The sequence below is a fragment of the Schistocerca cancellata genome, chromosome 10 (assembly GCF_023864275.1).
Source record: "Schistocerca cancellata isolate TAMUIC-IGC-003103 chromosome 10, iqSchCanc2.1, whole genome shotgun sequence".
NCBI lineage: Eukaryota > Metazoa > Arthropoda > Insecta > Orthoptera > Acrididae > Schistocerca > Schistocerca cancellata.
Genome location: NC_064635.1, coordinates 16,723,896 through 16,795,984, shown reverse-complemented (window position 1 = coordinate 16,795,984; position 72,089 = coordinate 16,723,896).

Here is a 72,089-nt window from a genome sequence, read left to right as displayed (position 1 = left end):
TTTTGCTATTTGGGGAGCAAAATAACTAATGATGGTCGAAGTACAGAGGATATAAATTGTAGACTGGCAATGGCAAGGAAAGCGATTCTGAAGAAGAGAAATTTGTTAACATCGAGTATAGATTTAAGTGTCAGGAAGTCATTTCTGAAAGTATTTATGTGGAGTGTAGCCATGTATGGAAGTGAAACATGGACGATAAATAGTTTGGACAAGAAGAGAATAGAAGCTTTTGAAATCTGGTGCTACAGAAAAATGCTGAAGATTAGATGGGTAGATCACATAACTAATGAGGAAGGATTGAATAGGATTGGGGAGAAGTTTGTGGCACATCTTCATTAGAAGAAGGGATCGGTTGGTAGGACATGTTCTGAGGCATCAAGGGATCACCAGTTTAGTATTGGAGGGAAGCGTGGAGGGTAAAAATCGTAGAGAGAGACCAAGAGATGAATACACTAAACAGATTCAGAAGGATATAGTTTGCTGTAAGTACTGGGAGATGAAGAAGCTTGCACAGGATAGAGTAGCATGGAGAGCTGCATCAAACCAGTCTCAGGACTGAAGACCACAACAACAACAACAACATGCATAAATATTAAAAGGAAAATGTAACATTAGGAACGGAAGTAGATACTGGTTACAGGTACTTACAATAGGCTTAGGAAAGCTCATACAAGTGAGAAATAGAATACTTCTAAGAGGCTTCCCAAGCACATTGTGTGTCCTTGTAATTGGTATGTACTTTCGTTCCTGATGTTACACTGGCCTTGTAATATTTATGTATAAACTTTTCTAATTTCCTTTTGTGTAAATTTTGCCACAGTAATAAGGATGATGATTACTCGAAACGCGTCATAAATAAAGTTTATAGCGATCAAGACGTTTCCATGGAATTACTACTGGTCCGTGTCAAGTCTGTATGGCCGGATGCCTTTCAAATGGATGACGTCGTCAGTCAAATGGAGAACATTGTTACAAAGCTGTACAGGAACTATTCCTTATGCTCGCCCTTCAAGTTTACTAGTCAGTAACTACTCCGAATTATCACAGTTTTGTGAACGTAACTTTAATACTGTTCTGAAATTTCAATAAGATTAACACTTAAGCAAAGCACCTTAGATCTTTTCTTCGTAATTGTTCTTTGGTGAAACACTGAGTAACCTCATATAAAGAAACGCGTGGAGTACTTCAGAAAAAAAGCTCACTAATAGTAAAGGAATCTATTACTCTACGTGAACTATTTCTCATTATGAAGGAAAGCAATTACTTTTCAGTTCAGTAAAACAGGCTACTCAGAAACACTGCAGCCCTGTCTAGGTAAATGACTAAGGATATAGGTGTTCAACACAGAGTTAAAATAACACAAACTTGTAATGGAAAAAGAAACCGCGTAACTCGTACATGCAATTATACAATTCTGACTTGATTAGTTAAGACCCAGGCGGTGGTTGTGGATATCTTCTGTGGCTACTAAAAAAGGCGGCGAAATCGTTATGGCTATGGTGTAAAACAAGCTTTGAAATTTTCTTCTTACCGTCTGATTTTCGTACTTCGGAGCTAACCTATTTACCCCATGAATGTTAAGTCAAAATTCTCTCACATCGGAGGCCATATCAAATAACCTTTCTGCTCTTCTTGTATATTTCAGCGCACAAGATGTGAACACTTTGCCCTGTCGATGAACCAGTTCTACAAGAACAGTTTGAACATTCCAAGACTTTAACGGAACATAACTTTTGGAATTATATACGTGCATTGATTACGGTGATATAAATTATTAACAAAACGTTTACATAGATGTTGTATCAAAGAATAATTGTAATACAGAGGTCACACTAACATTAGCACACAAAGTTACTAACATTAGCACAGGGTGTCCCACTCAAACCTCCCTGATTTCAAAGACCCAGGAACGAACTAAAAACACAGTAGATACGACAATGAAGACAATGAAAAATGCACCACATTGTAGAGCATCTCAAACAATTTATTTATTTATCATCAACACACCTCTACATGTGAACCATTTGTAGCACGAAGAATATCGAGTCTATATTCAATTTCTTGCCAAGTTCTTTGTAACATTTCCTCTGTTATTGTTGCAATCGCATTAGTGATACGATGTCGCAACATAGGAATATCGTCTACTTTGGTCGCATACACGCGTCCTTCACGAATCCCCACATGAAGAAATCAAGCGGCGTAATGTCGGGTGAACGTGGTGGTCAGGTAATGGGTCCTCCGCGTCCGTTCCAACGACTGAGGAATTTCCTACCCAGGAACTTGCGAACAGCCGTTGGCCAATGCGGCGGAGCTCCAGCTTGTTGAAAAGTGATGTTGGGTTGCAAGTCTTGTATCTGAGGGTATACAAACTGTTCCAACATGTCCAGATACACTGACCAATTCACTGTTTGTTCCGCAAAGAAGAAAGGTCCAACAATCGTGTCGTGTCGTGTTTAGTTTAGGGCTATCTCGAACATGTTCAATGACAACGTGCGGATTTTGCGAACCCCAAACCCGAACATTATGCCTATTAACCCTCCCTCTTAACTGAAAGGTTGTCCCATCTGAGTAGAAACATCTTTTCAGGAAGCTGGCAACAATATCGATACGCTGCAGCATATCCGCAGCAAATTGTTGTCGGCGTGGTTTGTCGTTCGGTGTCAGATGTTGCAGAATTTGAACTTTGTGAGCACGCATACGAAGACGCTGGTGAGGTACACGATGCAATGTTGATCGAGGTGCATCAAGTTGCCTAGATGCTTGACGAATTGACTTACATGTGCTTATGAGAAACGTTTGTCTGATGTCCTCCATTGTCTCTTGTGAAACTACGTAGCGTGCACAGCCAGAATGAGATGCACGAACCAGTTGCGTAACGAGTCTACCTGCCAACGCTCCACTTGGCTCAAAGTAATAGCGAATATCATCACAAGCGCTCTGGAAACTGGCTGCTTATTATCTTTTTATCGTAGTGGCTCATGGAAAGGTATCAGTTGTTTCCTAATATATTTTGCTAATGGAAACAGAAATAAATTTAGCTGTCGCCTAAAACATAACATTTTTTCAATGCCCGTGGTTGTAATATACTTTAGTTATATTTCTGTAACTCGTTCACCTAAACCTAACTGCAGGTGCTGCAGTGAAACACAATGGCGTTTATCATTAGTAAAAGTACAGGGTGGGGCAAATAAAAATAGCCCAGAGAACAGAGTTCCACAGTATAAAGAAACAGAGAGGAGGAAAGGAAATGCAGGGCTGACTACAGCAGCTGTTGAAAGTAACCATCATTCATGTATTGGCACTTTTGAGCCCCTTCAGCAAGTTGCTGAAGGCAGATCGAAGCTGGACTGCTGGAATTGCTGCGGTCTCACCCGAAACGTTCTGCTGCAGTTCTGGAAGACAGTCAGGCTTGTTTCGATATGCCTTACACTTGAGGTCTCGCGACACAAAATAATCGGCACATTGACAGATCATGTGACCTGGGTGCCCAGCTAGAGCCGCGACTAGACTAACCCCTGCTAACAACTCTGTCAGGCGTGAAGCCTGTGTAAATGCGCTTCAAGGTGCGGGCGGCTGTGTGGGCAGTTGCTCCGTCATGTTGGAAGTAACTGCAGCTCTTTCGCTCCTCCATTAGTGCCGCCGCAAATGGTTTCAAAATGTTGGCGATGTAAGTGTGCGTCTGATGAAAGAAGATGGGACCAACAATGCGGCGTGCAGAAACTGCACACCAAACCCCAGCCTTCCGATGATGCAATGGTGCCTCGTGGAAGTCAATCGGATTCCCGCTGCCAACAACCTGTGATTCTGTGAGTTGACATAACCACCCAGGTGAAACCGGGCTTCATCAGACATAAAGAACAGATCCACGTCCAAATCATTCATTATCATCTCACTGAACAGCCACTCACAAAACCGGCGCTCCTGAGGGACACCTGCTGCTTTTGGTACTTGGACAACAGACACTGGGTAGGAATGCGTGTGCTGGTCCAGGTGGAGTATTCGTCCGCATGATCGAAGTGATATGCCGGTCTCTTGCGGAAGGCGTCGGGTTGATTAGGTAGGACTCTGAAGCATTTTCAGCTGAACTGCAGCCACATTTACTGGTGTGTGGGCACGTTTCGGAATTCTTTTGACTTGTTCAAAACAGATCCAGTCTGACTCCATTTTCGGACTTAGCGTTGCATGGCAACTCTTTACTAGCACTTTGACACCGTCAAACTTCTCAGCACACAACTGACCCCACCGTTTCCACGACGCGGCCCGCAATACGCTATGAATCGGTGTGAATCACGTGGCCGGTGCACACGTGGTGTGCGCGCCACAGGGTGTGGTTATATGCATACACTCACGTCCAGTCGCAAGGGGCCTCTTTCATTTGCCCCATCCTGTATATAACAAAGTCTTCACCACTTAACTAAGATTGAAAGCGGGGCTATCTAGTTGCTCGCGACAAATATCAGGCGTATTCACCAGTCAATACTCACATCATGATGAAATTTTTTTTTTGGCAAAGTGAATTTTTCGTTTAAAAGCCAGCATAAAGAATATCATTTAGTCTGGAACGAGAACATTGCTGTTAGTTTGGACTTACCTCAGCATCACGATTTCTTTCAGCTTCAAGCCCGATTACTATGTACTGCATTAGAGACATGTCCACACACACGATAGATACTCCAACCTGCGTAGCAAAGATAACAACATAGTGAGGTTCTTTGGACACTGAACTCGGTTCAGTGAAATTTTAAAAAAAAGGATTAGCTATTGAATTCGCACTGCCTCAGCAGCAGATTTCAACCACCACTTTGATGAAGAATTTTAAGAGAAGCAGGCGTCAAAGAGAAATTAAGTGAAGACATCTACGACCAACCAATATTGTCTGGGAATTATTTTTGTACGTGTGAAACTCAAATATAACAGCCTTGCAAATGGTACTATACCAAATGTTCCCACTTACTTTTCATCTGGCGAAAGAAATGTGACCGCATATACGTATATAACGAGAAATATTGTAAAATATGCTAGCATGGTATTCGTCTCTGCTTTAAAGGTCATTATGTTTTTGAGGAATTCTACACGCGCAGTCCGTCACTCCTGGACATCTGCCGAGAACTTTGAACAAGATGAAATGCCCTGATAGTAATGGAGCAAAAAGACAAGTGGGCCCTTGCTAAGCGATATTTCCACAGGCAACGGCATCTCGCACGTGCATACACCCACACCTCCCACGGAGCCCAGCAAGCGATTCCACAAAAGGGATTCAATTTTCTGCTGGCACTGGACTCAACACAGTGCCGAAGAAAAGACCGCTTTAGCTCCAATTCCCTTTTTTATAGGCCTGTGGATGAAGGACTTACAGCAGACGAGGTCTCATCTTTTCAAAAAGTTAATAAAAGTCCTGTCGACAGAAGACGAAGAGTTCAAAAGATAAATAAATAAGTAAAGCTGCTTTAGAATTCCTTTTGAGCTATATTTAATACTCTTCGGAGAAGCCAGGTAAACACGTGCAAGATGAGATGTCAGCTTGTCTCAAGTTACAGAGTACAATGTGATGCCAGGCAGCCAGAAACCTCTGTGCTATCAGTTTAGTATGCTTATTGCATTCCCGAGACTATAATTCATAAGTTTTCCGTGACATTTTCACTCCAATTTTCAATATACTAAAGATACATCAAACGCTAGGGCCTGTATTTCTTGTTGTTGTTGTGGTCTTCAGTCCTGAGACTGGTTTGATGCAGCTCTCCATGCTACTCTATCCTGTGCAAGCTTCTTCATCTCCCAGTACTTACAGCAAACTACATCCTTCTGAATGTGTTTAGTGTATTCATCTCTTGGTCTCCCTCTACGATTTTTACCCTCCACGCTGCCCTCCAGTACTAAATTGGTGATCCCTTGATGGCTCAGAACATGTCCTACCAACCGATCCCTTCTTCTAGTCAAGTTGTGCCACACACTTCTCTTCTCCACAATCCTATTCAATACCTCCTCATTAGTTACATGATCTACCCATCTAATCTTGAGCATTCTTCTGCAGCACCACATTTCGAAAGCTTCTATTCTCTTCTTGTCCAAACTAGTTATCGTCCATGTTTCACTTCCATACATGGCTACGCTCCATACAAATACTTTCAGAAACGACTTCCTGACACTTAAATAAATAGTCGATGTTAACAAATTTCGCGTCTTCAGAAACGCTTTCCTTGCCATTGCCAGTCTACATTTTATATCCTCTCTACTTCGACCATCATCAGTTATTTTGCTCCCCAAATAGCAAAACTCCTTTAATACTTTAAGTGTCTCATTTCCTAATCTAATTCCCTCAGCATCACCCGACTTAATTCGACTACATTCCATTATCCTCGTTTTGCTTTTGTTGATGTTCATCTTATACCCTCCTTTCATGACACTGTCCATTCCGTTCAACTGCTCTTGCAAGTCCTTTGGTGTCTCCGACAGAATTACAATGTCATCGGCAAACCTCAAAGTTTTTACTTCTTCTCCATGAATTTTAATACCTACTCCGAACTTTTTTTTGTTTCCTTTGCTGCTTGCTCAATATACAGATTGAATAACATCGGGGATAGGCTACAACCCTGTCTCACTCCCTTCCCAACCCCTGCTTCCCTTTCGTGCCCCTCGGCTATTATAACTGCCATCTGGTTTCTGTACAAATTGTAAATAGGCTTTCGCTCCCTGTATTTTATGCCAGACACCTTCAGAATTTGAAAGAGAGTATTCCAGTCAACATTGTCAAAAGCTTTCTCTAAGTCTACAAATGCTAGAAACGTAGGTTTGCCTTTCCTTAATCTAGCTTCTAAGATAAGTCGTAGGGTCAGTATTGCCTCACGTGTTCCAACATTTCTACGGAATCCAAACTGATCTTCCCCGAGGTCGGCTTCTGCCAGTTTTTCCATTCGTCGGTAGAGAATACGCGTTAGTATTTTGCATCCGTGACTTATTAAACAGATTGTTCGGTAATTTTCACATCTGCCAGCACCTGCTTTCTTTGGGATCGGAATTATTATATTCTTCTTGAAGTCTGAGGGTATTTCTTAAGTTCTCCATTACTTTTACTTTTAAAATTAGTCAGGGTTCTGACGGCATGGGACATTCCGTTTCGGAAATCGTCAGGAAACTCAATATTCCGAGATCCACAGCGTCAAGAGTGTGCCGAGAATACTCCATTACAGGCTTTGTCTCTCACCACGGACAATACGGTGGCTGAGGTCCTTCACTTATCGACCGAGAGCGGCGGTATTCGCGTAGAGTTGTCAGTGCTGACAGACAAGCAATACTAGGGACGTACGGAGAAAGTATCCGTTTGAACGGTGTGGAGGAATTTGGCGTTAATGGGCTACCGCTGCAAATAACCGACGCTAGTGCTTTTGTTAATAGCACGACACTCCGTGCAGCGCCTCTCTTGACTTGGTAACCATATCGGTTGGACTGCAGACGACTGGAAAACGATGGCCTAGTGAAGAGTCCGACAGAGCACTGAAAGACCTAAGTCGAAGCAAGGCCCCAGGAGTAGACAACATTCCATTAGAAGTACTGGCAGCCTTGGGAGAGCCAGCCCTGACAAAACTCTACCACCTGGTGAGCAAGATGTATGATCTCGGGGAAGATGAGTTTGGATTCCGTAGAAATATTGGAGCACGTGAGGCAATGCTGACCCTACGACTTATTTTAGAAGACAGATTAATGAAATGTAAACCTACGTTTCTAGCATTTTTAGACTTAGAGAAAGCTTTCGACAAGGTTGACTGGAACACTTTCTTTCAAATTCTAAAGATGGCAGGGGTAAAATACAGGGAGCGAAAGGCTATTTACAATTTGTACAGAAACCAGATGGCAGTTAAAAGAGTTGAGGGGCATGAAAGGGAAGCAGTGGTTGGGAAGGAAGTGAGACAGGGTTGCAGGCTATCCCCAGTGTTGTTCAATCTGTATGTTGAGCAAGCAGTAAAGGAAACAAAAGAAAAATTCGGTGTAGGTATTAAAATCCATGGAGAAGAAATAAAAACTTTGAGGTTCGCCGATGACATTGTAATTCTGTCAGAGACACCAAAGGACTTGCAAGACCAGTTGAACGGAATGGACAGTGTCTTGAAAGGAGGATATAAGATGAACATCAACAAAAGAAAAACGAAGATAATGCAATGTAGTCGAATTCAGTCGTGTGATGCTGAGGGAATTAGATTACGAAATTAGACACTTAAAGTAGTAGGTGACTTTTGCTATTTGGGGAGCAAAATAACTGATGATGGTCGAAGTAGGGAGGATATAAAATGTAGACAGGCAATGGTAAGGAAAGCGTTTCTGAAGAAGAGAAATTTGTTAACATCGAGTATAGATTTAAATGTCAGGAAGTCGTTTCTGAAAGTATTTGTATGGACAAGAAGAGAATAGAAGCTGTGCTGCAGAAGAGTGCTGAAGATTTGATGGGCAGATCATGTAACTAATGAGGAGGTACTGAATAGAATACGTGAGAAGAGGATTTGGTGGCACAACTTGACTAGAAGATGGGATCGGTTAGTAGGACATGTTCTGAGGCATCAAGGGATCACCAATTTAGTATTGGAGGCAGCAGGAGGGTAAATATCGTAGAGGGAGACCAACAGATGAATACACTAAGCAGATTCAGAAAGATGTAGGTTCCAGTAGGTACTGGGAGATGAAGAAGCTTGCACAGGATAGAGTAGCAACAACTGTCAGTTCAGTCGCGATTTCAGTTGGTAAGAGGCAATGCTAGAGTTGGAGTGTGGCGGAGACACAATGAAGCCATGGACCCAAGCTATCAACAAGGCACTGTGCAGCTGTTGTTTGCTCCGTAATGGTGTTGGCTGAGTTTGCATGGAATGGACCAGCTCCTCTGGTCCAACTGAAACTATCATTTACTGGAAATGCTTGTGTTCAGCTACCAGCAGACCACTTGTGGCCCTTTATGTACTCCGTGTTCTCAGACAACGACGTCATTTCACCAGGCCACAATTGACCACGAACGGTTAGAAGAACATTCCGAACAATTCGACTGAATGATTTGGCATCCCTCATCGCCCAACATGGAAACGCATCGATTATTTTTGGGACACAGTGGAGAGGTGAGTTCGTGCACTAAATCCTGCCACAGCAACGCTTTCGAAGTTATAGATGCCTATAGAGGCAGCGGGGCCTTAGTATTTCTGTAGGGGACTTCCAAGGACTTGTTGAGTCCATTTCACATCGAGTTGCAGCACTGTGCCAGGCAGAAGGATGTCAGAAAAGATATTAGCGGGCATCCCGTGACATTTGTCATGTCAGTGTAAATACAATACATTTCTGGACAGGTGCATTACAATCCACTAGCCACCAGCTACAAGGGAGAACCTGTGAGAGTCTATGAGTCTGTATGTCTATGTGGATCAACAAATCACCACGTCCGGGCTCTGCCAGTGCTATATGTGGCCCTGCTGTGAGAACTGAGGTGCACGCTGCCGACTTTGCTACCTCGAGCCGGCATGCCAACTGCGCGCCTGCTTCAACTGCTGCCACCCTGCCCTGGTGGTCTGCAGGTTGAGCCCGGGCTCGTGCAGCAATTCAGTCGCTATCGCCTGTACGAGCAAACTCCTCGCTGCCTACCTCTACTCGCATGCGCAGACACTTTTTCCGGAAGCCGGCTCACTCACACTGGGTCGACACCATGCATCTGCATGCCTCGACATGCCCGGTCTGAGTAGCAAGGCTCCCTCTTCTAGGGTGCCTCCAGCTGCCGGAGTCAGCGTCCTCGCCATCATTGTTTGGCTGGACATGTATTGACGATACACAGCTTAAGTTCCCAGGCATCGACCTCTATGAGCAGTCTTACGTCAGCTGTAGTTTGCTGAGCCGTCAATGAATGTTTTAGCAACCATGTGGTGGTATTCTACTGGTTGCCTGACCTCCGCCAACCCAGTTCCAACACCCACCACAGAGGCCTGTCACCCCTGGCCTCTTTAAATTGTACCACTAAAAATACTGATGTCTGCAGTTGCATTCAGGACGTCATCTCCAACTGCAATGTACATTTCAACAGTAATGTTTTGGTAAGTGGGCTTGATATTTTTGTAGCCTCTGTGTCTCTGTTCTTGTACACTACTAGAGTGGATAGAATTGACGTGTTAGGAATTTCAAAGCATATTTAGTGAAACCTGAGGGACCTGTAGATTTGTTACAGTTTATTGTACAGAGTACTATTTATCACCAGTGAAGCGTCAACATCGTAATTTGGCACACATATCGCTATGTACCAGGTGATTAAAAAGTCAGTATAAATTTGAGAACTGAATAAATCACGGAATAATGTAGCTAGAGAGGTACAAATTGACACACATGCTTGGAATAACATGGGGTTTTATTAGAACCAAAAAAATACAAAAGTTCAAAAAATGTCCGACACATGGCGCTTCATCTGATCAGAACAGCAATAACTAGCATAACAAAGTAAGACAAAGCAAAGATGATGTTCTTTACAGGAAATGCTCAATATGTACACCATCATTCGTCAACAATAGCTGTAGTCGAGGAATAATGATATGAATAGCACTGTAAAGCATGTCCGGAGTTATGGTGAGGCTGATATGAAACTTCCTGCCAGATTAAAACTGTGTGCCCGACCGAGACTCGAACTCGGGACCTTTGCCTTTCGCGGGCAAGTGCTCTACCAACTGAGCTACCGAAGCACGACTCACGCCCGGCACTCACAGCTTTACTTCTGCCAGTACCTCGTCTCCTACCTTCCAAACTTTACAGAAGCTCTCCTGCGAACAATTGGCGTCGAATGTTGTCTTTCAGCATCCCTAGAGATGTCGGTCGATCACGATACACTTGCGACTTCAGGTAACCCCAAAGCCAATACTCGCACGGACTGATGTCTGGGGACTTGGGAGGCCAAGCATGACGAAAGTGGCGGCTGAGCACACGATCATCACCAAACGACGCGTGCAAGGAATCTTTCACGTGTCTACCAATACTGTGTTTTTTTTATAATAAAATCCCATGTCATTCCAAGCACGTGTGTCAATTTTTACCTCTCTATCTACATTATTCCGTGGTTTATTAAGTTTTCAAATTTATACTGACTTTTTGATCACCCAGTATATGCAGGAAGCGTGTAGCGCAAGCCGACAGTATGGGTACAAGGCACGTTATCGGAGTCTCGATGGGCTATGACCAATCATAATACAGGGTTAACTAGCTGGGGCAGTAGAGGTAAGAACTTCATTTGTGTACCTTCTCTCGATCCTATTGCAACTAGAACAGTGGCTCTTTTTTTTGGGGGGGGGTTGAGGGGGGAGTAAACTAACTGAGGATGTGTCACTATCTGGAAGCTATTTGAAGTCTGGGTAGTTGGTCAGATGATGTACATTTGCACATCACCAAGCTATAGCTACTGAGTGAGGCAAAGGCATATATGTATCATGAAGGGCTGAATAAGGCATACACAACAACTCAGGATTGGACTCCAATTGCGATTCTGCATGCAGCATAACACTAGATTATTTGGGGAATAATTTAACGAGACGCCCCAAAAGCGAAACGAGTCAGTGGAAATATTCTTGGACACAAGTAGGCAAATGAATGCACAACTTATTAGTTAACCTAGGATGCGATAAAATAATTCTGCAACCTGCAGAACACAGACTGTTAGATGTGTTTTTGAGAGGACTTTCACCTGATTTCTTGAGGAGGCTACAGATGGAGAATCCAAAGGGTTTGGCTACTGCCATTAAGGTGGGGACAGGACGTCAAACCGGCCGACTAGGAGCAGGAGAGGCACCACAGGACATTTTAATTTCCACTGTCTATAGTTTTACAAGTAAATTCATAAAACTTTGTCAGCATCACCAGGAAGGATTCAGGATTGACACTCGTAGCAGCGGAAGTTCAAAAACATAACAAAATTATTTTTTTTAAATGTCAAATTTCATCATTTTTTCACCTACTATTGGCTGCATTTGTTACTATAGGTACATTTTTCTTCGTAAGTAAGAGAGACTGTTCGATGAATTTTTCCCAGCATACAAACCATGCTTACAGGTGTCTGAAACTCTAGAATCTATTTAATTTATGAAAAAATGAATGAGCTGTTACGTTTTAAACTTTATGTTTAGAAAAAAATCAAATTTTGTTGTTAATTATCTAAATTTTCACCACAGTTTTTAATACATTTGGAAAATTCTAGAGTTTCATACACCTGCAAGTATGGTTTGTATGCTGTGCAAAATACATCGAAGAATCTCTCTTACTTGTGAAGAAAAATGCACCTATAGCAACAAATGCAACCAACAGTAAGTGAAAAAATTATTTTGTTATGTTTTTGCACTTCCACTGCTATGAGTGTGAATTCTGAATCCTTCGTGGTCATGCTGACAAAGTTTTATGAATTTATTTGTAAAAGTATAGACAGTAGAAAATAAAATGTCCTGTGGTGCGTCTCCTGCTCCAAGTGGGCCCGTTTGATGTCCTACCCCCCTTAAGACTGCTATGGCACTGACCGAAGCTGCCTTAACAACTTGGATGCAGGATAAACAGAGTTTTTACAGGTGTGTACATGTGGTCTGTACTCGGAAATAATTCTGCCAATCACAGTACTATGAGTGTGGGGAGGTGGTGCATTAGGTGTTGGATCCTGACATAAAATGCAAAGTGGACAATGATGTAGGAGTACGTTAAACGGCAACAGGAGTTCATAAACTGCCAGATGACATTCCCAGTAAAGCATAATGCTGCAAAGGCAAGGTTGTTACTTGGTCGGTGTGATGAAAGGGATGCAACGTAAGGTTTTAGTGGGCACAGGAGGTCATGTGTCAGCGACTACTCTAGACCTGCTGGGTAGGGAGGGAATGGGTTCTCCATGCTATAGATTGTGTGGAGTAGGGGACAATCTTGTGGCATCACTCGTAGCAACATTGGTCAGTTTCTCTACTAGAGTAGGGAGTGTTCAGGAATATATGGAAGTTTTATTGATTGGCGACTCCATGTTGTCTTGTGCACTACCACCAGATAACAGGTATACTTGAAAAAAGAGACAGCATTGGTCGTATGTTTTTTACTATCGCAAAATCGATTTTCTGTCACTGAGTGACCATCTTCAGTGCTAGAAGTTAAAAATTTTTTCACATTACGATCAGAGAGACAACATAGAAAATCACAATTACATCTGCATATGAACATAACACTTGTTAGAAACAAACCTATATTGTATAACTTAAATTAGGATGCACTGTTGTCACTAAGCTTACGGCAATCACATAGACTGAGGTCGCTGTTTACCTGCACTTGTTCAGCAGACCTCGGTGTGACGGGGCTTGACACGCCCTCTATGTGACATGTGTCACGTGAAGACATAGTATTACTGTTTTTGCGAATTATTAACACTAAATAACTCTTGTACTTTTGTGAATGGTGTAGTAATACAAATTTAAAATGTACGTACAACACATAGCAGACGCAGGGGAATATCTAAAATACATTGGCGTATTGTTTTTTATAAACTATAAAACATAAAATAGATCGATGATAAGTTGTTAGAGTGCAGAACATATGAAAAGCAAAAGATAATGCAAAAGAATAATAAATGAATAACATAAACAGAGGCGTAACACAGTTTTTTTTTAAAAAAAACATAATACCCACCAGCTGGCGTGGGAAGTCAGAAGTACAACGTTCGTAATTTATGTAACAAACGTTAATACCAAGGAGTCAGATATATAAAAAATAATAACGTTAATACTAGGAGTCAAATATATAAAAAAATAATAACAGTACGAAACTGCCATTACTTAATAATTAAAATGCCGTGCAAATATAAGGTGCGAACAAGTAGTATACATCAATCATCGAGAAACCATCATGAGGAAGGACAAGTAATAGTGTCACTTATACCAAAATATACATCGTACTTTAGAGAAATTAAACATAGACTATGCACGATATCCAGCACTTATTCAAATAGCAAAGGAATTGTTAACATACATTAAAAATAATTACGTAAAGTGATAATCGGTTTGTATTACTTTGTGTCAACACCTACGAGATGTCGACTGTAGTAAAATTATGTTCAGTAGGCGTCCATAAGTTCTGCAAATTACAGAACAAAGAAGGAAGAAGCATCTTTTAAAAAACCGAAATTAGTAATGTTATTAAAACAAACTGAAAACATGTGTGTCAATGTGTTAAGATGGTTGAAATAGCGGCCATTATACGTGTTCTCGTAGCGACTATGACTGAGGCGTTGTATATAAGGGATAACAAGCAGCTGACTATGAATTGCTAATTGTGATGATTGACCACAAGTTGACTTTATTTCATAGGAAATCGGAGAAGCATTCCCAAAAGTGTGTGCTTCTCGATATCGTTTGCTCGTTACGTAGCGCGATATCTGGAGCTTTGTTATGACAAAAGATCTCCATCTCTTCCATAAGGTCGAGGAGGCGACCTTTTTTACCCTTGTGCAACAACTTCAATTGCGATGTCAAATCTGGAGTTGTATGACCAGCTGCTACCAGATGGGCTGCGAAATTCGATTTTTCAGCAATATCTTTCCTCTCAAGTGCAACGTGCTCACGGAACCTTGTTTCTAATTTTCGTCCGGTTTGCCCTATGTAACCTGCATTACACGTGGCACACATAAGTTTGTAAACACCTGATTCATGTAAGACTTTGCGTTCATGAATGTTATTCCTTAAAAGCACGCCCAGTCTGTTCGCCGTCGAGAAACCTACATTAATATTTCTCTTCTTGAATACACTGGCAATTTTATTGCTAATGGGACCATAGAAAGGCAATGTGATAAATTTTTGATTTTTAGTTTCGCTTGTCTCATTCCGCCTTAAATTGTCTTTACTATATTTTTTGGATGTCATCTCATAAATGTACATGACGTATTTCAACGGGTAATTATTATTTCTTGCAATTTGTTTAACTATGTTTAACTCTTTCTCATGGTTTTCATTAGATAATGGTAATCGGAACATACGATGAAATGCAAAGTGGAAAAACGCTTTTTTGTGTTGGTCTGGGTGTTGTGAACGATAATCTAAGATGATATCTGTGAATGTTGATTTTCTATAAATGTCAAATGTATGTTTTCCATTTTCCCTTCCAATGGTTAGGTCTAAAAAATTAATGACTCCATTCTGTTCTTTTTCAACTGTGAAAGCAATTTTGTTGTGTAAGCTATTAAATGTACTGACGACTTCGTCAATATCAGATTGACTACCATTAATAAGCAATAGCGTGTCGTCTACATATCTATAGTAGTATACAATCTTTTTAGCTAATGTTGGAAAATCTTTTAGTAATTTCAATTCAAGATAGTTAATAAAGATGTCTGCCATAATCCCTGATACAGAGTTTCCCATGCTGAGTCCGTCTTTTTGGACATAAATTTTATCGTTAAATGTGAAGTAGTTATATTTTAAGCAGAATGATAATAATTCTATGAACTCGTTTATTTCCACGCTGGATATATTACTGTGGTTTCTGAGATTAGCGTCAATAATTTATTGTTTCATCAATCGGGATATTCGTATATAAATTGACAATGTCCAGCGAAAGAAACGTCATAGTGTCTGTAATAGCTATATCTTTTATTTTCTCTACTAATTGGGTACTATTTTTAATCGAGAACTGTTGCACAAATTTATAATGTTTATTCAAAATAGTTAGGCATTTTTTCGCAATATTCACCAACGGGCCCCCTCTCCCATCAACTATCGGTCTAACGGGATTAGATTGCTTATGAACCTTGAATTGTGATCGTAGCTTAGGAATTTTTGGATTCATTATCTTGAGATACTGTATCTCACGAGGGGTTATTATATTTGAAAGTGATTTAAGTTTTTCATTTAACTTTCTTTGGATCTCATTCGTTGGGTCTCTCGCAATTGATGTAATACCGTTTTCTTGAAAAAATTGTAAAGTTTTTTCTACATACATTTCTTTTGTAACAATAATAACAGAATTCCCTTTGTCTGCCTTTGTGACAATTGCATTACTTTCTTGTAATTTATTATTCAAGCTTTTCACTGTCAAATGGTCGCTCCTGTTTTGGTTATTTTCTTTTTCTACCTCGTTCTTTAATAGCTTTTCTACCGCTACAGCCATTTTATTCTGTTCTACCTTATTTATTTTACAACTATCCATCCCGAATTTTACCTGCACTAGTGTATTCTTAATTGCCTTCCTATCTAATTGTTTATGTATGTTGTACTTAAAACCTTTATTCAAAAGTTCCTTTTCTTCCTGATTAAATACTATATCCGTTAAATTTTTAACTCTAGGATAGAAGTTATGTTCGCCATTTAACATTTGTCTTTTCCCTTGTCCCATTAGCTTAGCTATTTTTTTGACATGTTTAGCTCTTACTTTACTAACTACATTATTCACAATCTCATTTACTCTTGAGAGTAGCAAATCTAAGGTTAAAGGAGAGACAAGTTCACCCAGATTGGCGTGTGCTTCGAACAGTTGAGAATCAATAACACTTTTTTTAAAAAACAGTTTCCTAATTTCACTTCTCACCAAAACCAGTTCGCATTTCCAATAAAATTGCCAGTGTATTCAAGAAGAGAAATATTAATGTAGGTTTCTCGACGGCGAACAGACTGGGCGTGCTTTTAAGGAATAACATTCATGAACGCAAAGTCTTACATGAATCAGGTGTTTACAAACTTATGTGTGCCACGTGTAATGCAGGTTACATAGGGCAAACCGGACGAAAATTAGAAACAAGGTTCCGTGAGCACGTTGCACTTGAGAGGAAAGATATTGCTGAAAAATCGAATTTCGCAGCCCATCTGGTAGCAGCTGGTCATACAACTCCAGATTTGACATCGCAATTGAAGTTGTTGCACAAGGGTAAAAAAGGTCGCCTCCTCGACCTTATGGAAGAGATGGAGATCTTTTGTCATAATAAAGCTCCAGATATCGTGCTACTTAACGAGCAAACGATATCGAGAAGCACACATTTTTGGGAATGCTTCTCCGATTTCCTATGAAATAAAGTCAACTTGTGGTCAATTATCACAATTAGCAATTCATAGTCAGCTGCTTGTTATCCCTTATATACAACGCCTCAGTCATAGTCGCTACGAGAACACGTATAATGGCCGCTATTTCAACCATCTCGACACATTGACACACATGTTTTCAGTTTGTTTTAATAACATTACTAATTTCGGTTTTTTAAAAGATGCTTCTTCCTTCTTTGTTCTGTAATTTGCAGAACTTATGGACGCCTACTGAACATAATTTTACTACAGTCGACATCTCGTAGGTGTTGACACAAAGTAATACAAACCGATTATCACTTTACGTAATTATTTTTAATGTATGTTAACAATTCCTTTGCTATTTGAATAAGTGCTGGATATCGTGCATAGTCTATGTTTAATTTCTCTAAAGTACGATGTATATTTTGGTATAAGTGACACTATTACTTGTCCTTCCTCATGATGGTTTCTCGATGATTGATGTATACTACTTGTTCGCACCTTATATTTGCACGGCATTTTAATTATTAAGTAACGGCAGTTTCGTACTGTTATTATTTTTTTATATATTTGACTCCTAGTATTAACGTTATTATTTTTTATATATCTGACTCCTTGGTATTAACGTTTGTTACATAAATTACGAACGTTGTACTTCTGACTTCCCACGCCAGCTGGTGGGTATTATGTTTTTTTTTAAAAAAAACTGTGTTACGCCTCTTTTTATGTTATTCATTTATTATTCTTTTGCATTATCTTTTGCTTTTCATATGTTCTGCACTCTAACAACTTATCATCGATCTATTTTATGTTTTATAGTTTATAAAAAACAATACGCCAATGTATTTTAGATATTCCCCTGCGTCTGCTATGTGTTGTACGTACATTTTAAATTTGTATTACTACACCATTCACAAAAGTACAAGAGTTATTTAGTGTTAATAATTCGCAAAAACAGTAATACTATGTCTTCACGTGACACATGTCACATAGAGGGCGTGTCAAGCCCCGTCACACCGAGGTCTGCTGAACAAGTGCAGGTAAACAGCGACCTCAGTCTATCTGATTGCCGTAAGCTTAGTGACAACAGTGCATCCTAATTTAAGTTATACAATATAGGTTTGTTTCTAACAAGTGTTATGTTCATATGCAGATGTAATTGTGATTTTCTATGTTGTACTCTCTGATCGTAATGTGAAAAAAATTTTAACTTCTAGCACTGAAGATGGTCACTCAGTGACAGAAAATCGATTTTGCGATAGTAAAAAATATACGACCAATGCTGTCTCTTTTTTCAAATATATATGGAAGTATTGCCCCACGCAATTGGGAGGTTGGGGGGTGTACTGTACAATCCTAAGGCTGGATTGTATGTATGAGCATCATGCAAAAGTTGATCTTCTACTGCACACCGTTGTAGTCATGAAGGTGGAACCAAGTAAACTGCATTCACGTTCATTAAAGCTCAGTTTGCATGATAAAGTATCAATAGGTATGGGAAAATTGCTCTCATTGAGTGTGGATACAGATCTACCAAATGATGTTTTGTATATTATAGAGGAATTGGAACACAGTGACGAAATAGATACTCCACAATGTTTTTTACATAGAAGCATTGCACGTATGCCGGAAGTAAATGGAGATTTCACGCTTCTGGTGGCTGTGGGTAATTTTGGCCATGACAAAGTGAATCTGTGAAAAGGATTATTGATTGTCAGTTTGGGTGTGCTAATTGGCTCTGAGCACTATGGGACTTAACAGCTATGGTCATCAGTCCCCTAGAACTTAGAACTACTTAAACCTAACTAACCTAAGGACAGCACACAACACCCAGCCATCACGAGGCAGAGAAAATCCCTGACCCCGCCGGGAATCGAACCCGGGAACCCGGGCGTGGGAAGCGAGAACGCTACCGCACGACCACGAGATGCGGGCGGTGTGCTAATTGAGAGGGAGCGAGTGGAGACCTTTTCCACAAGGTATCCATCAATGCATCTGTATCACATGAAAAAGTACAGTATTTAAAAGGAAAAGATAAGACAGTTATGGAAAATCTGTTGATACGATTAACGGATTTGCCATTGCCATCAGTCCGCGAGTTGTGCCCACGGAAGAACTAAAGGCCAGTGTGGAAGCAGGCATTCGCAGTGCTGTGGAATTATTGGCCCACGCAAAGCCTCCAAAAAGTAATTTAACTGTGAGTGAGAGGAATGCCATAAACGCCTGAATCAGGACGACGGCATTATCATTTTCCCCTCTAACAAGTGAAATGCGAGGCTTGTTTTAGACTGTAGTAAGATTAACGACTTAGTAGATCCGCAGACGTAGAGAAAACTGACAAAGTTGTTAGAACTGTTACACGGCTGATGAAACGTCCTCTGTCCAACAGAGGGTACAGAAGAGTCAGTTCAGTTCAGTTGGCTACCACCACCAGCTTATGGATTGCCGAGGACGCAAAAAAAAAAAAAAAAAAAAAAAAAAAAAAAAAAAAAAAAAAAAAACAACTACCGATGGGACCTATAGTGAGTGCCATTGGTTAACACACACATTTAATTGTCAAATCTTTGATAACATTGTTACTACCATACGTGGGCCGGCCGGACTCCTATACCAAGAATTCGGCACATTGTATCAGTAAATTAATTCGCATAGTGGTCCAGCCAGAGCACACATTAGTTGTTCTATGAGATTTCGGGAATACTTAATTTTGATGTTGCATCGTTATTTACTACGCTTCATCTCAACGAGATGTTACAACAGCTGAATCGGAGTTTTCGCCCCGAAATTGCAGTGCTGTTTAAATTTTGCCTCACGACCACCTATTTCAAACGGAACGATGAGTTCCATGAACAGCTGAATGGCGTGGTTATAGGGAGACCGTCAAATCCAACCATAGCGAATTTTATTATGGAAAAATTCGAGAAGTAGGCACTGGAAGGTGCCAACAAAAAACCGAATATTTGGTTCCGCTACGTAGATGATATGTTTGTTTTGTGTAGGCATGGCGGAGAGAAACTAGCTCATTTTCGCAAACATCTCAACCGTGTTAATCCGAAGATTCAGTTTACCATGGAGGAAAGTCCGCCCCGATAGCTGAGTGGTCAGCGTGACGGATTGCCGTCCTCCGGGCTCGGGTGCGATTCCCGACTGGGTCGCGGATTTTCTCCGCTCAGGGACTGGGTGCCGTGTTGTCTTCATCATCATTTCATCCCCATCCGGCGCGCAGGTCATCCAGTGTGGAGTAGAATGTAGTAAGACCTGCACCAAGGCGGCCGGAACTGCCCCGTAAGGGGCCTCCCGGCCAATGACGCCAAACGTTCATTTCCATTTACCATGGAGGAAGCTGCAGGCAGAAGATTAACTTCTCTTGGTGTGCTACTTTTCAAGGGAGAAGATGGTAGCTGAGGCCACACAGTTTACTGAGAACCCACGCTCGGAGACTGTTACCGACACCAAGATTCGAACCACGATCGACGACAAAAGCGTGGCATTATAAAAACGTTGTCGGATAAAGCAAGGAACATCTGTGAAGCAGACCTGCTTGCGGGGAATTAAAACACCTCAGCAACGTATTGCTCCAGAATAATGAGAGGTAAAGAGATCCTGAAGACCGCCAGGCAAACGTGAGAGCGATCCTTTGAAATCGAAAGTTTTCCTGCCTTTCAGTAGGGAATTTACTGACCGCAAAGGGAAAATCGTGAAAAAACAGAACTTCGCGGTAATCTGGAAATCAACCCGGGAGATGCAGGATCACCTAAACGTGGCCAATCATGGTCGCAATCGCGGGAAGAGATACTGTTGCGGAACATGTTTTGCAGCCAAAAGACCATTACTTTCATTTTGGTAGGGCTCAGGTACTCGCAGCGACAAGCGGGTTCCATGAAAGGCCATTCAGAGAGGCCGTAGACATTGTCAAACGCACCAGATATTTCAACAGGACGGAGGAGAGAGTGAAATTGGTTGACGTCTGGATCCGGCTTCTGAGAGGACGTGTACCAGTTTTCCACCATGGTGTCCTATCAATGGCGGAGAACGGCAACCAATAGCGCCCATTTGCACTCTTATGTTCAAACCACGTGACGGCACACCACTGCACGGGAGCAAAGAATTTTGCTGCAGTGAGTAGCGAGCGAGGGTGCAAATCGAATAAACCCGAAAAAAGCTGCGGTCCTCCATGAAAGTGTCCTTCGAAAATGATGACGAAACGTTGTGTTGCGAAATTCATTCGACTGCAGCATGATGGCCAGGAATATTTTATTGATTGTGTCATTTCCGGCAGTGAAAGTTTACATTTTACAAAGTCTCTAGCCCGCCCCCGCCTGATGGAGGGAGCGTCATCGGCGAGCTACTGCCGTCACCGTTCCAGCGGCCGTGCGACGCTGAGAGTCGCCACAGCAGCCGCTGACAAACCCACAACCCTTCACTGGCCACATGCATCTCACGTCCTGGCGCATTGGCTTGTCTAAGCCTCGCCATGGCTTCCGTCGTTTGCTACGCAATAATTGTATGTTTCAGCCATGTTTTCATGATGATATCCTGGACGAGTGCCAAGGATCGACTCACGAAATTTTGGTGAGCCCCCTTGCATCTCACTACCTCGTGGTACTTGATTGCTGCGAGTCCCCTTGCCTGCCACTATCTTGGGGTGCTTGATTTTGAAGAGCCCACTTCCCTCTCACAATCTTGGGAGCTTGATTTTGATGAACCCCCTTGCCTCTCACTATCTTGGGTGCTTGACTTTGGTGAGTCCCATTGCCTCTCACTATCTCGAGTACTTGATTTTGGTGAGTCAAAATCCTCTCACTATCTCGTGGTGCTTGATTACTGTGAGTCCCGGCGGGGTCAGGGATATTCTCTGCCTTGTGATGACTGGATGTTGTGTGATGTCCTTAGGTTAGTTAGGTTTAAGTAGTTCTAAGTTCTAGGGGACTGATGACCATAGATGTTAAGTCCCATAGTGCTCAGAGCCATTTGAACCATTACTGTGAGTCCCCTTGTCTCTCACTATCTTGGGGTGGTTGATTTTGTTGAGACCTCTTGCTTCTCACAATCTCGGGTTCTTGTATTTGGTGAGTTCCCATTTCTCTCACCGTCTTGGGCTGCTTGATTTTGGTAAGGTCCATCGCCTCTCACTATCTCATTGCTTGTTTTGGTGAGACCCATTGCCTCTCACTATCTCAGGTGCTTGGTTTAGAGAGTCCCCTTGCCTCTCACAATCTCGGATGCTTGATTTTGGTGAATCCCATTCTCTCTCACTATCTCAGGTACTTGATTTTGGTGAGGACCATTGCCTCTCACTATCTCAAGTGTTTGATTTTGGTAGGACCCCTTGCCTCACACAGTCTTGGGTGCTTGATTTTGGTGAGTCCCCTTGCCTCTCACTGTCTTGGTGTGGTTGATTTTGGTGAGTCCCCTTGCCTCTCACTATCTTGGGTGCTTGATTCTGGTGAGCCCCATTGTCTCTATCTCAGGGTGCTTGATTACTGTGAGTCTCCTTGTGTCTCACTATCTTGGTGTGCTGGATTTTGGTGAGTCCCCTTGCCTCTAACTATCTTGGGTGCTTGATTTTGGTGAGTCCCCTTGCCTCTCACAATCTTGGGTACTTGATTTTGGTGAATCACATTGCCGCTCACACTCTCAGGTGCTTGGTTTTGATGAACCCCCGTGCCTCTCACTATCTCAGGTGCTTGAGTTTGGTGAGACCCCTTGCCTCTCACAGTCTCCGGTGCTTCATTTTGGTGAGCCCCATTCCCTCTCAGTGTCTTGGGGTGCTTGATGTTGGTGAGCCCCCTTGCCTCTCACAGTCTCGGGTGCTTGATTTTGCTGAGGCCCCTTGCCTCTCACTATCTTAGGTGCTTGATTTTGGTGAGTCCCAATGTCTCTTACTACCTCGGGGTGCTTGATTTCTGTGAGAACCCTTGCCTACCACTATCATGGGGTGCTTGATTTTAGTGTGCCCCCTTGACTCTCACAATCTCGAGTGCTTGATTTTGGTGAGTCCCATTGCCTCTCACTATCTTGGGTGCTTGATTTTGGTGAGTCCCCTTGCCTCTCAGTGTCTTGGGGTGCTTGATTTTGGTGAGTCACTTGCCTCTCACAATCTTCGATGCTTTATTTTGGTGAGGCCCCTTTGTCTCTCGCTGTCTTGGTGTGCTGGGTTTTTGTGAGTCCCATTGCCTCTCACTATCTCAGGTGCTTGATTTTGGTGAGTACCATTGCCTGTCACTATCTCAGGTGCTTGATTTTGGTGAGACCCCTTGCCTCTCACAGTTTTGGATGCTTGATTTTGGTGAGGCCCATTGCCACTCACTATGTCAGGGTACTTGATTACTGCGAGTCCCATTGTCTCTCAATACCTTGAGGTGCTTGATATTGGTGAGCCCCCTTGCCTCTCACAATCTCAGGTTCTTGATTTTGGTGAGACCTCTTGCCTCTCACTATCTTGGGTGCTTGAATTCGGTGAGTCCCATTGCCTCTCACTATCTCGAGAGCTTGATTTTGGTAAGTCGACTTGCCTCTCACTGTCTTGGGGTGCTTGATTGTGGTGAGTCCCCTTGCCTCTCAGAATCTTAGATGCTTTATTTTGGTGAGTCCCATTGCCTCTCACTATGGCGGGTGCTTAATTACTGCAAGTCCTCTTGTCTCTCAGTACCTTGAGGTGCTTGATATTAATGAGCCCCCTTGCCTCTCACAAGCTCAGGTTCTTGATTGAAGGTGAGTCCCATTGCCTCTCACTATGTCGTGGTGCTTGATTACTGTGAGTCTCCTTGCCTCTCACTATCTTGGGGTTGTTGATTTTGGTGAGTCCCATTGCCTCTCACTATCTCATCGTGCTTGATTTTGGTGTTGCCCCTTAGCTCTCACAATCTCGGTGCTTGATTTTGGTGAGACCCCTTGCCTCTCACTATCTTGGGTGCTTCATTTTGGTGAGTCCCATTGCCTCTCACAATCTCAGATGCTTGATTTTGGTGAGTCCCATTGCCTCTCACTATCTCGGGTGCTTGATTGTGGTGAGTCCCCTTGTCTCTCACAATCTCAGATGCTTGATTTTCGTGAGTCCCATTGCCTCTCACTATGTCGGGGTGCTTGATTACTGGGAGTCCCCTTGCCTCTCGCTATCTGGCGGTGCTTGATGTTGGTGGGCCCCCTTGCCTCTCACAATCTCAGGTGCTTGATTTTGGTGAGTCCCATTGCCTCTCACTATGGCAGGTGCTTAATTACTGCAAGTACCCTTGTCTCTCAATACTTTGAGGTGCTTGATATTGGTGAGCCCCCTTGCCTCTCACAAGCTCAGGTTCTTGATTGAAGGTGAGTCCCATTGCCTCTCACTATGTCGTGGTGCTTGATTACTGTGAGTCTCCTTGCCTCTCACTATCTTGGGGTTGTTGATTTTGGTGAGTCCCATTGCCTCTCACTATCTCGTCGTGCTTTATTTTGGTGTACCCCCTTACCTCTCACAATCTCGGGTGCTTGATTTTGGTGAGACCCCGTGCCTCTCACTATCTTGGGTGCTTCATGTTGGTGAGTCCCATTGCCTCTCACTATCTCGGGTGCTTGATTTTGGTGAGGCCACTTGCGTCTCACAATCTCAGATGCTTGATTTTGGTGAGTCCCATTGCCTCCCACTGTCTTGGGGTGCTTGATTACTGTGAGTCCCTTTGCCTCCCACAAGTGTTTCAGTGCAGCATATTTCGAAATGTTGTCCGTAGTCTCTAATTGTCACACTGCAGCTCTGTGCCTGAACGACAATCCGACTTGTATTAGTGTCTCTGCGCTAATGTTTGCGCATTCATTGCTAATTCGCTGCCGCATATCTTCGGGAGTTGTTGGTACATCCATGTAAACTGTCTCTTTTCGTGATCCCCGGATGCAAAAATCGGCAGAAGTCAAAGGGGGTATCACGCAGCCCACTTTAGAGGACCTCCTCGTCCAATCCATCGATCATGATAGATTCGATTAGGAACTTCTCGAGGTAGTCGTGAATAAGGCGCTGGGCGTCCATCGTGTTGAAACCATTCATCCGGTCTCGTTTGAAGTGGAACATCGTCCATTAGTATCGGTAGAACATTATCCACGATGTCGCTCTAAATTTGAGCAGTCAGATTACCTTCTATGAAGTATGGGCCAGTTACCTGCGTACCTAAAATACCGTAACAAACGTTGACACTCCATGGGCGTTGATGTTCAACTTGCCTTACCCAGTGGGAATTCTCCACTGACCAATAATGCATATTATGTCGGTTCACCCGACCACGATTCGTAAAACTGGGTTGACCTGCGAAAAGTAACTGTGAAATGAAATTCTCATTGACTGCCAGTAGTTCCTGTGTCCAGTTGCAGAAGTTCAGGCGGCTATGAAAATCGTCACCATGCAGTTCTCGGCGCACTGATAAATGAAATCGATGCCATCTGTGTGCATGCAGTGTGCGTAGAACTTTTCTTTGCGAAATTCCTGAACCTCGCGCAAATTGCCGAGATGTGAGGATCTGCAGCAACCTCAGCTAAGACATTCACTGCGTTAGTTTGGTTTGTCACAGGCAGCGGTCGGACTCTTTCTCCAGCCGTACCACTTTCCGTTTCAGTAAACAGGTGGACAATAGAGCGAAACGTCGTCGCAGACGGAACATTCCTATCGGGGAACGGAGCAGCATACCTTTGTTGAGCTTCGTCAACATTTCTTTGAGCCTCAAAATACGCGTCAATGATATCTCCCCTCCCTGCAATCGTTAACATTGAAGCAACATGCACAGTCCGACCTTGTACTCAGTGCATGATCACTGTCTGTACATCATTCGACTGTGGAACGTCTCACATAATAGCATTATCAAAAATATCGAAAAAGCACTTCAATTGTCATAATCGTATGTGTATTTGTTTGAGATAATACCGTTTTGCAACAATTCTCAATTCATTTCCATATTTGCCGATTACAGCGCCATATATTAAGAAATGAAAGAAATTTTTCATACAAAAATTACATACTTTTTCACTTTTGATGGAGAATCCAACCAATAAAAAATAAGGGTTCCACTTTAAGATTGCATCCCTTCCGCCCCGGGGCGGGTGTAGGGGGTTCGAGCGTTATGTTAATGGATGTCGCTCTTCGAGGTGAACTACGTTTATTACCACTTGTTTTTACACCCGATGTGTATTTCGCCACATATTCCGACAAAGAGAATATATATACAGGGTGTTACAAAAAGGTACGGCCAAACTTTCAGCAAACATTCCTCACACACAAATAAAGAAAAGTTGTTATGTGGACATGTGTCTGGAAACGCTTAATTTTCATGTTAGAGCTCATTTTAGTTTCGTCAGTATGTTCTTCCACCTACGCTCAATGGAGCACGATATCATGAGTTCCTACGGGATACTCTACCTGTGCTGCTAGAACATGTGCCTTTACGACACAACATGTGGTTCATGCACGATGGAGCTCCTGCACATTTCAGTCGAAGTGTTCGTACGCTTCTCAACAACAGATTCGGTGACCGATGGATTGGTAGAGGCGGACCAATTCCATGGCCTCCACGCTATCCTGACCTCAACCCTCTTGACTTTCATTTATGGGGGCATTTGAAAGCTCTTGTCTACGCAACCCCGGTACCACATGTAGAGACTCTTCGTGCTCGTATTGTGATACAATACGCCATTCTCCAGGGCTGCATCAGCGCATCAGGGATTCCATGCGACGGAGGGTGGATGCATGTATCCTCGCTAACGGAGGACATTTTGAACATTTCCTGTAACAAAGTGTTTGAAGTCACGCTGGTACGTTCTGTTGCTGTGTGTTTCCATTCCATGATAAATGTGATTTGAAGAGAAGTAATAAAATGAGCTCTAACATGGAAAGTAAGCGTTTCCGGACACATGTCCACATAACATATTTTCTTTCTTTGTGTGTGAGGAATGTTTCCTGAAAGTTTGGCCGTACCATTTGGAAGACCCTTGTGTGTGTGTGTGGAAAATTATGCACAACGAAATCGTATTCTGTTCGGGGTAACTAACAACAGTGAAATTGTGAGTCGCAGTTGTAGAACAATAACTAATAGGATTTTATTACTTACCACTCTGTTTCGCAGAGGGACATTACCTGCTGTTCACTCGATATATAGTGCCTCAGCTGTTGGAGGCTGTACCTCTTGTAGTCTATGAGAGGACGGAGAGGATGTGGCGTCAGTGGTAGCCTGCATCATCCCACTTCCATATTACTGTGTAAGCAACAAACACACACTTTGCTGGATTCGAAGGGGGTGGACTTTCTCTTTCTCACACCACCACTAGATCCTACTCCCATGCCTGTTTTTTTCTATGAGTTTAAATGAAAACGTTTGCGTATGAACACCCTAACAGAACCTGTAAAATAGCTGCCTGGCATGATTCTAGCCTCCTGTCACAACGTGCAGCAATGAGCGGGTGTAATGCTTGTAACAGTACTGACGGTGCTCATTTACAACAGTCAGCACGGGCTTAAGTTGCTGCTATAATGTGTAACTCGTTTATGTTAATAAACCAAATATTTCTTTCGGAAAACTCTATCCCCACTCAGCGATACTCATTTTGGGATCCCCAAACACCTGTAAAATTTTGACCAAAAAGTCTTGGAACAAATAACCCAAAGGACTTCGTAATTTGCACCTTACTGATACATTATTTTGTGATATTGTGTCTGTCTATAGTATGGATTTCGAAAACATTGATCAAGAAAAACCCACGTTGCATTTTTCTCACATAATACCCCGAAAGCTATGAACCCAGACAACCAGGCGAATGCAGTACTTCTTGACGCCCGAAAAGCTTTGGGTTCGGTACTATGTCAATGCATATAGAATGGCATCAAACGAAATTTGTTATTAGATTGAGGGTTTCTTGGTGGGAGGGATGTAGTATGTTACCTCAGATCGACAGTCATTGGCAGAAGTAGAGACAACCTTGGATGTGGTCCAGCAAAATATGTTGAGGTCCACGTCGTCGACGAACAAGACGATACTAATCTCTTTGCAGACGGTGTATTTGGTTACAGCGAAGTACTGTGTGAAATATGCTGCACTGATATCCTGTCAGATGTTGATAACATTTGAAAGTGGTGCAAGGATTAGCTTCTTGTCTCAAATGTGAGATAGTGTAGAACTGTGCAGTTCGTAAAATTCAGGAAAACAGTATCCTATGACTATAATATCAGTGAGTCACAGCTTGAGTGGTTTTACTTGTACAAATGACTGGGTGTAACAAATTGTTGGAATGTGAAGCGGAATGATAACTTACGATCAGACACAGGTAATGATGGTAGCAGATTTTCGTTAATTGGTATGAAAATGGCAGAAATGTAGCAAATGATGTTGCATACGCGTCAACTCTGAGTGTTATGTTAGAATATTAGTCAAGTGTATGGGACCCATACCAGGTAGGACCAGCAGGTGTTATTCAACGTATACAGAGAAGAGAGGCACGAATAATCGCAGGTTTGTTTGACAGAGTTGATGTTGCAGACTCTTGAAGAAGGATGAAAATTAGCCCGCGAAAGCCCAATTACAGTACTTCCAGAGATTATACAAAGGAAAGAATAAATGAATAATCTTGAGCTCCCAAGATATCCCTCCCATACCGTGTTGACGAGATCAGAGTAATGTCACCATTTATAGAGGGCATTTAAGCATAAATTCTTAATGGTGTCCATACCTGCCTGGAATGGGAAGAAACATGTGCTTCCATGCTAAGTACTCTCTGCTAAACACTTCACATTGGCTTGCAGAGGATATATGTTAAATCTTTATGTAATGCAGATGCAGATAGCCCTAAAATGTGGTTTATTTGATTCTCTTCATAGAATATTCTCTGTGGAGCCTGTGGAATAGGCTTTGTGTTAACCCAAAAAAGTAAATATGTGTACTTTACCTGGATCTCTAAAAGCCTCTTGTTTTCGTTTGTCTGTTTGACAATCTGGGACTGATTCTTGCCAAGTATATGATCGAACAGTGCTCTGTATCCATTTTCTTTGAAAACGCGCCACAGCTCCTCAGGTGTGTAAAGGCCGCGCTGGAAGTCTCCCAGGTGACGCAGCTCGGCGCCCATCTCCAGAAGCGCAGGCACTGCCCACCAGCGCCGACGCTCCGCAGCGTAGCGCAGTGGCGTCCAGTGCAGCAGCCCGTCCTCCGCAGCCATCGCCACAGACACCGCCTTCGCTGCCTTCGCATACTGTAGTGGACCAACTGCTCCCGTCTCTTCCCCAACACCCAACGCCCCAGGTGTCCCCGAAGCCTCTGCCGAATCCGAGTCGGTCGCCACCCGGTGGGGTTCGACGGATCTCAGCGCCTCATCCACCTCGGATACTGACTTCGCCTCCGCGGCTCCCCGTGACACTGCTGCTTCTGCTGCCCCTGATGCCGATCCTCCCTCCCTCGTCAGCGCCGCCACCTCCAGCCGTTCTACAAGCAGCCGCAGCAGCGAAGAGTCGCCAGTGTAGGCTGGTACCAGGTGCAGTGAGCTGCGTCCCATCTCATCCCTCTCCATGGGCTCAGCGCCCTTCTCTAGCAGCGATTTCACCTCACTCTCACTGCCGTTGAGCACTGCCGTCAGGAGCGGTCGGCCCCTACTCGCTATTCTGTCGAAAGACTCGACGAAAAACTCCAAGCTGCTGTCGGCAAGAGCACTGCGGTACACATTTCTATACTGACTGGCTGCATCGTCGGTAAAGCACCACTTGGCTAAGAAATGCTCAGCAAAGGTCCTGTGAATGAAAACTGGCTTATCATCAATAAATCGGTAAATGACTCCAGCCTTCACGAGATCATCTCGATCTACAGTGGACTGTTGCTCTCGCCTAGGTACTTCAATTCTAGGGAGAAGGTGTGTCACTGCAAGAAACCCCAACAGCTTCTCGTGCTCCTGCCATTCCCTCTTCATCTTTTTCCTTCTACCAGGTGTGGATAAATTATCACCCCACTTCTCTTCGTGCAGTCTTTTCAATTTCCTTTCAAAAAAAGCTTCATAAAGGCTCACAATGTCCTCTACCTCAGCTCCACTTTCCAATGAGTCTGCATACATTTTTGAAAACAGAGGGATCTTCAACAGATCTCTAACCACACCAGTAACTACTACAGCTGAGCTGCACCCCCTATGGAATTCGTCCACTTGGTCATGACTGAGAGCAGGCAGCGTGTGCGCCGAAACATCCAGGGCAGCCTCGAGGCGGCCCATCACGGAGGGTCGAGTCGTCACCAGCAGCTTCCCACGGCGTGGAGCCAACTCCCGCAGAGCCTGCAAGCATTTGTCTCCGTAGTCTGGGCAGACCTCGTCGAAGCCGTCCACCATGCAGATGATACGAGGATACTCCAGCAGACAATGCTGAAGAAGTGAGCGTTCCAGTACGCCCAGGTTTCTCTCGTTGTATAACACTCGTTCCAAAATAAGCTTACTGGCTTCCTGACCGCTGATGCAACTGTCTAAGACTTCCGAGTAGTTCAGTAAGTCTATTCTCAGGATCCACCACGAAGGATCCTGGCACTTCAGCTGGCTTGCCATATCTAGCAACATAGTAGATTTCCCTATACCTGGTTTCCCTTCAACGATAACTCGATTACTCGAGCTATTCAGAACTTGCAATACGCTTCTTGATTGCTCTTCAACGTATAGCCATTCGTCATCTAGGTTATTTAGAACATACACACGTATGTGTGCATATCTACTGCATATCATTCGAATTGCAGAAAGATCGATGTTGTTAGTAACGGCAATGAGAGGCCAGAGTGGGTCTGAATCACGGAGGTAGTTGTCAAAGTCTTCAAAGTTGATAATATTCTTCAAAATAGACTTCTCGGTGAGGAGCTTATAGGAGACTTCATCCATGATGCACACTTCCCTGTCTCCGAGTGATGAGAAAAATTCGTGTTTGACACGCATCCGAAATGTGAGCTCTCTGGGAATGTGGTTCCCTGGTAGTGGATCCAAGCCTCGACCCATCCTCAAAGGGCCTGACAGCTGCGATAGGGAGAGTATTGCTTCAGGTTTCCCATCTAAGATCTTTTTGAGACTTTCTTCGTTACAGAGATCTCCCAGACAGCACGAATGTTGGTCACTGTTCAGTCTGACAGAGACATCTATGAGCTCCTTCCAGCTCTCTTCACTAATATCACCTGACTTGCATGAATCTAGAAACGAGTCGTCCTTCTTATACGACACTATTACAAGGCGTCGCTCGGGTCCAGCCAGTTGCTCCATGCGAAGTAGAGTGTCGTAGCTGTGTTCCGCATCGTCAACAACAACCTGGAAGAAAAGAAAAAGTATGATATTGCAACTGTTCTTGCAACCGACTTTGTTCATTGCAGACCTTAATTGGGCTGAAATAATACGATATGATGTCGCAACATGTGGAGTTACACTTGTCTTCCTCCTCTTGTTCTAGGTGCTTAGCCGGCTACTGGTGGCCGAGCGGTTCCAGGCGCTCCAGTCTGGAGCCGCGCAACCGCTACAGTCGCAGGTTCGAATCCTGCCTCGGGCATGGCTGTGTTTGGTGTCCTTAGGTTAGTTAGGTTTTAGTAGTTCTAAGTTCTAGGGGACTGATGACCTGAGATGTTAAGTCTCATAGTGCTCAGAGCCATTTGGACCTAGGTGCTTAGCTTTTTGGCAGTGGGTGTATGAGGATTTGTCTGCATCGTTTATAGACCAAAATAACTTACCTTATAAAGACTGACAGTCTTGCAGTCAGGCGAAAAATGTTATCTTGCTGGATCACCCACGTTTATATGAAAAAAAGGAAAACAAAACACAATGCCTATTCGGAAAGTGGGATCCGATCGATCGCGAAATGGGAACCACAGTGAAAATCCGATGAAGCTGTGCGTTGATGTATTGGACAGTGTCCCTAGCATGCTCGTCGATCGCGTCATGTCGCTCATTTCAGGTCTGAGGGCACAGAGGGGACGTAAATATGGCTAGAACGACAGTGTCTCCCGCCAACTCTGAAGGCCTGCGAGAGATTTCGCCTGACTTCATGCAGCCCTCATTGCGTCACTGTCATGCATTTCGTGCTTGATGTCAATTCTTGGCCCCACCCTGCAGGGGCAGTGTGGGCACTGTTGCGGCGTTTTCGATGGAAAGTGTTTGGTCACCCGCTGTACTTGGCTCCCTCTGATTTTCATCTCTGTTCACATGAACTGCTGGCTAAGAAGGCGACATCCTGGCACACACAACGAGCTGCAAGGTCAGCGTAGAGAGGTGGTGCAAAGCACAGAGGGCTGCCTTTGTATGAGGATTGTACTGCAAAGATGGTACAGCGCTGCGACAAATGTCCCAGTAGCAGCGGATACTATCTAGAGAAGCGGCTGTAAGGCGTAGAAAACTGCTGCAGATGAAACGTTTCTGATTTTCACTGTGGTTTCCGTTTCGCGACCGAGCAGTCTTCGTACAAGCTGACCGAGCATCAGATCGGACTTGTGACTCGATTCGAGACATCCCTGTCATAGCCATTGGCCTTCGCTGTCTTCTTTGAAACAGCCATCCCCGATTCCAAGCTATTGTCTCTCACCTCACGCCTCTGATAAAGTGGACAGAATAACGTTTCATCAAGATTTTAGGACTTAAGCGCTATGAAGCAATAGGAGAAGTTCTACAAACTAATGGATAATGTGCACAAGAAAGACGCCATTGCAGATATTAGAGGAATGGTGGTGAATCTCTCGTCAGAGGTTCTCGACGAAGCATCTGTTTCAGTCCTGGGCAGAGGTCAAAATTTCGCAGCTGCACCAAAGAGAATTCCCTCTGAAGACATCGTAAGTCCCGCCGAAGGTTCCTTGTTTTGTCTTCCGAAAAGTGCAGACCCAAATAACAAGACGTGTCGAGGATTCTACAGACACGAGACCACCCAAAAGCAACACATCGGCGCAGGAGAGGAAAGCTCTTAATGAAATCGAGAAACGAAAGTGTGGTTGTGACGGAATCAGATAAGGGTACAGTGACGGAATCAGATAATGCTACAGTTGTTACGAACGCTACGGATTACCACAAGAAGATGGAGCAACTATTAGCTGATCCTGAATAACGCAAGTTAAAAAAATGATCCGACGAATATAAAGTGAAAAATGTGATTTCAGATTGCAGAATGGATAGCCCTTCCTAACGCATCGAATGCCAGTCTCACCTAGAACGTGTGGACTACCCAAGATACACGAGCAATGGGTTCCATTGACACCTGTAGTGAGTGGGATCACTGACTAACTTACTTTGTAGCAAGTGATTTGTCTGGAAAACTGAGCCATCCAGTTGATAAAACCATTAGTTTGGTCAAAGTTTCGAGACAATTTCAGAAATTAGACGCACGGTGAAGACAGCCGCAAGTGACATACTGTTAGCTTCGATGTGACATCGTTATCTGCTAACATCACAGTATCAGATACAGTGGAGATCATAAGGGAGAGAGCTGCTGCAGATACTTGTGTCTTAATTGATTTACGTCTCCGATCGAGCTGTTTTAAATACAGTGGTGAATTCTATGAACGGACTGACCGTCTTACAACGGGGTCACCCTTGCCGCCAGCAGTGGCTGATATTTTTTTATGGAACATTTTGAACAACAGGCTTTAGGTAGTCTTCCTTTGAAGGCTTCCTGTTGTCTATGTGAACGACAGATTTATTCTATGGCCACGAGTCGAAGAAGAGTTTCATGGGTTCCTCACTTTCTTGAATGGTATTCACCCAAAAATCAACTTTACCTTGTAGGCCGAGAGTCAGGTCGGTCTTCCGTTGCTGGATATGTTGGTATATAGAAGATCTGACAACACTCTAGTTCACTGAGTGTATAGAAAGGCTACTAACAAAAACAGGTATTTAGATGCCACTTCGCGCCACCACCCAGCCCACAAATAGCAGTGCTCAACATTCTGTCGTCTCGTGCCTTCCACACCAGTGTTGACAACAGCTTGGAATCGGAGCTGGATTTTTCAAAGAAAGCAGTGAAGGCCAAGGGCTGCGACAGTTTGTCCACAGACGGGGCTGGTAAGCGAAATATTAGGTATGCTGATCGAAAGGACGAAGAACGACCTTCTCCCTGTGTTATCTTATCGTTTGTCTCTGGGGTCACTGACCGCATAAGCGGAATTCTAAGGAAAAATGGTATTCAGAGCACTTTCTTCGGTCAAAACAAAGTAAAAGACTTTTTCTGAACTGACTGCTTCCACACTGTGGGCGTCTATGAAACGACGTGTCTCTGCGGCAAAGCGTATGTAGGCGAAACGGGAAGGACTGTTAAAGAACATAGTAGTCAACAAGAAACGTCACACGCGGCTGAAACAAAGTACGATATCGGCGGTAGAGGAAATTGTGGCCTTGACATAGATTTCAATAACGTACGTGTGCTGGCTAAGGAACCAACATTTACAGGTGAAAAGTGCGAGAAACGATTGAAATTTCTAAGAATTCGTGTAACTTAAGCAGAGGGGACAGCTATAGGCTTCAGGCAATAGGCTTCCTGGCTCGCCGCCATTAAGGAAGTAAAGACGCGGCAGCGGCGTGCGACCAATACAAACAACGCCCTAGAAGCCAAATATGCAGCCAACGAACCACGGACCTTGCCGTTGGTGGAGAGGCTTCCGTGCCTTAGCAATACAGATAGCCGTACCGTAGGCGCAACCACAACGGAGGGGTGTCTGTTGAGAGGCAATACAAACGTGTGCTAAGGTCGCAGGTTCGAATCCTGCGTCGGGCATGGATGTGTGTGATGTCCTTAGGTTAGTTAGGTTTAAGTAGTTCTAAATTCTAGGTGACTGATGACCTCAGAAGTTAAGTCCCATAGTGCTCAGAGCTATTTGAACAAACCTTTAGTTCCTGAAGAGGTGCAGCAGCCTTTTCAGTAGTTTCAGGGGCGACTGTCTGGATGATTGACTGATCTGGCTTTGTAACACTAACCAAAACGGCCTTGCTGTGCTGGTACTATGAACGGCTGAAAGCAAGGGGAAACTACAGCCGTAATTTTTCCCGAGGGCATGCAGCTTTACTGTATGGCTAAATGATGGTGGCGTCCTCTTGGGTAAAATATTCCAGAGGTAAAATAGTCCCCCATTCGGATCTCCGGGCGGGGACTACTCAGGAGGACTTCGTTATTAGCAAAGAGAAAACTGGCGTTCTACGGATCGGAGCGTGGAATGTCAGATCCCTTAATCGGGCAGGTAGGTTAGGAAATTTAAAAAGGGAAATGGATAAGTTAAAGTTAGATATAGTGGGAATTAGTGTAGTTCGGTGGCAGGAGGAACAAGACTTCTGGTCAGATGATTACAGGGTTATAAATACAAAATCAAATAGGAGTAATGCAGGAGTAGGTTTAATAATGAATAGGAAAATAGGAATGCGGGTAAGCTTCTACAAGCAGCATAGTGAACGCATCATTGTGGCCAAGATAGATCCGATGCCCACACCTACCACAGTAGTACAAGTTTATATGCCAACCAGCTGCGCAGATGACGAAGAGATTGATGAAATGTATGATGAGATAAAAGAAATTATTCAGATAGTGAAGGCAGACGAAAATTCTAGTCTTGGGTGACTGGAACTCGATAGTAGGAAAAGGAAGAGAAGGAAACGTACTAGATGAATGTGGAATGGGAGTAAGGAATGAAAGAGGAAGGCGCCTGGTAGAATTTTCCACGGAGCATAACTTAATCATAGCTAACACTTGGTTCAAGAATCATAAAAGAAGGTTGTATACATGGAAGAAGCCTGGAGATACTGGATGGTCTCTAGAATGGTAAGACAGTGATTCAGGAACCAAGTTTTAAATTGTAAGACACTTCCGTCGGCAGATGTGAACTCTGACCACAATCTATTGGTTATGAACTGAAGATTAAAACTGAAGAAACTGCAAAAAGGTGGGAATTTTAGCAGATGGGGACCTGGATAAACTGAAAGAACCAGAGGTTGTAAAGGGCTTCAGGGAGAGCATTAGGGAACGATTGACAAGAATGGGGGAAAGAAAGACAGTAGAAGAAGACTGGGTAGGTTTGAGAGATGAAACAGTGAAGGTAGCAGAGGATCAAGTAGGTAAAAAGATGAAGGGTAATAGAAAATCTTGGGTAACAGAAGAGATATTGCATTTAATTGATGAAAGGATAAAATATAAAAATGCAGTAAATGAAGCAGGCAAAAAGGAATACAAACGTCTCAAAAATGTGATCGACAGGAAGTGCAAAATGGCTAAGCATGGAAGGCTAGAGGACAAATGTAAGGATGTAGAGACGCATATGACTAGGGGTAAGATAGATACTGGATACAGGAAAATTAAAGAGACCTTTGGAGAAAATAGCACCACTTGCATGAATATCAAGGGCTCAGATGGAAACCCAGTTCTAAGCAAAGAAGGGAAAGCAGAAAAGTGGAAGTAGTATATAGAGGGTCTATACAAGGACGATGTTCTTGAAGACAATATTATGGAAATGGAAGAGAATATAGATGAAGATGAAATGGGAGATATGATACTGCGTGAAGAGTTTGACAGAGCACTGAAAGACCTAAGTCGAAACAAGGTCCCAGGAGTAGACAACATTCCATTAGAACTACTGACAGTCTTGGGAGAGCAAGGCCTAACGAAAGTATACATCTAGTGAGTAAGATGTATGAGACAGGTGAAATACCCTCAGAAGAATATAATAATTCCAATCCCAAAGAAAGTAGGTGTTGACAGATGTAAAAATTACTGAACTATCAGTTTAATAAGCCACGGCTGCAAAACACTAACACGAATTCTTTACAGACGAGTGGAAAAACTGGTAGAATCCGACCTCGGGGAAGATCAGTTTAGATTCCATAGAAATGTTAGAACACGAGAGGCAATACTGACCCTACGATTTATCTTAGAAAATAGATTAAGGAAAGGCAAACCTACGTTTCTAACATTTGTAGACTTAGAGAAATCTTTTGACAATTTTGACTGGAATACTATCTTTCAAATTCTGAAGGTGGCAGGCGTAAAATACATGGAGCGAAAGGCTATTTACAATTTGTTCAGAAACCAGATGGCAGTTATAAGAGTCGAGGGGCATGAAAGGGAAGCAGTGGTTTGAAGGTAGTGAGACAGGGTTGTAGCCTATCCCCGAAGTTATTCAATCTGTATATTCAGCAAGCAGTAAAGGAAACAAAAGAAAAATTTGGAGCAGGAAGTAAAATCCATGGAGAAGAAATAAAAACTTTGAGGTTAGCCGAGACATTGTAATTCTGTCAGAGATAGCAAAGGACCTGCAAGAGCAGCTGCACGGAATGGACAGTGTCTTGAAAAAAGGATATAAGATGAACATCAACAAAAGCAAAACTAGGATAGTGGAGTATTGTCGAATTAAATCGGGTGATGCTGCGGGAATTAGATTAGAAAATGAGACGCTTAAAGTAGTAAATGAGTTTCGCTATTTGGGGAGCAAAATAACTGATGATGGTCAAAGTAGAGAGGATATAAAATGTAGACTGGCAAAGGCAAGGAAAGCGTTTCTGAAGAAGAGAAATTTGTTAACATCGAGTATAGATTTAAGTGTCAGGAAGTCGTTTCTGAAAGTATTTGTATGGAGTGTAGCCATGTATGGAAGGGAAACGTGGACAATAAATAGTTTAGACAAAAAGAGAATGGAAGCTTTCGAAATGTGGTGCTACAGAAGAATGCTGAAAATTAGATGGGTAGATCACATAACTAATGAGGAGGTATTGAATAGGATTGGAAAGAAGAGAAATTTGTGGCAGAACTTGACTAGAAGAAGTGATCGGTTGGTAGGACATGTTCTGAGACATCAAGGGATCATCAATTTAGTATGTGAGGCCAGCGTGAAGGGTAAATATCGTTGAGGGAGACCAAGAGATGAATACACTAAACAGATAAAGATGTAGGTTGCAGTAGGCACTGGAAGATGAAGAAGCTTGCACAGGATAGAGTAGCATGGAGAGCTGCATCAAACCAGTCTCTGGACTGAAGACCACAAAAACAACTACTGTATTTTGGATGAAGATGCCCTCTCTCATTTTCTGCCCTGTTCGCTTCTAGGCGATGATGATGAGCCACTGATAGCGGCAGGAGGAATTTTAACCAATAACGTTTCTCCAGCATAATTTCTGGGAAAACCCATTTCCAACCAATGACTTTAGCCCACCTTTGGTACCCACAGGCGTTTTAGCAAGTAACACCATTCTTTGGAATTAACGTGGGAAAACTTCGCTTACTATCCAATGCCGATGGCCCACCACTGGAAGACGAAAATGTTTTTACCTCATAGTGCTACTTGTCCAGTACAAGTGCGGGAAAGCTCCCTCTTCATAAGAGAAGACACTGGTCTCCTACGGCGCTCAATGTACTGTAGACACCACAAGAAATAACACACGGCCTGACAACCCAGAAGATCTTAAGCGCCAATTTAGTGAAGTTTCCAGTCCCAAATTACCTTTCAATTAATCGCTCAGTTACCCTGAGACAGAAAACTACAAGTTGCACCCTTTGTATTCGTATAATGCTACTGGTTCTACGATTTATTTCCAAGTAGAAGAAAATCATTCGTTTTTAATAGGGAAGGTGTGAGGACGTGACTGCCGAAGAAGAAAATCACCACAAGGTGAGTGAACCCATCACCACCAACTGAGCGACATGGGTTGGCTCTCCCGCCCAGACATTAAAGTCGCAAAAAGAAAACTAACTGGGCGACAGTTGTGGGAGATTTTGACAGGGACTCTCCCGCATTTGGAAATCAAGGCGACTAGGAGGCCATATTTGGTTGGGCAGTAATAAAGGCACCAGGTACTCAAACTGAGTGTATTGGTCAGAAGAATTTTTGTAGAGGACTAGAGCAAACTGGCCAGGACTGATTTGACTGCAGACTTTCACAATCAGAATCCACCCCCGGGCAATTCATTTGGATTTGTGACCATGCTTGGATTTAAATAAAACTATCAGCGTTGCTTTCACGAGGATAACAACTTATAATGTCTTGTACTAGCTGATTCTGCGCTGGAAGGGCCTGGCAAACCACATGCCATGGTGGCAGGGTCTCTAGCTGTCGCACGTGCTAAGTGCCTGATGGGAGTCGTGAGGGAAAGACATGAGCTGCTTTCTGCTGCAACTCACAGTTCCGTCAGAAAAATTTTTGCACTATGTACGGTTACCTGTGTCACTCTTTCTGACACGGTAATCATTTACAGCACTGCTACAAGTTCTAGGCGCTACTGTATGGAACCGGGCGGCCGCTACGGTCGCAGGTTCGAATCCTGCCTCGGGCATGGATGTGTGTGCTGTCCTTAGGTTAGTTTCTAACATTCTGCGTGGTGTCTGTTTGTTCTATATCGTGTCTCCCTGCCACTTTCGCGCAACGACGCTCTGAGAGTGTTTTTTAGGGAATTGACTAGTTTGAACCTGGGACCTGTTGCTAGTAAGGAGTGCCAGACAACACATGACATGTAGAGTTCAGAAGAGTTCAGTGAGACTAGCGATGATGTAAAAGAATCTTAATACCAACTAAATTTAGTCGAAGGGGTTCAGGGCTTTCCTATTTTTAGTTAGCTGGTAAAATAACGTCGAAAAAGCAGTTAAGCTTACCATTGGAAATTTTATTCTACTCACAAAACATCGTTTATGAATTGCACTATTGATAAAAGGAAATGTTTTAATACAGGATGGTAAAAACCAACTGCGTTCAACAAAAATGTGAACGAATATTCCCTGAATGGGTTTCCAAGTTCTACAATGGATCGAAGGATGACCTATGCCATATCACATCTATAATCTATGTATAAATTAAGTTTCACAAGAGAGAACATTATCAAAATGGTCTACAGTGACCCTCAATTATTTTTAATTACTTATTTAATTTGTCGTAAATTAGAGTGGCTGATCTGGCTTCTCAATAACTATATAGCAGAAGAATCATAGCGTTTCAGATTTTTATTTCAAGTGGCAAATGTGAACACCATGAGCTTTAATTGACGATCGACACTAGTATTACACAAAAAGGGGGTGTAACAGATGAGACTTCTGCAGTTCTGAGTGAAGTTTTATGCGCTGTTATGCGACATCGCGTGCGTTCATTACCTTGTCGGTGTTCGTCAGGGGGTGGCGGACAGCACAGCTCCGCTCACCTCGCCGTCTCGGAAGCAACTCCTTCCTAACTTCTCCTTACTACAATTTACCGATGTTGGTTTAAAAAAAACTATCTGGCTGTGTTTTCATCTGATCAATCAGGGTCTCAATGTTAACCTTAAGCTCTGCCTACAAAAATTCTGTCTATCCAATGAGAAACGTTATACTTTTCGTGGTGGGGCAATGTTTTTAAAGTTTGCAACGTAATAGAGACACGAAACAGTCTCACGCTAAAACTTGCAGCTGGTGTGGTCCTTATAACGTTATCGTAAGATCTATACTGTTCTTCTGGAGGGCTCTATCTTTTAACATGGGCTGGGGGGTGGTCCTGACGTAACAGAGACGCGAAAAAGTCTCACGCTAAAACTTACAGCTGGGGTGTGGTCCTAGCGGTTAGCTGGCGACGTGGGCGTCCGTCCCTTATCGTAGGGCTTTCCAGCTTAACACGGTTCTGCTCTCGGCTTCTGTTCTCGTTTCTCCCCTCGGAACTGCGTCTGTCTCACGGTGGGAAGGTGTGACATGCATTTAGGCATTCTTGTGTGAGTCTGTGGTATTCCATTTGCTGACTCATTACTCGTAGTACTTTGCATAATTTAATGTCACTATTTATTCGGAGCTATGTGACATACTACTGGATTCGCTTACCATGTCAGGGTTTTCTTGGAAGGTGTTGGATTTGCCTGACACCTTACAAGTTAGGTTTAATTAGTTCTAAGTTCTAGGCGACTGATGACCTCAGAAGTTAAGTCGCATAGTGCTCAGAGCCATTTGAACCATTTTTGAACATAACCAGTACAGTCGTGTGGGTTACCTGACATATCTCAGTGCTTACTGGTGTTGGGGTTGTGAAGATACGTGCTCACGCAGAGATGAAACACAGGTGATTAAGAAGCGGAAGACAGTTCGGAGCTAGCTTTAATTCTGATGGCTACGTAAGTACTGCATGCCAAATTAGGCTTGTGGAGCACATCCACTGACTGCCAAAGGAGACTGGAAACATGGAAGGAATAGTCTGATACAGAGGCTTTTCCAAACATACAGGTAACATCAGCTGTACGCTAAGGGTGAGGACTGCAATGGTCTCAAACAACGACCCGCAGACTGAGTTAGGGATGCGACCACACCCATGCAGTGCAGTTTCGGTGTACAACTTGTCACTGCTTCATTGTCACGTGAAATTCACGGATTTTGGTTTCATTAGAAAAATGTGAAAACAACATATGTTAAAATGCATTGATTACCTTCTGATCCCATATGTATGTAGATATCCAATTTTTAATACGTTTGTGTGGCTAGTGAATTAACAGAACAACGAATAGTGCCACAAACAACAGTATGGGATTGTGGGTCCTGTTTGAAGCAAAACACTTTTGTTATTTATTTACCTATTTATTCCCAAACTAGTTTCAGCGACAAATATTGCATTGCAAAATATTGTTACATGCCTGTTCGGTTGAAAACATTGTTTTCTGGAAAAACTTCATAATATCTTCTTTACTGTACGTTACAGCATGTTTTTTGCGATTGTTACCGCTGTCTCCGGCATGTTTTCTGCATTTTCCTGTTCCCGTTTTTATTTGCGTACATCATGTCATCTGCAGCCGCATGAGCGGTTGTTGGTAAAGAAATATAAAAACGTGACCTTATGTATTTAAGAGTAGTCGAATCATAGCTGATAAGGAAAAGCTGAACGAAGCGAAAAAGAGCGTAAAGAGAGCAATGAGAGAAGCATTCAACGAATTCGAACATAAAACATTGGCAAACAATCTAAACAAGAACCCTAAAAAGTTTTGGTCATATGTAAAATCGGTAAGCGGATCTAAATCCCCTATTCAGTCACTCGTTGACCACGATGGCACCGAAACAGAGGACGACCGAAGAACGGCAGAAATACTGAATTCAGTGTTCCGAAACTGTTTCACTGCGGAAAATCGTAACACGGTCCCTGACTTCAGCCGTCGCACGGACGCCAAAATGGAAAATATTGAAATAAACGATATCGGAATTGAAAAACAACTGCTATCACTTAGTAGCGGAAAAGCATCCGGACCAGACGAGATACCCTTAAGATTCTACAGTGATTATGCTAAAGAACTTGCCCCCTTTCTATCAGCAATTTATCGTAGATCGCTGGAAGAACGTAAAGTACCTAGCGACTGGAAGAAAGCGCAGGTCGTTCCCATTTTCAAGAAGGGTCATAAATCAGATGCGAATAATTATAGGCCTATTTCGCTTACGTCAATCTGTTGTAGAATAATGGAACATGTTTTGTGTTCTCGTATTATGACGTTCTTAGATAATACAAATCTCCTTCATCATAACCAACATGGATTCCGCAAACAGAGATCATGTGAAACTCAGCTCGCCCTATTTGCCCAAGAAATTCACAGTGCCGTAGACACTGGCGAGCAGATTGATGCCGTATTCCTGGACTTCAGGAAGGCATTTGATACGGTTCCGCACTTACGTTTAGTGAAAAAAATACGAGCTTACGGAATATCGGACCAGGTTTGTGATTGGATTCAGGATTTCCTAGAAGAAAGAACACAACATGTCATTCTTAACGGTTCAAAATCTGCAGATGTAGAGGTAATTTCGGGAGTACCGCAGGGAAGCGTGATAGGACCTTTATTGTTTACAATATACATAAATGACTTAGTTGACAACATCGGTAGCTCCGTGAGGCTATTTGCAGATGACACGGTTGTCTACAAGAAAGTAGCAACATCAGAAGACTCGTACGTACTCCAGGAGGACCTGCAGAGGATTAATGCATGGTGCGACAGCTGGCAGCTTTCCCTAAACGTAGATAAATGTAATATAATGCGCATACATAGGGGCAGAAATCCATTCCAGTACGATTATGCCATAGGTGGTAAATCATTGGAAGCGGTAACGACCGTAAAATACTTAGAAGTTACTATCCGGAGCGATCTGAAGTGGAATGATCACATAAAACAAATAGTGGGAAAAGCAGGCGCCAGGTTGAGATTCATAGGAAGAATTCTAAGAAAATGTGACTCATCGACGAAAGAAGTAGCTTACAAAACGCTTGTTCGTCCGATTCTTGAGTATTGCTCATCAGTATGGGACCCTTACCAGGTTGGATTAATAGAAGAGATAGACATGATCCAGCGAAAAGCAGCGCGATTCGTCATGGGGACATTTAGTCAGCGCGAGAGCGTTACGGAGATGCTGAACAAGCTCCAGTGGCGGACACTTCAAGAAAGGCGTTACGCAATACGGAGAGGTTTATTATCGAAATTACGAGAAAGCACATTCCGGGAAGAGATGGGCAACATATTACTACCGCCCACATATATCTCGCGTAATGATCACAACGAAAAGATCCGAGAAATTAGAGCAAATACGGAGACTTACAAGCAGTCGTTCTTCCCACGCACAATTCGTGAATGGAACAGGGAAGGGGGGATCAGATAGTGGTACAATAAGTATCCTCCACCACACACCGTAAGGTGGCTCGCGGAGTATAGATGTAGATGTAGATGTAGATTTATACGCACCATGGATTGCATGGCGACCGGCTTTGAACGTCGTGTTCAGTTCTGCCACTGGGCACAAGAGAAATTACGAGAAGATGACAGACTTTTTGCACGCGTTCTATTTAGCGACGAAGGGTCATTCACCAACAGCGGTAACGTAAACCGGCGTAATATGCGCTATTGGGCAACGGAAAATCCACGATGGCTGCGACAAGTGGAACATCAGCGACCTTGGTGGGTTAATGTATGGGAGGAAGGATAATTGGCCCCATTTTATCGATGGCAATCTAAATGGTACAATGTATGCTGATTTTCTACGTAATGTTCTACCGGTGTTACTACAAGATGTTTCACTGCATGACAGAATGGCGAAGTACTTCCAACAAGATGGATGTCCGGCACATAGCTCGCGTGCTGTTGAAGCGGTATTGAATAGCATATTTCATGACAGGTGAATTGGTCGTCGGAGCACCATACCATGGCCCGCACGTTCACCGGACCTGACGTCCTCGTATTTCTTTCTGTGGGGAAAGTTGAAGGATATTTGCTATCGCGATCCTCCGACAACGCCTGACAACATGCGTCAGCGCATTGTCAATGCAAGTGCGAACATTACGGAAGGCGAACTACTCGCTGTTGAGAGGAGTGTCGTTACACGTATTACCAAATGCATTCAGGTTGACGGACATGATTTTGAGAGTTTATTGCATTAATGTCGTATTTACAGGTAATCACGCTGTAACAGCACGCGTTCTCAGAAATGATAAGTTCACAAAAGTGCGTGTATCAGATTGGAACTACCGAAATAAAATGTTCAAACGTACCTACGTTCTGTATTTTAATTTAAATAACCTACCTGTTACCAACTGTTCGTCTAAAATTGTGAGCCATGTGTTTGTGACTATTAAAAGGCCATCTATCAGAAAGCGAAAAAAAGTACTACACTAATATGTAATAAAAACTGGGGGTGTCTGTGAAATCTAAAATTTTTTCCCGGGGAACTAAGTATTCAAAAAGATTTCGGGCTTGCAGCCGGTGGTCGTTAGCTTCCGTCCACGATATTTCGACTGGACACCTGCCAGCCATCCTCAGGTGAGCCGTTGAAGACTGACGAAGATCCCCTCCGTTCCGCAATATATAGCGTGCAGCGAGTATTCCGCGCATGCGTCAAAATCGTATTGACAGACGAACCACACCGCCCGGCGGCAGCGCCCTCGCTGGTGGAACTGCAGAACTCAGCTGCCTTCGGCGTTGTCACCTGCCGCGGCCGTCGGAGTACTCTGACGTCTTCGTCTGGAGCAGATCTTAGAGATGACGGGGTTCTACGCATTGTCTAGCTGGTAGCCATCGTCACGGTTGATAAGATTGTCTGTCATGCGAATTTCCACTGATTATTTTATGACGGAGTCCCAAAAGGATGTTGCTGTGGCCAAAATTGTCGTCTTGTCATACTCCATTAAGTGTCCAGTGTAAATGCAATGCTCAGCAACTGCAGACTTGCTGGGTTGCAAAAGGCGAGTACAGCGTTGATGTTCAGTGCAACGTTCTTTCACTGTTCGCAATGTTTGTCCTACATATGACATGCCACATTGACAAGGTATTTTATAAATTCCCGCCTTCCGCATTACCAGATCGTCTTTCACTGATCCCAGCAGGTCGGAAATCTTCGATGGTGGACGGAAAATTACTTTCACTTCGAAACCGTGGAGGATTCTTACAATTTTGAAGGAAATGTTGCCAACAAAGGGAAGAAAAGCTAAAGCTTTAGCAGGCGTGCTCTCTTATTTCTCCACTCTCTGTTTCTTTGGCTTAATTGCAAGTGCCTTGCTAATTTGCCGGGTGGAATATCCATTCTCTTTGAAAACCCTCTTCAGATGGGCAAGCTCTTCAGGCAAACTATCTGTATCTGACACTACATCAGCTCTGTGTGCAAGTGTTTTAAGTACACTCATTGTTTGCGATGGGTGATGACAGCTGAACGAATTTAAATACAAATCAGTATGTGTGGGCTTCCGATAAACCGAATGCCCCAGAGAACCGTCACTCTTCCGTCTAACTAGCAGATCCAAGAAAGGGAGGCAACCATTTTTCTCGAATTCCATGGTAAACCGAATGTTCTCATGAATGGAGTTGAGGTGATCTAAAACCTCCATTAATTTTTCTTCTCCATGAGACCACACTACGAAAGTGTCATCCACGTACCTCCAAAAAACAGTTGGTTTGAGGGCTGCTCATTCAAGTGCTCTCTCCTCAGAATCCTCCATAAAAAGCTTGGCCACCAAGGGAGACCAGGGGCTACCCATGGCGACGCCGTCAATCTGTTCAAAATATTCTTGGTTGAACATAAAATATGTTGAGGAGAGAGCGTGGCGAAACAAAGCAGTGATTCCCACCTGAAACTTATTGCCAATCGGTGCCAAGGAGTCTGCAAGAGGTACCTTTGTAAAAAGAGACACCACGTCAAAACTAGCTAAAAGATCAGAAGTACTTAGGCGGAGAGCCCCCAGTCGAAATATTGTTGATGGTGGTTTCTATTTTAAAAAACGCAGGTGATATCCGTTTGACTTATGGCAGCGCGATCTAGCGGGCCAAGCATAGCGCCATCTGGTTTCCCCCTTCAAGCTAGACAAGTTTCGTTCTTTGTAGTTTTTTCGTTTGACGCTTATTTCGCGAGATATTTGGCCCGGTCACGACCAGTGGGCCACCCTGTACAATTGTTTGCCTGATTGACGAGCAGATGGTTGACAACAGCTGAAATCGAGGAAGAGATTACAAGCAGAGTGTCACCATGAACTGTCGGGAAGAGATTACCGGAAACACCTTAACCACTCACACTAGCCTACAAGCAACAAAATCTTTCAACGTGTGGATCCACACTCAGCTAGCACACTGAAATGCATTTTGTGGTCTTTGAAGATGAAACTCGGTTCAACTACTGACTGTCAGATCCATGTCAGCGTGCCTGTAGAATAACTGGTTGATTCTTGATGCCCATACCGCCCCATCTCGTGCAATCACGCAGCGGGGGGTGCTGGATGTGTCAACAGGACTGATGCGGTAATTGTTGACGGGGAGGGTGAATTATAGCCAGAATGTCGCACGAATGGTAAACTCTTAACATTACTAACATAGGTAGGGACTGCAGCGATTTTAAAGTAGATGGCCAGTCCAATGCCGGGGGCTCGCTCACTGGGATTAGCTCTGTGAGCGGGCCTTAATAGTAGGTTTGTACATCATCTGGCACACCTGCAACGCTGCAGGGTAGATAGTCTCAGAATAACCCAGTGTAGCCAAACAGTTAGATTAACCCTGTCCATAGCAAGTGCCATCATTAACCAATTAGTATAAGCTGCTCTGTTATGTACAGGGTGGCGCAGGGAAACGGGAAATTTCGAAATAACGTCATTTCCATGAATAAATTCACAAAACTAGTAATTTATTAACGAATGTGAATGTATTCAGTATGCCATTATTCAGTACGTCTTTACAATCAAAATGTCCAAAAGTGTCTCTTTACTTTGTAAAAAAAAAAAAAAAATGGTTCAAATGGCTCGGAGCACTATGGGACTTAACTACTGAGGTCATCAGTCCCCTAGAACTTAGAACTACTTAAACCTAACTAACCTAAGGACATCACACACATCCATGCCCGAGGCAGGATTCGAACCTGCGACCGTAGCGGTCACGCGGTTCCAAACTGATGCGCTTAGAACCGCACGGCCACACCGGCCGGCTTACTTTTTAAAGATGACATCGGAAAGATGTGCTCCCATTCGGCGTTCACAGCCTGTTATGAAAACTCTGGAATGCGCGGTGTAGCAAATCTTACGGAATGGCAGTGATTTCGTTTTCAATGTTCTCCTTCCGTTCATGGATTGTTGCAGGACGTGTACGGTACACCTTGCCTTCGAGATATCCCCACAGGCAGAAGTCACACACACTAAGATCAGGGGATCTCGCAGGCCATGCAATGTCACCGTTACGTGAAATAATGCGTCTTCCAAACAATTGACGAACTGCTGCCATCGATTGTCGAGCAGTGTGTGACTTGGCTCCGTCCTGCTGAAACCACATGTTTTCGACGTTAAGATTAAGCTCGTACAGTCTCGGTGTAAAGAATGTTTGAAGCATTTCAACATATCGAGCGGATGTTACCGTCACTGCACTACCATCCTCACGTTCAAAAAAATAAGGGCCGATAACACCATGACATTATACAGCACACCATATTGTGACCTTGGCGCTATGTAGTGGTCGCTGGTGAAACTCACAAGAATTGCCCTGCCCCCAATATCGAAAATTCTGTTTGTTCAGGTGGAAATGGAAATTCGCGTCCTCGTTGATTTTAGCCAATATCTGGCTACTAAACTCCATACGTGACGCTGGGTCCCGTTCATGTAAGAGTTGCACAACCTGCAACTTATAGGGATGGAAGTCTAATTCGTGCAGTGTTCTTTGTAAGCTTCGTCGCTTAATCCCTAGCGAAGATGCATGCTGTCGAACGGAGCGGCGAGGACTTGTCTCGATTGCAGCTCTAGCAGCTGCAATGTTCTCTGGGGTACGAACCGTTGGAATGCCACCTGGAGGTTTCTTTTTCAAGGCAGATCCTGTTTGTTCAAAATTACGCACCCACGTTGTAATCGCATGCGCAGATGGGACACGCCCATGACGTCCAATCTGGTAATGCTGTCGAAATGTTCTCTGCGCGGCAGTCGCACTATCACAATTTTTGTAAAACGCTCTCACGGCTACTGCACATTCCGCACCAGTCCAATTCTCCATGATTACTAAATGGCAATGCATTCACATCAATTGTGCAAAGTTTCGAACTTCTGCCGGCGTTACAGTGCTGCCAACTGTAACGTTCAAAATTTCCCGTTCCGCTGCGCCACCCTGTATAATAATAATTAAATAAGGTGGTGGGTTAGTGTGTATAACATAATGTTATATCATAATACTTGTTTTCAATTGTATTAATACCTTGTGTTGTATCAATAAAGTATTTAAAAAAAACTCTCTTGTCAGTCAGTAGTATATAAAATAGCATATTCCAGCAGGATAATGAGAGACCAAAATGCTCGAGGAGTGTACGGATACTCGACTGGTCTGCTGAGTACCGCTGGCCGGAGTGGCCGTGCGGTTCTAGACGCTACAGTGTGGAACCGCATGACTGCTACGGTCGCAGGTTCGAATCCTCCCTCGGGCATGGATGTGTGTGATTTCCTTAGGTTAGTTAGGTTTAAGCAGTTCTAAGTTCTAGGCGACTGATGACCACATGACCACAGCAGTTAAATCCCATAGTGCTCAGAGCCTTTTTTTTTTTTTGCTGAGTAGCTTGATTTGTAACACACGCATCACATGTGGGAAGCGATGGGGAGACAGCCCTCTCCACGCACAGACACAGTACATGTTTCGCGCAAGACAAGAATTCCTCAAGTCGACATTCAGAGGCGGATGGCTTCCGCGACAGGAAGAATACGAGGCTGTATTCTTGCCTGTGGGGCCCAGACGTGACACTGACACTTAATCATGTAGTGCCCATTAAGTGATGAATATCTCCACAAAGCTCGAGAAACCCGAGACTGGTGCCTCGTGGTGCAACACTTTCCATTTACGTGACTCTATTTAACTGAGTAGTCATAAATGCACGCTAGACTTGTGTACATAGTTCTGCGTAGTCAGCGCGTACACAACTTTCCCACTAGAGCGCGCCCCGCTAAGCACAACAGCGCAGGCACAGCGCTCGTCCGTCTCTGCACTACGAGATGGCGCTGCCTTAGAGACGGACCAAATTCTGCTTCCACCGATCCGTGTATTAATATGTAACGCAGCCAATGAGATTGCTGCTAACGTAGAACATTTTCTCCTCGGGGATCACACTCGTGCAGTGATACCTGAACGCTCGAGGTATTATAACGAGTGTACAGACCTCCGATTAGTCAGTCTGCATTTGTCTGCACCAGTCTGTACGAGTCTGCATTAGCCTGTACCAGTCTATAGTCAAGTTTCAGTCTGTGCCTAATAAGATTACCATATTACTATACACAGTCATGAAGATAAATGTATAGACACTTTTGTCAAGTATCAGAGATATGTGAGAATAAGAATAACGTGCCAATACCAAAGGAACTTCAGATTGTCAATTGTAAATAGCATCCAGAACCAAGTTAAGTAATTTTTATGCTTATTATTTTAATAAATGTGTGTGAAAATTAATCAAGTTCTGTTTAAAGTTGGTCACCGTCAATGTGCTACTCTAAGTGTGCAAGTGGCATTTCTATCGTCTGACCTAATGGCAGAAGATAAACACGCCACGATAAGACCACGAGACATATTGCTGACACTCGCCTATTTCGTTAGAGCGACAAGTCAAATAATCTGATGGTGTGTGTACCGAAGGTCTTACAGTACGGACACCACAAGACTGAAACTTACCAGCCATCGGCAGAACGGGCCCCAGCAACAAAGAATTTTTTCTTCCAACTCTCTCAGACGCGTCGTGCTGACCACGACGTGTGTTTCACCGCAGATTATTTGATGAACTTTGGTTGCGGAGAGCGGCGACACTTCCTCGCCCGCTGGCCTGATCCAAGCTGGATTCGAACCCAGGATGTGCGCCTCAAGAGGTCCTACACAGTCGTACTTTATTCGAGTCACTACGCTGTTGCAAGTTGTCACGTCATTCCTAACGTACGCCCCAACAATATTGTGCCAGTTTTTCCAGTCGGCGGTGAGACAAACGCTCTCCGCGTTCATCCACTCCCTTACGCTTCTGCATAAATCTCCACACATACGTACGCAGGAGGTTTCACCGGCGCCGAGCAACTGTTTCAACTCTTCATAAATGTAGCTCTCTATTGTTGTAGCGTTGCTCTGACGAAAGAAAAAGTAAAAGTTTTGCAGAAATTGCTCGTCATCGTGCACAACACTCCTGACATCCTTGATGTCTGCTCTGAGTCTGTAGGAAGAACCGCCCGCTTGAAGAAGTTGCAACCCAGGAACTGATTTCGCCTCGTGTTCCACAAACATATGCCGTGCATCTTCGTCCAGGTCGAGATTTGTAGACAATACAAGTGCGTAACTGCCAGCCTCTAAAGAGTTCCTGATTTTCTCGTAAGATTCGTGGTACGCCGCTATAGAGAAATCTTTACCGCCCTTCGTATTCCCCTTGGGGCTCGTGAGGCTCGCCTTGGTAACCGTTGTCTGCTTGGCGGACGTCTTGTGCTTCAGTTGCGCCAGCAGAGTACACGCGCCGGGGCTTTGGTTGCTGCTCCAGCAGAGGATGGCGTCGTCAAACTTGCCGCCGGCGGCGTCGTTGGCCGAGAGGGCGAACTGCAGCCCCTCCCGGACGCCCCTCAGAAACAGCAGGGCCAAGCAGCGCTCCTCGTAGCGGTCGCCTTCGCCGGTGGCATAGCCACCCGTCTTCTCGTACTTCAGCTGGGCCGCCCTGAAACAAAGACCTCCCGTTGCATTGTTCGCTCGGCACACTTCGTCATACAATGTGTCTCTACGTTTTCCAAAGGCAAGTTACCCGTTAGGTATAGGCAACAGAAGTAATCCACTAAATCCGCCAGGTTGGCCGTGTGGTCTAAAGCCGTCGGCACACGGACCGTGCATCCGAACGTTGAGCGTCGAGCGTGCCGAGTTTCTGACGTCATAGCGTGGAATAGCACGTTCGGGAGTCTTTCCGCAAGCGGAGCAATGACTATAGATAAATTCTTTTATCTTGGCGGCTCGAGCAAGCCCGCCCTGACACGGGAGATTGCTGCGTTGCCAGTTGCAAACGACGCACGCGCCAAGAGAAGCAGCGCCATAGTATAGTATAGTTCGGAAACTTACATTTAGGGGGGGGCACACAGTTTATGAGATAAAGCCACTACGGCCGCATTAACCCTTTCGCTGCTACAGAGACGTGCTCCGCGCACTGCTCGCCTGTGCAGAGACATGGTGTTCGGCTCCTTTGACACACTTATCATTCGATTTCACAAAAACTATTTGGCCCAAAAATTTGATTTTTACACGTCTTCTTGACTGATACCTTCCCCCCATAAATGACTTAATTTTGTTTCGATGTTCAACGCAGTTCTGCGCAGCATTAAATGTAGTAAACCATTGCACGAAATTCTGAAGAGTTTGCAAAGGTAAAAGTCCATAGCGTATACTTTCCGTATGGTCGATTTTAGTTTCCACAATGGTGAGAATGAAATGTGGACAAGATACCTAAATTTCATATAAAATTTACTGTATAACAATATCTCATTTAATTTAAGTACCAGATAGGTGTCGTATGTAATAATGAGAAATCTTCCATCTTTCACGACTGTAACAAAAGTTTTATTTACACCGGGTGCGTTTGGCTTTATTTTAAAGCACTCGTCGACAAGTGCAACTCCCGGAGGATTCTAACACGTCACGCAAAATACCGACAAACACTGTTGGTATGACTTTGAATTACTCACGCTTTGTCGAAGTACAATAGAAAATAAACAATTACCGCTGTTCTTTATTGCGAAAAAGCGGTTCGTGAGAATGATACAAACACCTTTCCTTGCTATCGCCTGAATTTGGAGCCGTATTGCTTGTTTGGTTTAATTAATTCAAAATGGTTCAAATGGCTCTGAGCACTATGGGACTCAACATCTTAGGTCATCAGTCGCCTAGAACTTAGAACTACTTAAACCTAACTAACCTAAGGACATCACATACACCCATGCCCGATACAGGATTCGAACCTGCGACCGTAGCAGTCCCGCTGTTCCGGACTGCAGCGCCAGAACCGCTAGACCACCGCGGCCGGCTTTAATTAATTAATAGAATATGAATCAATTGGTATAAAGAATGCTTTTTCCAAACTTTCTATAAAAGAAAGTCTGCTATCAAGACATTGCTTTTGTTCTATTACTTAATTTATGACTGAATGTTTCTAAAACTGAAGACACTCGTCCATGCTCTGCACTGCAGTCGAGTTCTGGCAACGTCGTTCTCTGTTCATTGGCTGACTGGGTTTTGTGACGTCAGATGCGCAGAACGAACCTAAACTCGGCCGCCGTCATAAATGACGTGCACTTTAGCATGTCAGATATTCAGAGCGTGCGTCTGAGCGTTGACCAATGAGATGGCGCAACGCCACCTACGTCACACGCACGCCGTCTCCCTTCGGCACAGAGTTGTGAGGCGCCATATTGGCACTCATTTCAAGCTTATATGTATATATTAGGGTGTCCATTCGTCCCGTCTTTCCCGGGACAGTCCCGTTTTTTACCAAAATGTCCCGCTGTCCCGAAAGTTTTTTTGGGGACGCTCAAATGTCCCCTTTTTTATGATTCCGCTTGGCTAGAGTATTTTACGTTACTCGTCGTTTGACTAGCCATTAACTGCGCAATTATTTAGCGCTAGGAGCCGTATGATGACTTTCAGCATATCCCAAACACGTACCGAACTGTCAAAAATCGCAAGCAATTTTAAATATTAAAGAATGGTGTTTACCATTTCTCACACCTTTTAAAGCATTTGACTGAGTTAATACTGAAAAGGAGCAGCTACAGAGTAATAATATTCAGGACTGTTGTGTTTTTATTAAAAGTATTGTACCAAATTTTCCTGTCGATGAAGACGAACTGTTCTATGAATTTTCGTGTGCACAGCACCTCATAAAAAGTGAAGTAGGAGACAAAGAAAGTGTTAGTGCAACGTGGTGTAAAGTATCTGCTTATTTCAAAAGTAAAAACTTTAACATGAAAAACATGATTCATTTGGTAGAGCTTTGTCTGGCAATTCCTGGGTCAAATGCTGCTATGGAACGTGTGTTTTCGTTAGTGAGCTCTTTGTGGTCAGATGAAAAAAAAAAAAAAAGAAAACAGAATGAAAGTTTAAACAGTGAGGGCCTTGCTCATTGTCAAAACACACTTTAATGGTGTATCGTGTACTGACTCTTATGATACAATTTCAAACGAAAATGCACTTCATGATAAAGTACATAAAAGTGAAAAGTACGGTGATAGTGTGGCAGAATAATTGTAAAAAGTGATTTGGGATCATCTGAGTGCACCCTGTAAAGGTAAACTTGTTCGTGTATTAAATTTAGTCAATACACTATTTATGTCCCGTTTTTTTTCTTCATTGTCCCAGGTTTTTCTCTAATTTATTTTAAATGTCCCCTTTTTTAATGAAAATGAAATGGACACCCTAGTATATATGCCGTTTCTGAGCATCAGCAAATTCAGAATCGTTGGAAAACCCGTTCTTAACTCTGTGATTCGTTCCAGTAAAATAACGAGAAACATCATATTCGTGGCAAAAGAATTATTGTAACTTGCGTCTTATGAGAGTAGGCTATTTGAAGGCAGTGACACAAGGATGATCCACCCAAAATTCATTGTTCTTGTACAATTTGTTATAATTAAATTTCAATTAGTAACGTATCTACGATAAGTTTTCTGTAACGGGTAACATACTTGCATTACTTGCGAGATGTGCCTGTGTGTTGTTGGTTTAGCGTAATGAGTAGTGTAACTGTCTTGTATTTAGTTGTTAGTTGGGGCGGTGGTTCGCCTCTTGACACTCCTCCATTTTATTTCTTATTATTAGCGTTTTTATTAGGTTCTGATACTTTATTATTAGTTTAATATAAGTATATACTATGATATTTGATGTTATGTAAATATAAGTTCACCTTTTTTTGAGGGGTGACTTTGTTCGATTGGCTTAATCTACAGGACAGCTTGCGCTACTTCCATAAAGATATTTTGCTCCTTTTTCTTTTACGCTTCGTAATTCAGATGTTGCAAAGATTCTGCTACTGGGTAGGAACAGTGATCAAGTAAGACTGACCTTGCGGTTTTAATAAAATGTGGGAATGATGAAATAATGTTTATCTTATGCGGAGAAGTGTTCCAAATTTGTGCCGTACTGTTTGTAATGGAACTTTTATATGTCTCTGTCCTTATTGATTGGACATGGTACATTCCCTTCCGCTTTCAAACCGCCGCCTCCACATCTTACTCGATACAACCAGTACCTTCTTCTTCGACATCTTGGCGAGATACAGAGCTTCTTTTCCGAAATCGAAATATGTATATCTTTTGGGAAACGAAAGCAATTCCGACGATCATGTACCAGTACGTAATTAGTTCTGCCAAGTATAAATATAGATCCCTCTGTCTGTACGGTAGCTTCCTTTCACACTTCCTGATTGCGATAGAAACAGTCCATCGGCATGGGAGCAACAAGAAAGGAACGATGTAAAGAGAATGCGAATGTAGGCTAATCATTTCTTTTTGATCGCTGCATTTGTGCCTACTTTAATTGCCACAACTGCATGCCCAAAAGACGATAAGGAAAGAAGAAATGGGTATGTGAATGTTTGAAAAGAAGAACGACATACTCCATATCAATTTACTCTCTAAAATCCGATATCCCTTGCGGTGAAACATTAGTTAATAAAGTGTAGCGGGGCAATGTTCAAAACATGACTGAAAGTACGTTCATAAACAGAGATAAGAACATCTATAATTGACATGTCATCCAAAGTCGACGTACAATTTTAAAATGTTAGAAATGAGGAAATTAAGTAATATAGAATTCTATGCATGTAACATACGTTGTTGTTCTACATTGTTTAGCTCTGGTATTTACAGGGTCACAGACAAAGCATCCTAGGTTTTGGAGGGAAAAGCCGTATTTGTAATGATCTCCAGTACAACATAAACAAAAGCACAACTTAAGGAAAAATAATATAGTGTGTGTTCCAGCTCACAAGCGACATTTAAGCAGGTAGTTCGTGTGAGTTAGTATGGACAGATGTTACATTCGACAACCGGAATAAATTAATAACTGGCTCCTTTTACCGACCCCCGGTCTCAGATGAAACAGTTGCTGAACATTTCAAAGAAAACTCGAGTTACATCGCCAATAGATACGCAACTCATACAGTTATAGTTGGCAGTGACTTCAATCTACCTTCCGTATGTTGACAAAAATACATTTTCAGACGCTACTGTAGATAGAAAACAACTTCCATAATCGTTGTAAACGTGTTTTATAAAATTATTTTGAACAATTAGTTCACGAGGCCATTCAAATTGTAAATTCTTACGAAAACACACTTGAGCTCTTAGTCACAAATAATCCTGAGCATCACGACGGCTACAGGGATTAGTGAACACACAGTCGTAGTGAGACTCAATTCCGTAACAAAGAAATTCACCAAAACTAAACGCGAAATTTATATATTTATAAAACAAACTAAAAATTCAGTTGACGCCTTTCTAAGAGGCAGTCTCCAATCCTTCCAAACTATGTAAGTGAAGACTATATGTGGCTTAAGTTCAAAGAAATAGTATCAACAGCACTCGAGAGATTCATACCAAATAAATTAATAGCAGACGGAACTGATCCCCCACGGTACACAAAACACGACAGAAAGCTGTTGCAGGAGCACCGAAAAAGGCACGTATAATTTGGACGAGCGCAAAATCTCCAAGATTGGCGAAGTTTTACTGTGGCTCGAAATTTGGTGCGGATTTCAATGAGAGATGCATTAAATAGTTTCCACAATGAAACTCTCTCTAGATATGTGGCGGAAAATCCAAAGAGATTCTGGTCCTGTGTTAAGAAAACCAGCGGAAAGGCTCAGTAAGCGATGAGGAGGGGGAGGGGGAGGCAAGGGACCCAACCCTTCGCAGCAGGTAAAATCGTGGCAAATGTCCGGCGTGGCAAATGTACGCACACCCCGGTGAACCGGCCAGTCTGCAGATGGTTTTTAGGCGGTTTTCCATCTGCCTCGGCGAATGCGGGCTGGTTCCCCTTATTCCGCCTCAGTTACACTATGTCGGCGAACAAGTTCTCCACATACGCATACAACACCAGTACTGTACCACGCAAACATAGGGGTTGCACTCGTCTGGGGTGAGACGTTCCCTGGTGGGATCCACCGGAGGCCGAACCGCACAATAACCCTGGGTTCGGTGTGGGGCGGCGGAGGGGTGAAGTGGACTGCGGTAGTCGTCGTGGGGTTGTGGACCACTGCGGCTGCGGTGGGGACGGAGCCTCTCCGTCGTTTTTAGGTCCCCAGTTAACATACAATACAATAATATCAAACTAAATTACAAGTCCATATCACTAACTGCGATATGCTGCAGGATTTTTGAACATCTATTGTGTCCCAACATTACGAACTGTCTCGAAGATAACTGTCAAATTAACATAGTCAACACCAATTTAGAAAACATCGTCCCTGCGAAACACAACTAGTTTGTCACTCACACGAAGTCTGGAGCGTTATCGACAAAGGGTTTCCAAATGATTCCGTATTTGTAGACTTGCCGGAGGCTTCTGCCACCTTTCGTCACAAGGGGTCTATAGCCAAATTAAGCGTGCTTATGGTGTTGACAGATGCGAAAATTACCGAACTATCAGTTTAATAAGTCACGGCTGCAAAATACTAACGTGAATTCTTTACAGACGAATGGAAAAACTGGTAGAAGCCGACCTCGGGGAAGATCAGGTTGGATTCCGTAGAAATATTGGAAAACGTGATACAGGGAAGCAGTGGTTGGGAAGGCAGTGAGACAGGGTTGCAGCTTCTCCCCGATGTTATTCAATCTGTATACTGAGCAAGCAGTGAAGGAAACAAAAGAAAAATTCGGAGTTGGTATTAAAATCCATTGAGAAGAAATTAAAAAAAAATTGAGGTTCGCCGATGACATTGTAATTCTGTCAGACACAGCAAAGGACTTGGAAGAGCAGTTGAACGGAATGAATAGCGTCTTGAAAGGAGGATATAAGATGAACATCAACAAAATCATAACGAGGATAATGGAATTTAGTCGATTTAAGTCGGGTGATGCTGAGGGAATTAGATTAGGAAATGAGACACTTAAAGTAGTAAAGGAGTTTTGCTATTTGGGGAGCAAAATAACTGATGATGGTCGAAGTAGAGAAGATATAAAATGTAGACTGGCAATGGCAAGGAAAGCGTTTCTGAAGAAGAGAAATTTGTTAACGTCGAGTATAGATTTAAGTGTCAGGAAGTCGTTTCTGAAAATATTTGTATGGAGTGTAGCCATGTATGGAAGTGAAACATGGACGATAAATAGTTTGGACAGGAAGAGAATAGAAGCTTTCGAAATGTGGTGCTACAGAAGAATGCTGAAGATTAGATGGGTATATTACATAACTAATGAGGAGGTATTGAATAGGACTGGGGAGAAGTTTGTGTCAAAACTTGACTAGAAGAAGTGATCGGTTGGTAGGACATGTTCTGAGGCATCAAGGCATCAAGGGCTCAATTTAGTATTGGAGGGCAGCGTGGAGGATAAAAATCGTAGAGGGAGACCAAGAGATGAATACACTAAGCAGATTCAGAAGGATGTAGGTTGCAGTAGGTAGTGGGAGATGAAGAAGCTTGCACGGGATAGAGTAGCATGGAGAGCTGCATCAAACCAGTCTCATGACTGAATACCACAACAACAACAACATGGAATATCGTCCCAGTTATGCGACTGGATTCGTGATTTCCTGTCAGAGAGGTCACAGTTCGTAGTAACTGACGGAAAGTAATCGGTTAAAACAGAAGTAATTTCTGGCGTTCCCCAAGGTAGCGCTATAGGCCCCCCCCCGCTGTAGCTCCTTATCTATATAAACGATCTAGGAGACAATCTAAGCAGCCGTCTGTGTTTGTAGATGGCGCTGACGTTTATCTTCTACTAAAGTCATCAGAAAATCAAAACGAAACTGAAAAACGATTTACAAAAGATATATGTATGGTGCGAAAATTGGCAGTTGACCCTAAAGTGTGAGAAGATCCACATGAGTGCTAAAAGGAATCCGTTAAATTTCGGTTACACGTAAAATCAGTCAAATAAGTAAAATTCAGCTGCTTATTAGGATATATAATTACGAACCACTTAGAATGGAAATATCTCATACAGAATGTTGGGGGGAAGGCTAACCAGAGACTGCGTTTTATTCGCAGAACAGAAGACACAGCAGATCCTGTAAAGAGACTGCCTACATTACGCTTGTCGGTCCTCTTTTGGAATACTGCTGCGCGGTCTGGCATTATTACCAGATAGCATTAACGGAGTACATCGAGAAAGTTCAAAGAAGAGCAGCACATTTTGTATTTTCAAGGAATAGAATATGATACAGGATTTGGGGTGGACATCATTAAGACAAATGCGATCATTGAAAGATATGACATAAAACGTCAGAACGTCAGAACGGTTTCCATTAGGATGTTCAAACTGCACGGTCAGCCGCAGGGAGTGATGGGAATTAGTATACGCATGCATGTTTGGCTTAAGGACGAAGCCCTCTTTCATTTGGATAGGTTCGTCAGTAAGGAAAATTTGCGCACTTGGAGAAACGAGAACTCGCACTTCGCGATCTGGAAGTCTCTCCACACTCAGTGTGTCACTGTGTGCTGTGCAGTGTCCAGTCCCGGAATAATCGGTGCGATATTACTTGATGGCACGGTGGCCACCGATCGATGCGTGAAGGTTTTGGAAGATGATACCATCCCCATTATTCAGAGTGACCCTGATTTCGACAAGATGCTGAGGCACGCAAGCCTCCCCACCAGTGACAAGGTCTAAGGTGGATGGGTGGCTTTTATTTCATATAGTTCAATAATTATCACCCTGTATCATGGTGCAAAATATGTAGTCTATTTCAGTGGCCCAATGGTGAACGTAAGGGAACCCTGTCCGTGCAACGGGGTTGATACTGCCAGGACACGTTAAAATAGAGAAAAATGCAATGGAAAATGGAAAATTAGGTACACGTATAAAAAATATTTCTATTCACAATCTCGATCAGTTTTAGCGACAGCTGCGCTACAATGTGGGCCATTAAATAAACATGTTAGCCTCCTATTAACTGTGATAGCAAGTAAACGCTGACACCAAAAGGTTTAGGAGCGTTCTGTCCAGAGGCAGATGAAATCCTGTACCATACCTACTACTCTCGACAAAATACATTGTGTGCAGAACCAGTACACAGGGGTGTCGATGGCTGTGTACGTAATGGGTGACAAAGACGAAGTAAGCTGTGTCGTGTTGAAAACGGAAATAGCTTTCCTGCTTCGCCATTTCTCGCCCTGTTTTTGGTCAACGAATGCTCTATTGCAGTGGGTGACATCATCATCAATTTCGTGCATCATGTATTAACAGCCTGAGACACCATGTCTAACTTTCGATTCCATAACCAAATTTCGCGAAACCCCATACGCTACCAACGCTGTTTTCCCTTTTTGTTCGTTTCAATAAAAATATGTCACCATCGCCTCCATACGACATCTCATCATCGTTGCCAACATGGTTTCCTCTTTTTTTGGAACTATGAAAACTATGAAAGGGCGGGGTGAAGATGAAGATTTACATCCCATCGAAGATGGCCTCATTACAGACAGCACAGAAGCTCGCGTTAGGGAAGGAAACCACCTAGATCTTTTCAAACGAATCACCCTCGCACTTGCCTTGAGTGGTTTACGGAAATCACAGGAAAACCTAGATCAGATGGGCGTCCGAATCATTGTCCAGTGATTGCCAGTCTCGTATAGCCACTGAATAATATTGCTCGAAACAAAACAAGAAAAAGTAAAAGTTAGTCAGTCACGCGAATGTTGCTCACAACTGTGCACACAGAATAACATACGCTGTACGATCAAAAGTATCCGGACACCTCCAAAAACATAGGTTTTTCATATTAGGTGCATTGTGCTGCCAGCTACTGCCAGGTACTCCATATCAGCGATCTCAGTAGTCATTAGATATCGTGAGAGAGCAGAATGGGGCGCTCCACGGAACTCACGGACTTCGAACATGATCAGGGGATTGGGTGTCACTTGTGTCATACGTCTCGACGCGAGGTTTCCACACTCCTAAACATACCTTGGTCCACTGTTTCCGATGTGATAGTGAAATGGGAGCGTGAAAGAACACGTACAGTACAAAAGGTACAGGCCGACCTCGTCTGTTGACTGACAGAGACTGCCGACAGCTGAAGAGGGTTGTAATGTGTAATAGGCAGACATCTGTCCAGACCATAACACAGGAATTCCAAACTGCATCAGGATCCACTGCAAGTACTTTGACAGTTAGGCGGAAGGTGAGAAATCTTGGCTTTCATGGTCGAGCGGCTACGCATCACGCCGGTAAATGGCAAACGACGCCTCGCTTGGTGTAACGAGCGTAAACATTGGACGATTGAACAGTGGAAAAACGTTATGTGGAGTGACGAATCACGTGACACAATGTGGCGATCCGATGGCAGGGTGTGGGTATGGCGAATGCCCGGTGAACGTCATCTGCCAGCGTGTGTAGTGCCAGCAGTAAAATTCGGAGGCGGTGGTCTTGCGGTGTCGTCGTGTTTTTCATGGAGGGGTTTGCTGCCCTCGTTGTTTCGCGTGGCACTATCACAGCACAGGCCTACATTGATGTTTTAAGCACCTTCTTGCTTCCCACTGTTGAAGAGCAATTCGAGGATGGCGAATCCACCTTTCAACACGATCGAGCACCTGTTCATAATGCACGACCTGTGGCGGAGTGGTTACACGGCAATAACATGGACTGTCCTGCACAGAGTCCTGACCTGAATCCTATAGAACACCTTTGGGATGTTTTGGAACGCCAACTTCGTGCCTGGCCTCACCGACTTCTCCTCAGTGCAGCACTCCGTGAAGAATGGGTGGTCATTCCCCAAGAAACCTTCCAGCACCTGATTGAACGTATGCCTGCGAGAGTGTAAGCTGTCATCAAGGCTAAGTGTGGGCCAAACCACATTGAATTCCAGTATTACACGAACGTGTTAAGTCATTTTCAGCCAGGTGTCTGGATACTATTGACCACACAGTGTAAAGCTCACTGAGGGTGAAACAAGCAAGATTAGAAGTTCACACCCCAGAAGAACGAGACGGATCTCATGAATTTTGACCAACTTCTTTCAGCGTTACTCACCCGGTTCCCCTCTGCAGCAGGTCAGCTCGCTCCTTGATGAATGACATCCTGTAAAACATAAAAAACAGCATTATTAGCACTGAAAGTACTCAGATTGTACGCCTGCCACCTTCCACAGTCCTGGTGTAAGGCTATCGAAGTTCAAAATGTCTCGTTTGTGAGTTATGAGTAGTAGTCCAGTGCTCAGTATGAAGCTTGGTACGAACGCTGGGCACGTTGCTACTGGTGATGGTGTGTCCTTGCCTCTCTGTGGCTTCTGAACTGACTGACCCTGCCACTTACCGGTGGACCCGCACCCTAACCTGGATGCCGAACCATAGTGTTGTTCGCATTTTTCACATCAACAAATTACTCATATGACATGTGTCACCACACCGCTCTCGTTGTGTTGTGTAAGTACACACTGTATTTGTTATAGCTGGAATGATGTAGCAGCATTAAATCATCAAAGTCAAGATTACCTCAGAGTGACCGGTACGTGGTTTGGAACCAATGGTCTGTGTGTTAACCGTGGAAAAAGCCGTCAGTATTCTCTTCAGTTTGTGTTTTGGATCATGACGATGAGCGTGGTTCTGCGAAACTCCTTGTATCTGTGCACGAAGTTAGCGTGCGTTAAATATTTGTAAAGTAAACTAATGTGTAGTGTTAGTACTGACAAGGGAACCTCTCCATCGCACCCCCCTCAGATTATGTTATAATGTGGCACAGTGGATAGGCCTTGAAAAACTGAACACAGATCAATCGAGAAAACAGGAAGAAGTTGTGTGGAACTATGAAAAAAATAAGCAAAATATACAGACTGAGTAGTCCGTGGGCAACATAGACAACATCAACGATATTGTCGGCACAGGAGCGCCGTGGTCCCGTGGTTAGCGTGAGCAGCTACGGAACTAGAGGTCCATGGTTCAAGTCTTCCCTCCAGTAAAAAGTTGTAATTTTTGTTTTCAGACAATTATCAGAGTTCAGTCACTCTCACAAACTCAATTTCGCTCTTCCAAATTCCAGGACGTGTTCAGATTTGCTCGGACATATGCACGATTTGACGGTCTACACGCGGAAAAATTTGAAAACGTTAAAAACACATGTTTTGATAGAGCACAGAGAAAACTGTGCGACTGCGAAACTGTTGCATTCATTTCTTGCAGTTTACGTGACACACTCTTCTGTTTTCATCACTTTTTTGGGAGTGATTATCACATCCACAAGAAAACCTAAATCGGGCAAAGTAGAAGAATCTTTTTACCAATTCGCCAAGTGTGCAAGTTAGGTGGGTCGACAACATATTCCTGTCATGTGACGCACATGCCGTCGCCAGTGTTGCATAGAATATATCACACCTGTTTTCCTGGATCAAATGTTTTCGGTTCCCATTGGAGAGGCACGTCCTTTCGTCTTCTAATCGCACGGTTTTGCGGTGCGGTCGCAAAACGCGGACACTAAACTTATTACAGTGAACAGAGACGTCAATGAACGAACGGATAGATTATAACTTGCAAAAACAAAGTAAGTAAACTTCTCACTCAAGGGTAGACTTGAACCAAGGATCTTACACTCCGCAGCTGCTCACGCTAACCACGGGACCACGGCGCTCCTGTGCCGACAATATCGTTGATATTGTCTATGTTGCCCACGGACTACTCAGTCTGTATATTTTGCTTATTTTTTTCATAGTTCCACACAACTTCTTCCTGTTTTCTCGATTGATCTGTGTACAGTTTTTCAAGGCCTATCCACTGTGCCACATTATAACTAAATCTGAGGGGGGTGCGATGGGGAGGTTCCCTTGTTAGCTATTGCTCAGTGGGTACTATGCCTTTTCTCACAACCAATAAATAACATATGGATTAACGTGGGAGGCAAATTCTCCGTTCCATGACCGTTGGTGCTGCGTGTGCTCTTGAAGGACCTAGGAGTACCCCTGACCTTTCTGCTCATACCCTGAAACGTTAAGTCGAGTACGCACTTTGCTTCGTAATCTGCCATCACAGTTATAATGGAAACGTGACAGTCGTTATTTATAAAACGCCTCTTTTCTACGCTGTTGGCCATCCAAAACGCAACACTGGGAAGGGCCGGAGGTATCGCAACTAAAGTGGTTTGGGAGACATTTCAACTTGTACAGAGATCACACGACTGAAAATACAGCCCTTTGTGAAGGGAGGAAGATGACGAAATCAGTACTGACAAGGGAACCTCTCCATCGCACCACCCTCAGATTTAATTATAAGTTGGCACAGTGGATAGGCCTTGAAAAACTGAGCACAGGTCAATCGAGAAAACAGGACTAAGTTGTGTGGAACTATGAAAAAAAATAAGCAAAATTTACAAACTGTGTAGTCCATGCGCAAGATAGGCAACATCAAGGACAGTGTGAGCTCAGGAGCGCCGTGGTCCTGTGGTTAGCGTGAGCAGCTGCGGAACGAGAGGATATGCCTTGAAAAACTGAACACAGGTCAATCGAGAAAACAGGAGTATGTTGTGTGGAACTATGAAAAAAATAAGCAAAATTTACAAACTGTGTAGTCCATGCGCAAGATAGGCAACATCAAGGACAGTGTGAGCTCAGGAGCGCCGTGGTCTTGTCGTTAGTGTGAGCAGCTGCGGAACGAGAGGATATGCCTTGAAAAACTGAGCACAGGTCAATCGAGAAAACAGGAGTATGTTGTGTGGAACTATGAAAAAAAATAAGCAAAATTTACAAACTGTGTAGTCCATGCGCAAGATAGGCAACATCAAGGACAGTGTGAGCTCAGGAGCGCCGTGGTCCTGTGGTTAGCGTGAGCAGCTGCGGAACGAGAGGATATGCCTTGAAAAACTGAGCACAGGTCAATCGAGAAAACAGGACTAAGTTGTGTGGAACTATGAAAAAAAATAAGCAAAATTTACAAACTGTGTAGTCCATGCGCAAGATAGGCAACATCAAGGACAGTGTGAGCTCAGGAGCGCCGTGGTCCTGTGGTTAGCGTGAGCAGCTGCGGAACGAGAGGATATGCCTTGAAAAACTGAGCACAGGTCAATCGAGAAAACAGGACTAAGTTGTGTGGAACTATGAAAAAAAATAAGCAAAATTTACAAACTGTGTAGTCCATGCGCAAGATAGGCAACATCAAGGACAGTGTGAGCTCAGGAGCGCCGTGGTCTTGTCGTTAGTGTGAGCAGCTGCGGAACGAGAGGATAGGCCTTGAAAAACTGAACACAGGTCAATCGAGAAAACAGGAGTATGTTGTGTGGAACTATGAAAAAAAATAAGCAAAATTTACAAACTGTGTAGTCCATGCGCAAGATAGGCAACATCAAGGAAAGTGTGAGCTCAGGAGCGCCGTGGTCCTGTGGTTAGCGTGAGCAGCTGCGGAACGAGAGGATATGCCTTGAAAAACTGAACACAGGTCAATCGAGAAAACAGGAGTATGTTGTGTGGAACTATGAAAAAAAAAATAAGCAAAATTTACAAACTGTGTAGTCCATGCGCAAGATAGGCAACATCAAGGAAAGTGTGAGCTCAGGAGCGCCGTGGTCTTGTGGTTAGTGTGAGCAGCTGCGGAACAAGAGGATAAGCCTTGAAAAACTGAACACAGGTCAATCGAGAAAACAGGAGTATGTTGTGTGGAACTATGAAAAAAATAAGCAAAATTTACAAACTGTGTAGTCCATGCGCAAGATAGGCAACATCAAGGACAGTGTGAGCTCAGGAGCGCCGTGGTCTTGTGGTTAGTGTGAGCAGCTGCGGATCGAGAGGATAGGCCTTGAAAAACAGAACACTGGTCAATCGAGAAAACAGGAGTATGTTGTGTGGAACTATGAAATAAAATAAGCAAAATTTACAAACTGTGTAGTCCATGCGCAAGATAGGCAACATCAAGGACAGTGTGAGCTCAGGCGCGCCGTGGTGATGTGGTTAGTGTGAGCAGCTGCGGAACGAGAGGATAGGCCTTGAAAAACTGAACACATGTCAATCGAGAAAACAGGAGTATGTTGTGTGGAACTATGAAAAAAAATAAGCAAAATTTACAAACTGTGTAGTCCATGCGCAAGATAGGCAACATCAAGGACAGTGTGAGCTCAGGAGCGCCGTGGTCTTGTGGTTAGTGTGAGCAGCTGTGGAACGAGAGGATAGGCCTTGAAAAACTGAACACAGGTCAATCGAGAAAACAGGAGTATGTTGTGTGGAACTATGAAAAAAAAATAAGCAAAATTTACAAACTGTGTAGTCCATGCGCAAGATAGGCAACATCAAGGAAAGTGTGAGCTCAGGAGCGCCGTGGTCTTGTGGTTGTGTGAGCAGCTGCGGAACGAGAGGTCCGCGGCCGTACCTTTTTTTAGCACCCTGTATATTGTGAAGCAACAGGCCTTAAGTGGAAATACCACTTAAAACAGGTAGTGGGAAAAGCAGACATCAGACTCAGATTGCTGGGAAAAATCTTAAGGCAATGTAACTCATCCACGGAAGAAGTGGCGTATAAGACCCTTTTTCGCCAGATTCTTGGGTACTGTTCATCTGTCTGGGATCCCCATCAGCTAGAACGGATATAGGAGATAGAGAAGTCCAACCAAGAGCGGCTCGTTTCGCCACGGGATCGTTCAGCTGGCGAGAGAGCGTTACGGAGATGCTAAAGCAAACTCCACTGGCAGACGTTACAAGAGAGGCGATGTACATCACGGAGAGATTTACTGTTGAAATCTCGGGACAGCACTTTTCAGGAATAGTCGGACAACATATTACTTGTCCCACATACATCTCACGCATCGACCACGAGGAGAAGATTCGAGAAATTAGAGCCAATACTCGAGACTTACCGAGAACCATTCTACTCACTCACTATTTGCGAGTGGAACAGGTTGGAAGGACCAGAAAGTAGTACCGAAAGTAACCTCCGTCACACACCGTTAGGTGGCTTGCAGGGTATGATGTAGATGTAGAGATTTGTAGGGACTAATTAGACATTTGAGCCGTGGAAGGGGAACAAGGGGGAAACAAATGGTAGCACCGAAATTTTTCTCTTAACAGGGTGGCTTTATTAGAATGAACAGTTACACTAATTCTCACATACAAATAAACAAAAGATGTTATGTGGATATATGTCCGGAAACGCTTAATTTCCATGTTAGAGCTCATTTTAGTTTCGTCAGTATGTACTGTACTTCCTCGATTCACCGCCAGTTGGCCCAATTGAAGGAAGGTAATGTTGACTTCGGTGCTTGTGTTGACATGCGACTCATTGCTCTACAGTACTAGCATCAAACACATCAGTACGTAGCATCAACAGGTTAGTGTTCGTCACGAACGTGGTTTTGCAGTCAGTCCAATGTTTACAAATACGGAGTTGGCAGATGCCCATTTGATGTACGGATTAGCACGGGGCAATAGCCGTGGCGCGGTACGTTTGTATCAAGACAGATTTCCAGAACGAAGGTGTCCCGACAGGAAGACGTTCGAAGCAATTGATCGGCGTCTTAGGGAGCACTGAACATTCCAGCCTATGATTCGCGACTGTGGAAGACATAGAACGATGAGGACACCTGCTATGGACGAGGCAATTCTTCGTGCAGTTGACGATAACCCTAATGTCAGCGTCAGAGAAGTTGCTGCTGTACAAGGTAACGTTGACCACGTCACCGTATGGAGAGTGCTACGGGAGAACCAGTTGTTTCCGTACCATGTACAGCGTGTGCAGGCACTATCAACAGCTGATTGGCCTCCACGGGTACACTTCTGCGAATGGTTCATCCAACAATGTGTCAATCCTCACTTCAGTGCAAATGTTCTCTTTACGGATGAGGCTTCATTCCAACGTGATCAAATTGTAAATTTTCACAATCAACATGTGTGGGCTGACGAGAATCCGCACGCAATTGTGCAATCACGTCATCAACACAGATATTCTGTGAACGTTTGGGCAGGCATTGTTAGTGATGTCTTGATTGGGCCCCATGTTCTTCCACCTACGCTCAATGGAGCACGTTATCATGATTTCATACGGGATACTCTACCTGTGCTTCTAGAACATGTTCCTTGACAAGTACGACACAAAATGTGGTTCATGCACGATGGAGCTCCTGCACATTTCAGTCGAAGTGTTGGTACGCTTCTCAACAACAGATTCGGTGACCGATGGATTGGTAGAGGCGGACCAAGTCCATGGCCTCCACGTTCTCCTGACTTGAACCCTCTTGACTTTGATTCATGGGGGCATTTGAAAGCTCTTGTCTTCGGAACCCCAGTACCAAATGTAGAGACTCTTCGTGCTCGTATTGTGGACGGCTGTGATACAGTACGCCTTTCTCCAGGGCTGCATCAGCGCATCAGGGATTCCATGCGACGGAGGGTCGATGTATGTATCTTCGCTAACGGAGGACATTATGAACATTTCCTGTAAGAAACTGTTGGAAGTCACGCTGGTACGTTTTGTTGCTGTGTGTTTCCATTCCATGATTAATGTGATTTGAAGAGACGTGATAAAATGAGCTCTGACATGGAAAGTAAGCGTTTCCGGACACATGTCCACTAAAAATATTTTCTTTCTTTGTGTATGAGGAATGTTTCATGAAAGTTTGGTGGTACCTTTTTGTAACACCCTGTATAGAAATGATCTAGTAGATAGTGTCGGAAGTTCCATGCGGCATTTCGCGGACGATGCTATAGTATACAGATAAGTTGCAGCTTTCTAGAGTTGCAGCGAAATGCAGGAAGATCTGCAGCAAATAGGCACTTGGTGTAGGGAGTGGCAGCTGACACTTAACATAGACAAATGTAATGTATTGCGAATGCATAGAAAGAAGGATCCTTTATGATATGATTATACGATAGCGGAACAAACACTAGTAGCAGTCACTTGTGTAAAATATGTAGGAGTATGCGTACGGAAAGATTTGAAGTGGAATTATCATATAAAATTTATGGTTGGTAAGGCGGGTGCCAGGTTGAGATTCATTGAGAGAGTCCTTATAAAATGTAGTCCATCAACAAAGGAGGTGGCTTACAAAACACTCGTTCGACCTATACTTGAGTATTGCTGATCAGTGTGGGATCCGTACCAGGTCGAGTTGACAGAGGAGTTGGAGAAGATCCAAAGAAGAGCGGCGCGTTTCGTCACGGGGTTATTTGGTAAGCGTGATAGCGTTACGGAGATGTTTAGCAAACTGAAGTGGCAGACTCTGCAAGAGAGGCGCTCTGCATCGCCGTGTAGCTTGCTGTCCATGTTTCGAGAGGGTGCGTTTCTGGATGAGGTATCGAATATATTGCTTCCCCTTACTTGTACCTCCCGAGGAGATCACAAATATAAAATCAGAGAGATTCGAGCGCGCACGGAGGCTTTCCGGCAGTCATTCTCCCCGCGAACCACACGCGACTGGAACAGGAAAGGGAGGTAATGACAGTGGCACGTTAAGTGCCCTCCGCCACACATCGATGGGTGGCTTGCGGGGTATAAATGTAGATGTAGATGTAGAAGGCCGCTCTGGATAGTTGCGCCTAGACATTTTATGACAGACGCTGTCTCGAGCAGTTTCCCATCAATAGTGCAGCTGCACAGTGGTGGATTTATTTTTCTACGTATGAGCAATATGTTACATTTACACTCCTGCAAATGGAAAAAAGAACACATTGACACCAGTGTGTCAGACCCACCATACTTGCTCCGGACACTGCGAGAGGGCTGTACAAGCAATGATCACACGCACGGCACAGCGGACACACCAGGAACCGCGGTGTTAGCCGTCGAATGGCGCTAGCTGCGCAGCATTTGTGCACCGCCGCCGTCAGTGTCAGCCAGTTTGTCGTGGCATACGGAGCTCCATCGCAGTCTTTAACACTGGTGGCATGCCGCGACAGCGTGGACGTGAACCGTATGTGCAGTTGACGGACTTTGAGCGAGGGCGTATAGTGGGCATGCGGGAGGCCGGGTGGACGTACAGCCGAATTGCTCAACACGTGGGGCGTGAGGTCTCCACAGTACATCGATGTTGTCGCCAGTGGTCGGCGGAAGGTGCACGTGCCCGTCGACCTGGGACCGGACCGTAGCGACGCACGGATGCACGCCAAGACCGTAGGATCCTACGCAGTGCCGTAGGGGACCGCACCGCCACTTCCCAGCAAATTAGGGACACTGTTGCTTCTGGGGTATCGGCGAGGACCATTCGCAACCGTCTCCATGAAGCTGGGCTACGGTCCCGCACACCGTTAGGCCGTCTTCCGCTCACGCCCCAACATCGTGCAGTCCGCCTCCAGTGGTGTCGCGACAGGCGTGAATGGAGGGACGAATGGAGACGTGTCGTCTTCAGCGATGAGAGTCGCTTCTGCCTTGGTGCCAATGATGGTCGTATGCGTGTTTGGCGCCGTGCAGGTGAGCGCCACAATCAGGACTGCATGCGACCGAGGCACACAGGGCCAACACCCGGCATCATGGTGTGAGGAGCGATCTCCTACACTGGCCGTACACCACTGGTGATCGTCGAGGGGACACTGAATAGTGCACGGTACATCCAAACCGTCATCGAACCCATCGTTCTACCATTCCTAGACCGGCAAGGGAACTTGCTGTTCCAACAGGACAATGCACGTCCGCATGTATCCCGTGCCACCCAACGTGCTCTAGAAGGTGTAAGTCAACTACCCTGGCCAGCAAGATCTCCGGATCTGTCCCCCATCGAGCATGTTTGGGACTGGATGAAGCGTCGTCTCACGCGGTCTGCACGTCCAGCACGAACGCTGGTCCAACTGAGGCGCCAGGTGGAAATGGCATGGCAAGCCGTTCCACAGGACTACATCCAGCATCTCTACGATCGTCTCCATGGGAGAATAGCAGCCTGCATTGCTGCGAAAGGTGGATATACACTGTACTAGTGCCGACATTGTGCATGCTCTGTTGCCTGTGTCTATGTGCCTGTGGTTCTGTCAGTGTGATCATGTGATGTATCTGACCCCAGGAATATGTCAATAAAGTTTCCCCTTGCTGGGACAATGAATTCACGGTGTTCTTATTTCAATTTCCAGGAGTGTATTTACGCTCAGCGTCAACACACCATTCATGAATTCTCTACAGGTCGTTCTGCAAATTCTTACTACCTTCTGGCGTTGCTGCTTCGGTACAGACAACTGCAACATTTGCGAATAGCCCTAAAGAGCATCCGATCTTTTGTACTAGATTATTTATATATATATATTGTAAAAACCAGCGGTCTTATCACACTTCCCTGTGGTACTACGGACATCTCAACAGATGTCACAATGAATATCTGAAATCCCAGCCAACACAGCCGCAAATTCGCGTCACACGTGGTCAAAACTGTTCCGAAATGCATTTTGTGGATCATGTGGCCCAGTTTGGCCGTCTGAGTAAGTGGATGGTGGCCATGTCCTACACACGTTCGAACTCGTCACCCCTGCGGCGGCAAACCGTCGAAAGCTTTTCGTGTCTGTCCCAGTACTGTTTGCCTCTGAAACTTCCGACTCTTGACTCGGTCCTTAAAATTACCTTCGTCTCATGACCGCAGTATTGCCATACATCTGTCACAGCTCAGTATCTTATTTCATTTTGATTACACAAGTGTGTACACTGCTCCGCGGCCTTTCTTCTTGCAGTTCGTTGAGGCATTTCGCTTCTGTTCGAGAGAAATTAGTCTGTGAGCGTTTTCTGCGACCTGGACAAACCCTTTAGCTACGTAGAGCACACAGAAACTAAACTGTTAAGACGCTAATGTAATCCATCCGGTGTATGACATCTAACCTTCATAAGAGAACGTTTTCCAACGGTTACTCTGTCATTTTGAAACTGCCCGCTCTTCAGCCTTCACAGTGAATATTTTTGAAACCCTTCGACGAACATTAGCCACGGTCTGCATACCGCAGACTGAGTGACTGCTTCGTCCCCGTGAACCTCACACACGACACAGTGGGTGTCTGAATTCCCAGCCAACGTAGCAAATCGTTTACGCGACGCACAGTGGAAACTCCTCCGCAGTGCACCACGTTTCATCAACGGAACCTACTTGTGGATCACCTGGCTAGGTTTTCCATCTGAGCAAGTGGAAACACTCTTTCAAACTACTCACCTCTACGCCGAGAACTTGTGGAACGCTTGTCGTATCTTTGACAGCACTGGGCTCGATGCGCAGCTCGAAGTTTCCACTTCACTAGTGCTGCCCTGACATTTTGTTTGTGATAAATCCAGTATTGCTATCAGTTCAGATGTGTCTTATCTCAGTACCTCATTCCATCTCGACAGTTCTTTAGCATGTGCGCTATCTTAATCTCACGAAAAACTCGTATCATACTATTCGAAGCAAGCAAAACTTTCCTGATTGCACAACAGGCAGTCATAAGTGGACACACAAAGCGGTTTGTGGAAAATTCCTCACGGTCGTACAGGGTTAAATAGTTAAACGAGATCAACACTAATCAAGAAGCACATTTCAGAGTCTTTTGCTCTTACAAGCCACTCTCACTTTGGAGACATCCAAGTTCTGTCTCATCTTTCTGAATTTCACTCCTTGTTGCCTTGTGAAATTATCTGCTGTGATAGTGCACATAAGTCAAACAAAG